General features: G+C 38.0%; 1 non-coding gene and 1 pseudogene across 1 annotated transcript; both read right to left on the reverse strand.

The window, feature by feature from the left end:
• Window positions 1-25,256: 25,256 nt before the first annotated feature.
• LOC130942337 (small nucleolar RNA R71) lies at window positions 25,257-25,360 on the reverse strand. The gene has a single exon (XR_009070911.1). It is a non-coding gene; the product is annotated as a small nucleolar RNA R71 (small nucleolar RNA).
• A 6,991-nt stretch (window positions 25,361-32,351) lies between these two features.
• Window positions 32,352-34,499, reverse strand: LOC130939667 (uncharacterized; annotated as a pseudogene).
• Window positions 34,500-72,089: the final 37,590 nt, after the last annotated feature.

Here is a 72,089-nt window from a genome sequence, read left to right on the forward strand (position 1 = left end):
ATGGACGCATGAGAAGCCCCCATCCCGGCGTGCCTCTAGAGCCCGAGCCAGAGCAGCACCAGCAACCGGTCCTTCTTCTTCCTCCACAGCAGCAGGACCCTCAGCACCAGTAGCACCACCACCTGCACCTCAGCCGACATATCTTGTGGTGCAGCGTCTCTTCCGCTTTGTGGGGGCGGAGTGAGTGCCACATCATGCAACGCCTTGACAGGATAGATCAGATGTTCGTCGCACTGGGCGTTGAGTTGCCCCCTCTCCCCGACTCTTCCGCTTCTGAGGAGGAGCAGCACGAGGAGGAGCCAGCTCAGCCAGAGGCACTCCAGAGACACAGGCCCTCCCGGAGCCTCAGCAGCCCCCTACGGAGCCACAGCCTCAGCCCCAGCAGCCGGATGCGACCATTGACCCCACCCTGAGCCCGAACAGTAGCATCAAGGGCGATGCTTCATTTTAAGTGTGGGGAAGTCACCGTCGTCACCGTCGGTGGATAGCTCTTTTGTGGTGAACATTTTTCTTTTCTTTTCAGACATTTATTTTTTTATGTTATTTTGCCTTATTTTGCACTTTTTGAATTATTGTATATATCAGTACTGTGGATACTTCTGTTCAGCTTGTTGGATTTGCACTTTTGCTTTAAATAGCTAGTTTTAGCTTTTAGTTGTGATATGGAAAAATGTGAATTATTGAGTTTAGTTTACCCTTTTACATATGAAGTTTGTGTTGATTGAAAAAGGGGATAAACTAAAGAATTTTTAGAATTTCTCAATCACAACATTGCATTTAGAATAAGCTTAGTCAAACAATAAGATTTTTCAAGGAATCTATCTATAGGGCATCACCCCAATTGATTGGAAACTTTTGATGAACTTGCTTGAATTTTGTATTTTGTGAAGCATATTTTGAGCTGAGAACACACAACTTGTGATAAACAAAAGGGGATAAACTAAAGAATTTTTAGAATTTCTCAATCACAACATTGCATTTAGAATAAGCTTAGTCAAACAATAAGATTTTTCAAGAAATCTATCTATAGGGCATGATAAACAACTATTTTATGGTTTACAATGTGTTTAATTGTGTGGTTTTATCATAGTCTTTACCCACTTATTCATATAATTAGTATGCATTTATATTTCCTTCCTAAAATTATTACATGATTGAAAACTTACTTCCTGGAGACCTTTAATTAGGTATTTTAATCCCCCTTTATTCCATTCGGTGCCGTGATCTGTGTGTTAAGTGTTTCAGGCTTTATAGGGCATGAATGAGTGGGAGATTGGGAAGGAAGCTTGCAAAAATGGAAGGAATACAAGAAATAGAGGAGATGACCAGCGAGAAGTGACGCGTACGCGTCAGCGATGCGACCGCATGGAAGAAAAGAATTTGCAGTGACGCAGCCGCATGAGTGACGCGGACGCGCGGATTGGAAAAGCAAAAGCGACGCGAAGGCATGGACGACGTGCCCGCATGGAAAAGAAAAGCGCCGAACGACGCGTCCGCGTGAATGACGCGTCCGCGTGACGTGCGCAATCTGCAGAATTTCAAAAGTCGCTGACAGAGTTTCTGGGCCGGATTTCAACCCAGTTTTCGGCCCGGAATTACAGACTAGAGTCAGGGAACATGCAGAAATGAGAGACAACAATTCATTCTGCATAATTTTTAGTTTTAGATCTGGATTTACTCCTCCCCTAGGTTTTTATCACTTGACATTCATAATTAGGATTTTTGAGAAGATTTTGGCTTTAGCTTCTGAGAAGAGTCTACCTCCGGTACTAGTCATCTTATTTTGTTATTTACCTTTTATATTTATTCTTCCATATTTTTAATCCCTCTAGAGTTGACTTTGGCTTATTCTTACAAGCTATTAATATAGACTATTTTTATTTTCAATTAATCCTTTTATTATTATTTATCATGTTTTCTTTTATTTTCACCATTAGTTTTGTGAATTTTATAATTATGATGAGTGAGTAGTTTCATGACTTGATTGGGGATGATTGAAAGGAACCCTTGAGTTGAACTACTCAAGAGAGAAATTATAATTGGGTCTATTGTTGAATCACCCTCTAATCATTAACTCTAGTCCTTCCCAAGGGAGAGGATTAGGACTTATGACTAGAAATCAATTTCCAACTTGCTTGACTTTCCTTTACCTAGTAAGGGTTAACTAAGCAGAGTAATTTCCAATTATTAATTAATCTTGAGAGTATTTCAACAAGAATAGGGCTTCCAACTAATCTACCCCCAGTCAAGGCTTTTATTTAAATTAATTAAATTCTCTATTTTAATTTCTTGTTTACCAACTCAACTACCTTTGAAAACACCCGATTGATGAAATAGCACATCTCTCTGCAACTCGTTGGGAGACGACCTGGGATTCATACTCCCAATATTTTAATTTTCAATATTGTGACAACCCCTTTTTAAATTGATAAGCAGATTTTCGGCTGGTTAAGGACTGTACTTGCAACGTGTCTCTATTAATAAATTCTTAACTCACCAATTTCTGCCACGTCAGGGCATCACCCCAATTGATTGGAAACTTTTGATGAACTTGCTTGAATTTTGTATTTTGTGAAGCATATTTTGAGCTGAGAACACACAACCTGTGATAAACAAAAGGGGATAAACTAAAGAATTTTTAAAATTTCTCAATCATAATATTGCATTTAGAATAAGCTTAGTCAAACAATAAGATTTTTCAAGAAATCTATCTATAGGGCATCACCCCAATTGATTGAAAACTTTTGATGAACTTGCTTGAATTTTGTATTTTGTGAAGCATATTTTGAGCTGAGAATACACAACCTGTGAGATTTTGAGCTTGATTATACGGTTACATTATTTAACTATGATTTTTCTTCTTCTGTGTTTCCTTCTCTATGATTGTAATCTTTGCTTTGTTCCATTCTATATGTCCATTATTTAGTGTATATTTATGCATAGATATGACTGAGGCCATCATTTGTTATTAGCTTACTTATTCCAAATAGCCTAACATTTCATCTACCTTTTTGCCACTTTTGAGCCTTTTAATCCCCATTTGTTCTTTATGTTACCATATCACTAGTCTTAAGCAGAAAAATAAGTAACTACCCCAATTGAATCTTTGGTTAGCTTAAGATGGAGATCATGTGTCAATTAAGTGTAGGGAAATGTGAGAACTCTGGTTGATGAGAGTGTGTGCTATTTTATTAACAAACACTGGAAATTTGGGTGCTACTCATGTGATATGATGAAAACCAATTGCATTGATTTACTATGTTAAAAAATTATATATATATATATATATATATATATATATATATATATATATATATATATATATATATATAGGAGAATAAAATCACCCCAATATTAAATTCAATAGAAGGATCAATGCATACGAGATGAAATAGAAGAACATTTGGATACATGAGTCTGTGAAAAATACAAAAGTGAGATTATGGGTTGCTAGGCATAATTTTAGAAGTACATAGTGTGTGTGTGTGTTAGGTGAGAGCTTAGGTTAGTCAAAAATTCAATGTACAACTCACTTGACCATACATATATCCTCACCCTTACCTTAGCCCCATTACAATCTTGAAAAGACCTCATGATGTTTGTATTTATACACTAGCTATTTGTTAATTGATTAGATGAAGAGCAAAGTTTTAGAAAGTGACGAGCGGATAATTTATACGCTTTTTGGCATTGTTTTTAGTATGTTTTTAGTATGATTTAGTTAGTTTTTAGTATATTTTTATTAGTTTTTGGTTAAAATTCACTTTTCTGGACTTTACTATGAGTTTGTGTGTTTTTCTGTGATTTCAGGTATTTTCTGGCTGAAATTGAGGGATATGAGCAAAAATCTGATTTAGAGGCTGAAAAGGACTGCAGATGCTGTTGGACTCTGACCTCACTGCACTCGAAGTGGATTTTCTGGAGCTACAGAAGCCCAATTGGCGCGCTCTCAACGGCGTTGGAAAGTAGACATCCTGGGCTTTCCAGCAATGTATAATAGTCCATACTTTGCCCGAGATTTGATGGCCCAAACCGGCGTTTCAAATCAGCCTCAGAATTTCCAGCGTTTAACGCTGGAACTGGCATAAAAATTGGAGTTAAACGCCCAAACTGGCATGAAAGCTGGCGTTTAACTCCAGAAAAGGTCTTTACACATGAAAGCTTCAATGCTCAGCCCAAGCACACACTAAGTGGACCCAGAAGTGGATTTTTACGTCATTTACTCATTTCTGTATACCCTAGGTTACTAGTTCACTATTAATAGGATCTTTTGACATTGTATCTGTACCTCATGACACTTTACACGTTTCTTTGTGTACTTCTTACAGCATGAGTCTCTAAACCCATGGTTGGGGGTGAGGAGCTCTGCTGTGTCTTGATGGATTAATGCAATTACTACTGTTTCTTATTCAATCATGCTTGCTTCCGTTCTAAGATATCACTTGTTCTTAACCCGGATGAATGTGATGACCCGTGACACTCATCATATTCTCAACTATGAACGCGTGCCTGACAACCACCTCCGTTCTACTTTAGATTGAGTAGATATCTCTTGGATTCTTTAATCAGAATCTTCGTGGTATAAGCTAGAATTGATGGCGGCATTCAAGAGAATCCGGAAGGTCTAAACCTTGTCTGTGGTATTCTGAGTAGGATTCAATGATTGAATGACTGTGACGAGCTTCAAACTCCTGAGGGCGGGGCGTTAGTGACAGACGCAAAAGAATCATTGGATTCTATTCCGGCCTGATTGAGAACCGACAGATGGATAGCCGTGCCGTGACAGGGTGCGTTGAACATTTCCACTGAGAGGATGGGAGGTAGCCATTGACAACGGTGAAACCCTACATACAGCTTGCCATGGAAGGAGCCTTGCGTGTTTGATGAAGAAGACAGTAGGAAAGCAGAGATTCAGAAGATGGAGCATCTCCAAAACCTCAACCTGTTTCCCATTACTGCAAAACAACTACTTATTTCATGTTCTTTTACTTTTCACAATCAACCCTGATAATCTTTGATATCCTGACTAAGATTTACAAGATAACCATAGCTTGCTTCAAGCCGACAATCTCCGTGGGATCGACCCTTACTCACGTAAGGTATTACTTGGACGACCCAGTGCACTTGCTGGTTAGTTGTGCGGGATTGCAAAAGTGTGATTGCAATTTCGTGCACCAAGTTTTTGGCGCCGTTGCCGGGGATTGTTCGAGTTTGGACAACTGACGGTTTATCTTGTTGCTTAGATTAGGACTGTTTTATTTTTGTTGGTTTAGAGTCTTTTAGTTGAGTCTAGTTTCATATTTTAAGTTTGGTGTCAATTGCATGCTTTTGTTTTTCTTCTAATTTTCGAATTTGCATGTCTTTAGTCCCTTTTTGATCCGTAAAAATTCTAGTTTGGTGTCATTTTGTTGTTTTTCTCTTTCTTCATTTCAAAAATCAAATCTTTTTCATAAAATTTTTCTCAATCATATCTTTCTGATTGCTAATCTCAAAATCTTTTCAATTAACTAATTGATTCAGTTTTCAATTTGCTTTGATCTTATTCTCTTTTAATTTTTGAATTTTTATTTTATTTTTCTTTTGTTTTATTTTATTTTATCTTTTTCGGATAATTCAAAAAAAAAAAACAAAATTTATCTATTTGCAATCCATATCATTTCCCTTTATCCATTATGGACCTAAGTGGGATTGATCAGTCCAGAAGGACTCTGGGGTCATATGCCAACCCCATTACAGCTGCATATGGGAGTAGCATCTGTACACCTCCCATCAAAGCAAGCAGCTTTGAGCTAAATCCTCAACTCATTATCATAGTGCAGCAAAATTGCCAGTATTCCGGTCTTCCACAGGAAGAACCTACTGAGTTTCTGGCACAGTTCTTACAAATTGCTGACACAGTACATGATAAAGAGGTGGATCAGGATGTCTACAGACTATTACTGTTTCCATTTGCTGTAAAAGATCAAGCTAAAAGGTGGTTGAATAACCAACCTACAGCAAGCATAAAGACATGGAAACAGTTATCAGACAAATTCCTGAATCATTTTTACCCTCCAAAGAGGATGACACAGCTAAGTCTGGACATCCAAGGCTTTAAACAAGAGGATAATGAATCCCTTTATAATGCCTGGGAGAGGTATAGAGGTATGCTAAGAAAATGCCCCTCTGAAATGTTTTCAGAGTGGGTACAGTTAGACATCTTCTACTATGGGCTTACAGAAAAAGCTCAGATGTCTTTAGACCACTCAGCTGGTGGATCTATACACATGAGGAAGACAATTGAAGAGGCTCAAGAGCTTATAGACACTGTTGCTAGAAACCAATACTTATACTCTAGCAATGAGTTCTCTCCAAAAGAGGAAGTCATGGCAGTAGTCACTGATCCTAATCCTCAAGAACAGATGATTGAGCTTAATCAACAATTGCTCCTGATGACAGAACAGTTAGCAGAATTTAAAGAGATGCTCCATGAAACTAAAGTTGCTAACAAGAACATAGAACTGCAGTTGAATCAAGCAAAACAGCAGATATCTAAACAGATAATAGGAGAGTGTCAAGCAGTTCAACTGAGGAGTGGGAAGACACTGAACAACACCACTCAAAAGAGCAAAAAGTCAAATAAGGAATAATTGACAGAGGATAACCAAACCACTGTTCAAAATCCCTCTGAGGACAGTAAGAGCCCAGAGAGGAATGCTAGTGGCGTTCAAACGCCAGAAAGAGAGGGAAAGCTGACGTTAAACGCCCATTCCCTGCCCAGTTCTGGCGTTCAAACGCCAGAAAAGGGGGAAAAGTTAGCGTTTAATGCCCATTTTCCACCCAATCCTGGCGTTCAGACGCCAAGGGAGGATCATACACCTGAGAGTGCTGACAGTAATCCCTCTAAAAAGGATTCTTCAACCACTTCTGTAAGGAACAAGCCTGCAGCAACTAAGGTTGAAGAATATAAAGCCAAGATGCCTTATCCTCAGAAACTCCGCCAAGCGGAGCAGGATAAGCAATTTGCCCGCTTTGCAGATTATCTAAGGACTCTTGAAATAAAGATTCCGTTTGCAGAGGCACTTGAGCAAATACCTTCTTATGCTAAGTTCATGAAAGAGATCTTAAGTCATAAGAAGGATTGGAGAGAAACTGAAAAAGTATTTCTCACTGAAGAATGCAGTGCAGTCATTCTGAAAAGCCTACCAGAAAAGCTTCAAGATCCAGGAAGCTTTATGATACTATGCACATTAGAAGGCGCTTGCACCAAGACAGCCCTATGTGATCTTGGAGCAAGCATCAATCTAATACCTGCATCCACTATCAGAAAGCTTGGGTTGACTGGAGAAGTCAAACCAACCCGGATATGCCTCCAACTTGCTGATGGCTCCATTAAACATCCATCAGGCATAATAGAGGATATGATTGTCAAGGTTGGGCCATTTGCCTTTCCAACTGACTTTGTGGTGCTGGAAATAGAGGAGCACAAAAGTGCAACTCTCATTCTAGGAAGACCTTTCCTAGCAACTGGACGAACTCTCATTGATGTACAAAAAGGGGAAGTAACCCTGAGAGTCAATGAGGATGAGTTCAAGTTGAATGCTGTAAAAGCTATGCAGCATCCAGACACACCAAATGACTGCATGGGCGCTGACATTATTGACTCTCTGGTAGAAGAGATCAATATGACTGAAAGCCTAGAATCAGAGCTTGAAGACATCTTCAAGGATGTTCAACCTGATCAAGAAGAACCACAGGAAACAAAGGAATTTTCAAAAATTCCTCAGGAGGAGGATAAGCCTCCCAAACCTGAACTCAAACCACTACCACCATCCCTGAACTATGCATTTCTGGGAGAGGGTGACACTTTTCCAGTGATTATAAGCTCTGCTTTGAATCCACAGGAAGAGGAAGCACTGATTCAAGTGCTAAGGACACACAAGACAGCTCTTGGGTGGTCCATAAGTGATCTTAAGGGCATTAGCCCAGCTAGATGCATGCACAAGATCCTGTTGGAGGATAATGCCAAACCAGTGGTCCAACCACAGAGGAGGCTAAATCCAGCCATGAAGGAGGTGGTGCAGAAAGAGGTCACTAAATTACTAGAGGCAGGGATTATTTATCCTATTTCTGATAGCCCCTGGGTGAGCCCTGTCCAAGTTGTCCCCAAAAAGGGAGGTATGACAGTGGTTCATAATGAAAAAATGAACTGGTTCCTACAAGAACAGTCACAGGGTGGCGTATGTGTATTGACTACAGAAGGCTCAATACAGCCACCAGAAAGGATCATTTTCCTTTACCATTCATAGACCAAATGCTAGAAAGACTAGCTGATCATGATTATTACTGCTTTTTGGATGGCTATTCAGGTTACAACCAAATTGCAGTAGATCCTCAGGACCAAGAGAAAACAACATTTACTTGCCCTTCTGGCGTGTTTGCCTACAGAAGGATGCCTTTTGGTCTGTGTAATGCTCCTGCAACCTTTCAGAGATGCATGCTATCCATCTTCTCTGATATGGTGGAGAAATTCCTGGAAGTCTTCATGGATGACTTCTCAGTATATGGAGACTCATTCAGCTCCTGTCTTAATCACCTAGCACTTGTCCTGAAAAGGTGCCAAGAGACTAACCTGGTTTTAAACTGGGAGAAATGTCACTTTATGGTGACTGAAGGAATTGTCCTTGGGCATAAAATTTCAAGCAGGGGAATAGAGGTAGATAAGGCAAAGGTAGAGGTAATTGAAAAATTACCACCACCTGCCAATGTTAAGGCAATCAGAAGCTTTCTGGGGCATGCAGGATTCTACAGAAGGTTCATAAAGATTTTTCGAAAATTGCAAAACCTTTGAGTAACCTGCTATCTGCTGACACGCCATTTGTGTTTGACACACAGTGTCAGCAGGCGTTTGAGACCCTGAAAGCTAAGCTGGTCACAGCACCAGTCATCTCTGCACCAGATTGGACATTGCCATTTGAATTAATGTGTGATGCCAGTGACCATGCCATTGGTGCAGTGTTGGGAAAGAGGCATAACAAGCTTCTGCACGTCATTAATTATGCCAGCCGTGTTCTAAATGATGCACAGAAGAATTACACAACCACAGAAAAAGAATTACTTGCAGTGGTCTATGCCATTGACAAGTTTAGATCTTATCTAGTGGGATCAAAGGTGATTGTGTACACTGACCATGCTGCTCTTAAATACTTACTCACAAAGCAGGATTCAAAACCCAGGCTTATAAGATGGGTGTTGCTTCTGCAAGAGTTTGATATAGAAATAAGAGACAGAAAAGGGACAGAGAACCAAGTAGCTGATCATCTGTCCCGAATAGAACCAGTAGCTGGGACGTCCCTCCCTTCTACTGAGATCTCTGAGACTTTCCCAGATGAGCAACTCTTTGCCATTCAGGAAGCTCCATGGTTTGCAGATATTGCAAACTATAAAGTTGTGAGGTTCATACCCCAGGAGTAAAGCAGAGTGCAAAGAAAGAAATTAATTTCAGATGCCAAGTACTACCTATGGGATGAGCCATATCTCTTTAAGAGATGTGCAGACGGAATGATCCGCAGATGTGTACCCAGAGAAGAAGCACAAAGGATCCTATGGCATTGCCATGGATCACAGTATGGAGGACATTTTGGAAGTGAGCGAACAGCCACTAAAGTCCTCCAATGTGGCTTCTACTGGCCTACTCTCTATAAAGATTTCCGAGAGTTTGTATGTAACTGTGACAGTTGCCAAAGAGCTGGTAACTTGCCTCACGGATATGCCATGCCTCAACAAGGGATATTAGAGATAGAATTATTTGATGTATGGGGAATTGACTTCATGGGTCCATTCCCACCATCATACTCAAACACTTACATTCTGGTGGCAGTGGACTATGTATCTAAGTGGGTAGAAGCAATTGCTACACCCACTAATGATACCAAGACCGTGCTAAAATTCCTCCAGAAACACATCTTCAGCAGGTTTGGTGTTCTCAGAGTACTAATCAGTGACGGGGGCACTCATTTCTGCAATAGACAGCTATACTCTGCTATGGTCAGATATGGAATTAGCCACAAAGTGGCAACTCCGTATCATCCACAGACAAATGGGCAAGCTGAAGTCTCTAACAGAGAACTAAAAAGAATCCTAGAACGGACTGTGATAGCCCGAAGAAAGGATTGGGCAAAGAGTTTGGATGATGCTCTGTGGGCATACAGAACAGCATTCAAGACTCCTATAGGAACCTCTCCATACCAACTAGTGTATGGGAAGGCCTGTCATCTGCCCGTGGAACTGGAACATAAAGCCTACTGGGCAACCAGATTCCTAAACATGGATGCTCAGTTAGCTGGTAAAAAAAATTGCTCCAGCTAAATGAGCTAGAGGAGTTCAGACTCAATGCCTTTGAAAATGCAAAAATTTATAAGGAAAAGGCAAAGAAGTGGCATGACAAGAAGTGGTCAACCAGAGTCTTTGAGCCAGGACAAAAAGTTCTGCTCTTCAACTCTAGGCTCAGATTGTTTCCAGGAAAACTTAAATCCCGGTGGAGGGGTCCGTATGGGATTACAGGAGTGTCACCATATGGATATGTTGAACTTCAGGATATTAATTCTGACAAAAAGTTCATTGTTAATGGGCAAAGAATCAAGCATTATCTTGAAGGCAATTTTGAGCAGGAATGCTCAAAACTGAGACTTGAGTGATTCTCAGTAAAGGTCCAGCTAAAGACAGTAAAGAAGCGCTTGCTGGGAGGCAACCCAGTCATTAGCAGGTTATATGTTTTGTTTTTACAAAGGCAAGTATCAAAAATGAAGGAATTCACAGAGTTACAGAAGGATTCAGCGCAAAAAAGCAGAGAAAAAGAGCTTACTGGCGAAAAAACGCCCCATTCTGGACGTTTAACGCCAGTAAAGGTGCCATTTTGGGCGTTAAACGCCAGAATGGGCACCATTCTGGGCGTTAAACGCCAGAATGGGCACCATTCTGGGCGTTTAACGCCAGGTGTGCAGCATCCTGGGTGTTTAGCAAAATGCCCAGTGACAAAGGGGATTCTGGCGTTTAACGCCAACCAGGGCACCTGGCTGGGCGTTAAACGCCCACAATGGGCAACAATTGGGCGTTAAACGCCAGAATGGATGCCATTCTGGGCGTTTAACGCCAGAAAGGTAGGGGATCAAGATTTTGCTCTCCAATCAAATCTTTTTCAAACTTTCCTTTTCTTACCCATACTTTTCTACATAAACCCATCTCAACCTTTCATTATTCACTTTCAAATCCTCAAAAATTAAAATCATTCTTCAAATCTCTCTCAAATCAATCCCAAATCTTATTAAAAAACTCACCCTTCTCTCAAGTTCTCTCCATATCTTCTCAAATCTCCTTTCAATTTCTTTCGAAATCTCCTTCCCCCCTTATAAAACCACGTTCCGCCTCACCATTCCCCCACACCATTCGAATTTGCTCTTCTCCTCTCTCTTCTCCTTCCTTTCTTTTGCTTGAGGACAAGCAAACCTCTAAGTTTGGTGTGCTTTTCCGTGATCACTAAAGCCAAGATTTATCAAGATCATGGCTCCTAAGGGAAAACAAACCAATTTAAGAGGAAAGAAAGAGAATAATCCAAAGAATCTTTGGAATCAAGAGAAGTTCTTAACCAAAGAACATGAAGACCATTATCACAAAATAATGGGTCTGAGGTCAGTGATCCCGGAAGTAAAATTTGATCTGAAAGAAGATGAATATCCGGGGATCCAAGAGCAAATCCGAAACAGAGGATGGGAAGTTCTAACCAATCCTGAGATAAAGTTTGGAAGGAATATGGTTCAGGAATTCTACTCAAATCTGTGGCTAACAGATAAGCAGAGAATGACTGGAATCGCTTACCATACTTACAGAACCATGGTCAGAGGGAAAGTTATGTACTTCCATCTGGACAAAATAAGAGAAATCTTCAAATTGCCTCAACTGCAAGATGATCCTGAATCCTTTAATAGGAGAATGGTGAGAGCAGATAAAGGGTTGGATCAAGTTCTAGAGGACATATGCCTCCCTGGAACTAAGTGGATAACCAATTCAAAGGGTGTCCCAAACCAACTCAAGAGGGGAGACCTCAAACCAATTGCAAGAGGTTGGCTAGACTTTATTGGGCGTTCCATACTGCCCACTAGCAACCGTTCTGAGGTCACTATCAAGAGAGCTGTGATGATTCATTGCATTATGCTTGGAAAAGAAGTGGAGGTGCATCATGTGATTGCTTGTGAGATCTACACAATTGCAAATAAGAATTCAACTGAAGCGAAATTGGCTTACCCAAGCTTGATCTCCTTGCTCTGTAAAGAGGCTGGGGTAAAAATGGGAGTAGATGAATTCATACCCATTGAACATCCAATCACCAAGAAGTCAATGGAAGGACAAATACAAGACAACTCTATCAAAAGGAGGGCGCAGGAGTTCCTTCCTGAATTTCCTGAAATTGGCTACTGGGCCAGCCTAGAAGCATCTATCACCAAGTTGCAAGAGACTATGGAGCAACTTAAGGAAGAACAGCAGAATCAGAACTGCATGCTCTGCAAATTGCTGAAGGAACAAGAGAAGCAGGGGCGTGAACTTCAAGAACTGAAACGCCAAAAGTTCTCCCCTCAATTTGAGGGAGCATCCACTTCTCAAAATCAAGGTTGTTGAGTCCTAACTCTGTGAAAACCTCTATCATTAGGAGCCTATTTAAATTTTTGTTTTCTAGTTTCATCTTATATCTATTTTTGAGTCTTGTTCTTAATTCATAATTTAAACTTCATGTCTTAAAGCTATGAATGTCCTATGAATCCATCACCTCTCTTAAATGAAAAATGCTTTAATCACAAAAGAACAAGAAATACAGGATTTCGAATTTAGCCTTGAAACTAGTTGAATTAGTTTGATGTGGTGACAATACTTTTTATTTTCTGAATGAATGCTTGAACAGTGCATATGTCTTTTGAATTTGTTGTTTTGAGAATGTTAAAATTGTTGGCTCTTGAAAGAATGAGGGAAAAAGGGAACTGTTATTGAGGATCTAAAAAATCATCAAATTGATTCTTGAAGCAAGAAAAAGCAGTGATTCAAAAAAAAAAAACGAAAAAAAAGAGAAAAAAAAGGGGGAGAAAAGGTTCACCCAAGTAAGTGTCTGTGGCATGTATGTATCCGGTGGTAATACTGGAAGACAGAGTGCTTTGGGCCACAGCCAAGACTCATACACTAGCTATGTTCAAGAATCATTATACTTAACTAGGAGAATCAATAACACAATCTGAGTTCTGAGTTCCTAAAGATGCCAATCATTCTGAACTTCAAAGGATAAAGTGAGATGCCAAAACTGTTCGGAAGCAAAAAAACTACTGGTCCCGCTCATCTAATTGGAACTAGGTTTCTTTGATATTTTGGAGTCTATAGTATATTCTCTTCTTTTTATTCTATTTTGATTTTCAGTTGCTTGGGGACAAGCAACAATTTAAGTTTGGTGTTGTGATGAGCGGATAATTTATACGCTTTTTGGCATTGTTTTTAGTATGATTTAGTTAGTTTTTAGTATATTTTTATTAGTTTTTGGTTAAAATTCACTTTTCTGGACTTTACTATGAGTTTGTGTGTTTTTCTGTGATTTCAGGTATTTTCTGGCTGAAATTGAGGGATCTGAGCAAAAATCTGATTTAGAGGCTGAAAAGGACTGCAGATGCTGTTGGATTCTGATCTCACTGCACTCGAAGTGGATTTTCTGGAGCTACAGAAGCCCAATTGGAGCGCTCTCAACGGCGTTGGAAAGTAGACATTCTGGGCTTTCCAGCAATGTATAATAGTCCATACTTTGCCTGAGATTTGATGGCCCAAACCGGCGTTTAACGCTGGAACTGGCATAAAAATTGGAGTTAAACGCCCAAACTGGCATGAAAGCTGGCGTTTAACTCCAGAAAAGGTCTCTACACATGAAAGCTTCAATGCTCAGCCCAAGCACACACTAAGTGGACCCAGAAGTGGATTTTTACGTCATTTACTCATTTCTGTATACCCTAGGTTACTAGTTCACTATTAATAGGATCTTTTGACATTGTATCTGTACCTCATGACACTTTACACGTTTCTTTGTGTACTTCTTACAGCATGAGTCTCTAAACCCATGGTTGGGGGTGAGGAGCTCTGCTGTGTCTTGATGGATTAATGCAATTACTACTGTTTCTTATTCAATCATGCTTGCTTCCGTTCTAAGATATCACTTGTTCTTAACCCGGATGAATGTGATGACCCGTGACACTCATCATATTCTCAACTATGAACGCGTGCCTGACAACCACCTCCGTTCTACTTTAGATTGAGTAGATATCTCTTGGATTCTTTAATCAGAATCTTCGTGGTATAAGCTAGAATTGATGGCGGCATTCAAGAGAATCCGGAAGGTCTAAACCTTGTCTGTGGTATTCTGAGTAGGATTCAATGATTGAATGACTGTGACGAGCTTCAAACTCCTGAGGGCGGGGCGTTAGTGACAGACGCAAAAGAATCATTGGATTCTATTCCGGCCTGATTGAGAACCGACAGATGGATAGCCGTGCCGTGACAGGGTGCGTTGAACATTTTCACTGAGAGGATGGGAGGTAGCCATTGACAACGGTGAAACCCTACATACAGCTTGCCATGGAAGGAGCCTTGCGTGTTTGATGAAGAAGACAGTAGGAAAGCAGAGATTCAGAAGATGGAGCATCTCCAAAACCTCAACCTGTTTCCCATTACTGCAAAACAAGTACTTATTTCATGTTCTTTTACTTTTCACAATCAACCCTGATAATCTTTGATATCCTGACTAAGATTTACAAGATAACCATAGCTTGCTTCAAGCCGACAATCTCCGTGGGATCGACCCTTACTCACGTAAGGTATTACTTGGACGACCCAGTGCACTTGCTGGTTAGTTGTGCGGGATTGCAAAAGTGTGATTGCAATTTCGTGCACCAGAAAGCATGACTAGAGAAGACTAGAGTGAATTAACCCCTAAACACTTGAGTGACTAGAGCGGATACACATCCGGTGAGGGTTCGATTGCTCAATCACATGCATTCACCACTATCTTCTATGTTCCTGCAAGTTTGTAAATCCTTTTGATAATTCAATACAATTGTGGGTTGGATTTAATTCTTACTGTTTCGGCCCTTATGCTTACATATGTTCTCTTGAAAGGTTGATTTGTTTTGGCTTAAGCATTTACATTCATAATAAGTAGTTGCATTTAGATAGCTTGCATATAGTTTAGTTGCATTAAATAAATGTCATACCCCTTGTTTCCTTCTTGGTTTAGCATGAGGCCATGCTAAGGTTTAAGTGTGGGGAGGTTGATAAACCCCATTTGTAGGGCTTATCTTGTTTTGAATCTAGAGCATTTTATCAACCTTTTCTCACATTTACTCAATGAAATAGCATAGTTTTGTGATTGTCTCCTAATTTGTGCTTAAGTGTGAAAACATGCTTTTAGGCCCTTAATTTGATAATTCTAATCTCCCTTTGATTCCACTAGATGCCTTGATGTGTGTATTAGTGATTTCAGATTGAAAAGGGCTAGGGATGGATCAAAGGAGTGAAGGGAAAGCATGCAAAGTGGAGGAATCATGAAAAGCCAAGGATTTGGAATGCGCCCATGGATGCGCGCATGCACAAGACGTGTACTGCGTTGTACGTGTACGCGTCGATGCCCACGCTAACACCTTTAATGAAATCGTACCCAGGGATTTTAGAGAGGCTTCTGGCCCAGTTTTGAAGCGAATCTTTGGTGGAAAAAGGCTAAAAAGACCAAGGACTGAAGGGGGAAGGAATCAATCAATCATTGGAGGATTCATTCACAAAAGTAGTAGGTTTAGATGTAGTTTTTAGAGAGAGAGAGACTCTCTCCTCTCTCTAGGTTTTAGGTATTTAGGTTTATTTCTTCCGCATTTTAGAATTCTACCTTGCTTCAATTTAGGTTTCTTCTACTTTAATTATTCTAGTACATGGGTTTATTTATTTCTCTTGTTGATGTGTTTATTTTCTCAATTTAGTTTATGAACTCTTCATGTTACATTCAATTTTTCTTTAATACAATTTGAGGTATTTCACGTTGATTGCTTGCTTCTTCATTTGTTGTTATTGAATCCTTGCTATTGGTTGTTTAGAATTAATGTTCTCTTATTAATTTCCTACGTTTTCATTTCATGCATTCCAAGTGTTTGATGAAATACTTGGGAGGATTTTAGTTTAGACTTTTATATTCTTGGCTTGGGATGGTAACTTAGGAACTCTTGAGTTACTAATATCCAAGTAATTGATGGTTGGAGCTATTAACTCTAGTTCTCACTAAGTGAATTAGTGGAGAGCTAGGACTTATGGATTAGGATTGATATAGCTCATTTAACTTTCCTTTACTAGTTAGAGGATGATTTAATGGGATTGATCCTTGCCAATTCTCATGTTGTGGTTAGTGATAAGGATAGAAATCATTGACCACCAAACCTTGCTAAGACCTCTCTTTATTATTTGATTTTCATTACCATTTACATTTCTTGCTTCTTATTTCAAAACCCCAAAATATACCTTTACATAACCAATTATAAGAACACTGCCCTACAATTCCTTTGAGAGACGACCCGAGGTTTGAATACTTCGGTTATTACTTATAGGGGTTTGTTACTTGTGACAACCAAATTTTTTGTATGAAAGGATTCTTTGTTGGTTTAGAAACTATACTTTCAACGAGAATTTATTTGTGAAATTCTTTACCACACGAAAACCGTTCATCAGTAAGCATTTTCAGCCTTCAAAGTATCATTTTCAGATTCAAGGTCATAGCATTGATTCAAAAATTTTCTAAATTTCTCAGTGAGATCATCAATCATTTGATACAGTTTATCATTAGTGGGTTGAAAATATGTTACCTCATCGTCTTGATTGTGATCGGCCATTAAGCACGCTTGAGAGTTGTGATCAGATTCTTCGTCCTCTTCCGAATTATTTTTCAGATCTTCCCATGAAGTCATGAGCACCTTTTTCTTATCCTTCCTAGTCTTGTCTTCTCTCTTGATTTTGGGACAATCATATTTGAAATGTCTAACTTCCTTGCAGTTATGGCAAATAACTTTGCTAATGTCTTTCTTTGGTTCCTTTGAGTTGCCTCCCCTGTTCCTTCCTGTTTGTCTCATCAGCCTTCTAAGTTTTCTAGCAAAAAATACAATCTCCTCATTTGATAAATAGTTGCTAGAATCATCTTCAAATGATTCAGCATAAGACTTAAAGGCCACTCATTTCTTTTTTGTATCATTTTTCATGAGAGTGGTTTCGTAAGCAAGTAACTTTCCTCTAAGCTCATTATAAGTCATTTTTTTCAGGTTACTACTTTCTTAGATAACAGTAGCCTTGGTTTCCCACTCTTTTGTTAGGCTTATCAGAATTTTTCACATTAGTACTTGTTCGGAATGAGTAATCCCCATAGCATGCAAGCTATTTACGATGATAGAGAATCTCTCGAATATTTCATCTATTGATTCTCCTTCCTTCATAGCAAACATTTCATATTCCTTGCTTAGCATGTCAATCCTTGTTTCTTTTACTTGCTCAGTGCCCTCATGTGTAACTTGGAGCTTATCCTAAATTTCTTTTGCTGTTTTACATATAGATATCTTCTAGTATTTCTCAAAGCTAATGGCATAGTTTAGCATGTTGATAGCTTTAGCATTAAGTTCCACCTTTCTTCTCATACTCCTTCCTTTTGTTGACATTTCCCACGATGATCTGCATTCGCCTTTCCACGTTGCTTCTCATACTCCTTCCTTTTGTTGACATTGCCCGCGACGATCTGCATTCACCTTTCCAGTAGTTGTAATTTTCTCCATTGAAGAAGGGAGGTCTATTGTTGGATTGCTCTTCTATCAGAGCGTAAGCCACTGTATTAGATCCCATGTTATTGGCCATTTTGATCTTTACTCCAAGCTATAAAGTTTGATCTCTTTGAGACTAAATTCGAATACCAATTGATGGATATCAGTGGCTCAGAGAAGAGGGAGTTGAATCTAGGCCTCTTTTAACTTTTCTTGCTTTTTCGTCAAACTGGATGGATCTTGTAGTATCTGTTGAGTCACCTCGAGTTGAAAAACAGAAGATACTTTTAATTTGTCTCTTGTCAATGGAGGAGCCAAAACAGAACTATGTGAAGGGATAGAAGCTGTGAAGTATTTCTGATTATAAAAAGTATGAGACAATTTTATTTTGTCTCTTAGAGAAGAAAACCAGAATCAAAACAAAGAGAGAGAAGTAACACGACAATATATCCTAGTTCAGCTACCTTGTGCAATATAGCCTACATCTAGTCTCCATTACAACTATGATGGAACTTCACTATCTTTAACCAAGGTTAGATTCATCAAATTTTTTTTGGATTCAACCCAATCCTTTCTAGGACAATTCCAGCTTCTACCCAAGCCAGATTTGACTAGGAACTCAACCTAGATTTACAACCACTAAGTGTTCTCCCAACTTAGCAAGAGAATCCTCCAGGATCATGATAACAAAACAGAAATACATACAAAGAATTTTTGAAATAAACATTTGGCTTTTCTCCAAGTCTAACTCTCTCTGCCTTTTTTCACTCAATGGCTTTTTCTTACATTCCTCATCGAAATGCCTTTTTCCATTGAAACAAAGAAAGATTAAATTAAGAAAATGAAATATTCAATTGAAAACCATGAAGGAGAAAAAGGTATAGCTCTGTAAGCTATGAAAATTCAAACTTTGTACTCTCACTTCTTGCTTCAATCCTTGGCTGTTTACCCCTTTAAATAAAGGAGTAAAGCTTCTAAAGCTTGAAACTTATCTTCAGCAACTTATTTGACCCCGTCTTCCCCAATATCAATAGCAGCAGCGACGCAAAACAGAGATAGGATAGTACTGGTGATTTAACAGTACATGCATTCATACCTTTAATATTCACTTTCATCATTTTTTATATTGCTTCTTGAGTCTGAGCCATGTACCAAAACTTTGGCTCCAAATTTTTTTCGACCATTGATTTTTTATAAAGCTCCACAACCTCCATTTGAATCGGATTTCCTATTTTGTGCATGCAAAAGGAGAATTTTTTCAACAATCTTTAATGAAGTACAAATGAGAAAACTTTTCTCTGTTGTAGCCTTGAGATGTGATCTTTACTTGAAGCCCTAGATTTTTTGACTTTCTTCTTCTTTTCTTGAAAACATTAAATCCCTTTTTTCACTTCTGATTTGAGCCCTAATTAGATTTTTTTCTTTCTTGTTTTCTTTCTAAACTTCACGTGGGTAAGAAAAAAGAGAGAAGAAATAATTTGGTTTGGTGGTTTACGTTTAGTTCAAATGCAAATGGAGTTGCCAATATTAGTTAGAAACCAAGTTAAGTGAATGGACTTGGATCATAGTTTGTGCTTTAAGTTTGTTTTGGGCCATCCAGAATTTTTTCCTTCTTTTGATCCATATATAATTTTTGTTTGCTAACCATACTATCTTGTTTCTTTTTTGGGCTGTGTTAGCTTATTGTTTCTAATGAGAAATTGTTGGTGTAAGTAATAAATATTCCCTTGAGTCATGAGTGTATGTGGGTCTGAGAATTGTTGTTGGCCCAGTTTGCTTTATATTAATTTCCTGCATAATTAAGCAAATTAATCCCACACACAATTGGACTTTTAACCCAATAATAATATTTAGTCATCATCAATTAATTTCTTGTTAGTTCTTTAAACTCAACACATCTTATATCAAATTTTCAAAATATTCACATTATTACATCGAAATATTTAAACAAATAACAAATAATATGTAACTACCTTTGTTATTAATAAGGGTGAACATGGATCGAATAATATTCGCATTTGATATGCAAATTGCGGATATTATCCAATTCGCATGGTCATTAGATTCGATCTGCATTCTAATAGGATCAGATTGTAGATATCACATCTATATTTACGAATCTGATATGCAAACTTACAGATACACAACACATAATATATATATATATATATATATATATATATATATATATATATATATATATATATATATATAATAGTTTAGTCTTCCTTTTTTAAAAACCTAAAAAATTCTTTTCTCTTATGGCACATTTCACATACTCTACTCTCTAAAAAATTAACATATAGTATAATAATACATAATTATTTAATAGTATAGTTTTTTTTATAAAAAAATATTTTAATAAGATATCTACTTAATTTGAGTGATGCGATATTTTTTTAACCTTATATTTATATTTTGTATAACTTTTTAATATAAAGCTTTTAAATTTTGTTATACTCCAAATTTATTAAAAATAAGTTTTTAAAAATATTTTCTATTTTGCGGATACATCCTGTGCGGATCCAATCAGATAAGTTTAGTACATATCAAATTGATATTTTAGCTATATCCGATCGGATCCGTATGCAACCCTAATTATTATATTCCTAATCATTGTAACACCTTATTCCCCACATAAAAAATGAAGCAAATACAAATAATTTTCCTAGCAAATAAACAAGAAAAAAATCTACCCTTTCTACATAGAATTATTTCATCACTCTAATCCTACAACTCTATCATATAGGTTTAGGTTTTTATCCTAAACATACAACAATTCACAAAATAAATTGGTTTCAATTTATAACTTAGTTGCACTTATATAAATTAAAAATTATTAGTTTTAATTTTAAATAAAGTTTAATAACAATAAAATTAATTAATTTCATTAATTACATACCTAAAAACAAAAAATCTATGAAACTCCTTTGCATTTACTCACAACCTGTGATAATAGTCCCATGAGCACCAACTCTTCTGAAAATCTATAATTAAAGAGTTGTTGTAAAATAAATAAGAAAGAGGTGATAAAATAAAGTATAAATAAAAAAATACTACTATCAATATTTACCAATACTATTACGCTACTATAAAGATAATATATTAATATTATATTAGTATTGTATGAAGAGAGAATAAGGTATTGAACTCATAGTTTTTACCTCGACTCATTAAGCTAACTCAAAATCGTAATTCGTTGAATCGTAAGACGGAATGTAAATATAACTCGTAAATTATAAGAATTTAGAAAAATTTAATAGCAAAATCTAATTTTACAGAGAATAAAATAAATCTCAAATAAACTAAATTACCCATAGAATTATAACTAATATATATATACCATAACAAGTCAAAAGTCACAATTCAACACAAATTCACAAATCAAAACACAAATTCACAACTCACAAGTTCATACGACACTAAAATAAATTCAAATAGCAAATAAACCAACCAAACTACTAGAATGAATAACTAATTAACTAAAATCTAAACAAGTTATTTAATAATCATTCTATTCTTTATCAGTCATAAAATCTTCACGAGTTTCTGATGAGCGGATAATTTATACGCTTTTTGGCATTGTTTTTAGGTAGTTTTTAGTAAGTTCAAGCTACTTTTAGGGATGTTTTCCTTAGTTTTTATGTTAAATTCACATTTCTGGACTTTACTATGAGTTTGTGTGTTTTTCTGTGATTTCAGGTAATTTCTGACTGAAATTAAGGGATTTGAGCAAAACTCTGAAAAAGGCTGACAAAAGGACTGCTGATGCTGTTGGAATCTGACCTCCCTGCACTCGAAATGGATTTTCTAGAGCTACAGAACTCCAAATGGCGCGCTCGCAACGGCGTTGGAAAGTAGACATCCAGGGATTTCCAGAAATATATAATAGTCCATACTTTATTCGGAAATTGACGACGTAACTTGGCGTTGAACGCCAAGTACATGCTGCTGTCTGGAGTTAAACGCCAGAAAAACGTCATGATTCGGAGTTGAACGCCCAAAACACGTCATAACTCGGAGTTCAACTCCAAGAAAAGCCTCAGCTCGTGGATTGATCAAGCTCAGCCCAAACATACACCAAGTGGGCCCCGGAAGTGGATTTATGCATCAATTACTTACTCATGTAAACCCTAGGAGCTAGTTTATTATAAATAGGATGATTTACTAATGTATTAGACATCTTTGGTCTCAGTTTTGTTTTATTCTTCATCCTAAGAGGCTATTGATCACGTTTTAGGGGGCTGGCCATTCGGCCATGCCTGAACCTTTTACTTATGTATTTTCAACGGTGGAGTTTCTGCACACCATAAATTAAGGGTGTGGAGCTCTGCTGTACCTCAAGTATTAATGCAATTCTATTTTCTTTTATTCAAATCTCTCTTATTCTTATTCCAAGATATTCATTCGCACCTAAGAACATGATGAATGTGATGATTAGATAACCCTCATTATCATTCTCACTTATGAACGCACGTGATTGACAACCACTTCTGTTCTACATGCAACAGAGCTTGAATGTGTATCTCTTAGATTCCCCAACAGAATCTTCGTGGTATAAGCTAGATAGATGGCGGCATTTATGAGGATCCGGAAAGTCTCACCTTGTCTGTGGTATTCCGAGTAGGATCCTGGGAATCCGGAAAGTCTCACCTTGTCTGTGGTATTCCGAGTAGGATTCCGGTAATGAATGACTGTGACGTGCTTCAGACTTGCAAGTGCTGGGCGTGATGACAAACGCAAAAGAATCAAGGGATTCTATTCCAGTAGGTGCGGGAACCAACCAGTGATTAGCCGTGCTGTGACAGAGTGCGTGAGCGTAGTTTTCACTGCGAGGATGGGATGTAGCCATTAACCATGGGTGATGCCTCCAGACGATTAGCCATGCGAGTGACAGCCGCAGAGGACCATTTTCCCGAGAGGATTGAAAGTAGCCACCGCTGATGGTGAACCCCTATACACAGCTTGCCATGGAAAGGAGTAAGAAGGATTGAATTGAAGCAATAGGAGAGCAGGCGTCCTTGAGCCATACAACATCTCCATGCGCTTATCTGAAATTCCCACCAATGAGGCTGCATAAGTATCCCTTTTATTATTTCTTTTCTTTTTATTAACTGATTTTCTAAATTCCATAATTTTATCTGCCTGACTGAGATTTACAAGGTGACCATAGCTTGCTTCATACCAACAATCTCTGTGGGATCGACCCTTACTCACGTAAGGTTTATTACTTGGACGACCCAGTACACTTGCTGGTTAGTTGAACGGAGTTGTGGATTTAACCAGTGCCATAATAAAGCTTTCATCTCAAAATAGTTAGAACATGGATCACAATTTCGTCCACCAAGTTTTTGGCGCCGTTGCCGGGGATTGTTCGAGTATGGACAACTGACGGTTCATCTTGTTGCTCAGATTAGGTAATTTTCTTTTCAAAAAAAACCTTTTTCAAAGTTTTTCTTGTATTTTTTTCGTTTTTCTTCACATTATTTTCGAAAAAAAATTTAATAAAAATACAAAAAAAATCATAAAATCATAAAAATAAAAAATATTTTGTGTTTCTTGTTTGAGTCTTGAGTCAAATTTTAAAGTTTGGTGTCAATTGCATGCGTTTAAAATTTTTCTTGCATTTTTCGAAAATCCCTTGCATTCATAGTGTTCTTCATGATCTTCAAGTTGTTCTTGATAAGTCATCTTGTTTGATCTTGATGTTTTCTTGTTTTGTGTTATTTGTTGTTTTTCATGTGCATTTTTGCATTCATATTTTCCAAGCATTAAAAATTTCTAAGTTTGGTGTCTTGCATGTTTTCTTTGCATCAAAATTTTTTTTAAAATTATGTTCTTGATGTTCATCATGATATTCAAAGTGTTCTTGGTGTTCATCTTGACATTCATAGCATTCTTGCATGCATTCATGGTTTTGATCTAAAAATTTCATGCATTGAGTATTTTTGTTGTTTTTCTCTCTCTTAATTAAAAATTCAAAAATCAAAAAAATATCTTTTCCTTATTTCCCTCCAAATTTTCGAAATTTTGGGTTGACTTGGTCAAAAATTTTCAAAATTAGTTGTTTCTTACAAGTCAAGTCAAAAATTTCAATTTTATAAATCTTATCTTTTCAAAATCTTTTTCAAAAATCATATCTTTTTCATTTTTTTTCTATTTTTCGAAAATTTTAAAAATTATTTTTCAAAAATCTTTTTCTTATCTTTTGTATCTAATTTTCGAAAATTCACTAATAATTAATGTGATTGGTTCAAAAATTTGAAGTTTGTTACTTTCTTGTTAAGAAAAGTTCAATCTTTAAGTTCTAGAATCTTATCTTGTAGTTTCTTGTTAGTGAAGTAAATAATTTCAAAATTTTTGAATTAAATCTTTTTTATCTTTTATTTGATCTTTTTCAAAAATTTTATCTTTTTCAAAATTTAATTTCAAAAATATCTTATCTAACTTACTATCTTCTTATCTTTTTCAATTTTGATTTCAAATCTTTTTCAATCAACTAACTAACTTCTTGTTTGTTTCTTATCTTTTTCAAAACCACTTAACTACTTTTCCCTCTCTAATTTTCGAAAATATCTCATCCCTTTTTCAAAAATTTCTTTTTTATTAATTAATTATTTTAAATTTTAATTTTAATTACATCTTATCTCTAATTTTCGAAAATCACTAACTCCTTTTCAAAATTATTTTCGAATTTTCTCTTCTCTTTTCTTATTCTATTTAATTATTTAATTGCTAACACTTCTCTTCACCTCCCTTCATCCAAAAATCCGAACCTCCTTCTTCATTCTTCTACCCCCTTCTTTTTCTACTAACATAAAGGAATCTCTATACTGTGACATAGAGGATTCCTCTTTCTTTTCTTGTTTTCTTCTCTTTCATATGAGCAGGAACAGGGATAAAGGAACTCTTGTTGAAATTGATCCAGAACCTGAAAGGACTCTGAAGAGAAAATTAAGAGAAGCTAAATTACAACAATCCAGAAGCAACCTTTTAGAAATTTTCGAACAAGAGAAAGAGATGGCAGCCGAAAATAATAATAATAATGCAAGGAGAATGCTTAGTGACTTCACAAAACCAACATCCAAGTTTGATGGAAGAAGCATCTCCATTCCTGCCATTGGAGCCAATAACTTTGAGCTGAAACCTCAGCTAGTTGCATTAATGCAACAAAACTGCAAGTTTTATGGACTTCCATCTGAAGATCCTTATCAGTTTTTAACTGAGTTCTTGCAGATCTGTGAGACTGTAAAGACGAATGGGGTTGATCCTGAAGTCTACAGGCTCATGCTTTTCCCTTTTGCTGTAAGAGACAGAGCTAGAGTATGGTTGGATTCACAACCCAAGGATAGCCTGGACTCATGGGATAAGCTGGTCACTGCCTTCTTGGATAAGTTCTTTCCTCCTCAAAAGCTAAGCAAGCTGAGAGTGGATGTTTAAACCTTCAAACAAAAAGATGGTGAATCCCTCTATGAAGCTTGGGAAAGATATAAGCAGCTGACCAAAAGATGTCCATCTGACATGTTTTCAGAATGGACCATATTAGATATATTCTATTATGGTCTCTCTGAATTTTCGAAAATGTCATTGGACCATTCTGCAGGTGGATCTATTCACCTGAAGAAAACGCTTGAAGAGGCTCAAGAACTCATTGACATGGTTGCAAACAACCAGTTCATGTACACTTCTGAGAGGAATTCCGTGAACAATGGGATACCTCAGAAGAAAGGAGTTCTTGAAATTGATACTCTGAATGCCATATTGGCTCAGAACAAAGTGTTGACTCAACAAGTCAACATGATCTCTCAAAATCTGAATGGATTGCAACATGCATCCAATAGTACTAGAGAGGCAGCTTCTGAAGAAGCTTATGATCCTGAGAACCCTGCCATGGCAGAGGTTAATTACATGGGTGAACCTTATGGAAACACCTATAACTTATCATGGAGAAATCATCCAAATTTCTCATGGAAGGATCAACAAAAACCTCAACAAGGTTTTAACAATGGTGGACGTAATAGGCTGGGCAATAGCAAGCCATATCCATCATCCTCTCAGCAACAGACAGAGAATTCTGAACAAAATACTTCTAATTTAGCCAATATAGTCTCTGATCTGTCAAAGGCTACTTTCAGTTTCATGAGTGAAACAAGTTCCTCTATTAGAAATCTGGAGGCACAAGTGGGCCAGGTGAGTAAGAAAGTCATTGAAACTCCTCCCAGTATTCTCCCAAGCAATACAGAAGAGAATCCAAAAGGAGAGTGCAAAGCCATTGACATAGTCAAAGTGGCCGAATGCACAAGGGAGGAGGAGGACGAAAATCCTAGTGAGAAAGACCTCCTGGGACGTCCCTCAAGCAAGAAGGAGTTTCCTATTAAGGATCCAAAGGAATCTGAGGCTCATACAGAGACCATAGAGATTCCATTAAATCTCCTTCTGCCATTCATGAGCTCTGAAGACTATTCATCCTCTGAAGAGGATGAAGATGTAACTGGAGAGCGAGTTGCTCAATATTTAGGAGCTATCATGAAGCTGAATGCCAAGTTGTTTGGTAATGAGACTTGGGAAAGTGAACCTCCCTTACTCATTAATGAACTGGATACTTGGATTCAGAAAATTCTACCTCAAAAGAAACAAGATCCTGGCAAATTCTTAATACCCTGTACCATAGGCACCATGATCTTTGAAAAAGCTCTGTGTGATCTGGGGTCAGGGATAAATCTTATGCCACTCTCTGTAATGGAGAAGCTGGGGATCATTGAGGTACAACCTGCCTTGTTCTCATTACAACTGGCTGACAAGTCATTGAGACAAGCCTATGGAATAGTAGAGGACGTGCTGGTAAAGGTTGAAGGCCTTTACATCCCTGCTGATTTCATAATCTTAGACACTAGGAAAGAAGAGGATGATTGCATCATCCTCGGAAGACCTTTCCTAGCCACAGCAGGAGCTGTGATAGATGTCAACAGAGGAGAATTAGTCCTTCAATTGAATGGGGAATACCTTGTGTTCAAGGCACATGGCCATCCCTCTGTGACAGAAGAGAGTAAGCATGAAGAGCTTCTCTCAGTTCAGAGTCAAGAAGGACCCACACAGTCAAACTCTAAGTTTGGTGTTGTGAGGCCACAACCAAACTCTAAGTTTGGTGTTAAAATCCTATATCCAAACTCTAAGTTTGGTGTGGACAACTATACAACATTGACCTGATCACCTTGTGGCTCCATGAGAGCCACTGTCAAGCTATTGACATTAAAGAAGCGCTTGTTGGGAGGCAACCCAATTTTATTTATCTAATTCTTATTTTATTGTTATTTTGTGTTTTATTAGGTACATGATCATGAGGAGTCACGAAAAAATCAAAAAAATTAAAAACAGAGTCAAAAACAGAAGAAAAAAAAAATTTCACCCTGGAGGACGCACAGGCTGGCGTTCAACGCCAGTAAGATGCATCTGGCTGGCGTTCAACGCCAGAACAGAGCACCATTCTGGCGCTGAACGCCAGAAACAAGCAACATCCTGGCGTTGAACGCCAGGAATGTGCCTAGAGGAGAAAAGCTGGCGCTGAACGCCAGTAACAAGCATGAAACTGGCGTTCAACGCCAGAAACATGCATTACATGGGCGTTGAACGCCCAGAACATGCACCAATGGGCGTTTGAACGCCAGAATGATGCATGAAGGCATTTTACATGCCTATATGGTGAAGGAATGGTATTTCTTTACACCTCAGGATCTGTGGACCCCACAGGATCACCTTAGGATCTGTGGACCCCACAGGATCCCCACCTACCATATTCCCACCTTACCTTTTAATCCTAATCACACTCTCCTAATCCTAAATCTCATTCTCCCTACTCTCCATGTCACACTTCCCAACACCCATCACCAATCACCTCAATTCCTCTTCCCAATTTCCTCATTCACCATTCACATCACCCCACTCTTCCCCATAAACCCCACCTACCTTCATAAAATTCAAATTCAACTTCAAACCCATTCCCACCCAAATTGGCCGAACACCCACCCTCCCCTCTCCCTATAAATACCCTTCCCTTCTACTTCATTTTCACACAACACAACACCTTCTTCTCCCACATAACCGAACCTACCTCTCTCCCTCTCTACCATATCTTCTTCTTCTTCTTCTACTCTTCTTTTCTTTTTTGCTCGAGGGCGAGCAAAAATTTTAAGTTTGGTGTGGTAAAAGCATAAGCTTTTTTTTTTGTTTTTCCATTACCAATGGCACCTAAGGCCGGAGTATCCTCTAGAAAAGGAAAAGGGAAGACAAAAGCTTCCACCTCCGAGTCATGGGAGATGGAAAGATTCATCTCCAAGAGCCATCAAGACCACTTCTATGATGTTGTGGCAAAGAAGAAGGTGATTCCTGAGGTCCCTTTCAAGCTCAAGAAGAATGAGTATCCGGAGATCCGACATGAAGTTCAAAGAAGAGGTTGGGAAGTCTTAACCAACCCCATGCAACAAGTCGGAATCTTAATGGTTCAAGAGTTCTATGCCAATGCATGGATCACTAGGAACCATGACCAAGGTATGAACCCAAGTCCAAAGAATTATCTCACAATGGTTAGGGGGAAATACTTGGATTTCAGTCCGGAAAATGTAAGGTTGGCATTCCACTTACCTATGATGCAAAGTGATGAACGCCCCTACACTAGAAGGGTCAACTTTGATCAAAGGTTGGACCAAGTCCTTATGGACATTTGTGTGGAAGGAGCTCAGTGGAAAAGAGACTCCAAAGGCAAGCCAGTCCAACTAAGAAGACTGGACCTCAAGCCTATAGCTAGAGGATGGTTGGAGTTCATTCAACGCTCCATCATTCCTACTAGTAACCGATCTGAAGTTACTGTAGATCGGGCCATCATGATTCATAGCATCATGATTAGAGAGGAAGTAGAAGTTCATGAGGTCATCTCCAATGAAATCTACAAAATAGCCGACAAGCCCTCACCTATGGCACGGCTAGCTTTTCCTCACCTTATTTGCCATCTATGTTACTCAGCTGGAGTTATCATAGAAGGAGATGTCTCCATTGAAGAAGACAAGCCCATCACCAAGAAAAGGATGGAGCAAGCAAGAGAAGCTCCTCACGGTTCTCAAGAGGTACATGAGGAAGCTCATCATCAAGAAATCCCTGAGATGCCTCAAGGGATGCACTTTCCTCCAAACAACTATTGGGAACAACTCAACACTTCTTTAGAAGGATTGAGTCACAATGTGGAACAACTAAGGGTGGAACATCATGAGCACTCCATCATTCTCCAAGAAATAAGAGAAGATCAAAGAGCAATGAGGGAGGAGCAACAAAGGCAAGGAAGGGACATAGAAGAGCTAAAGAACATCATTGGTCCTTCAAGAAGAAGACGCCACTAGAGGTGGATTCATTCCTTGTCCTTTATTTCTTTCTGTTTTCGTTTTTTTTTTAGTATTATGTTTATCTATGTTTTGTGTCTTTATTTCATGATCATTAGTATGTAACCATGCCTTAAAGCTATGAATAAAATCCATTAATCCTTCACCTTTCTTAAAAGAAAAATGTTTTAATTCAAAAGAACAAGAAGTACATAAATTTCGAAAATAGCTCTTGAAATTAGTTTAATTATATTGATGTGGTGACAATACTTTTTGTTTTCTGAATGAATGCTTGAACAGTGCATATATCTTTTGATCTTGTTGTTTATGAATGTTAAAATTGTTGGCTCTTGAAAGAATGATGAACAAAGAGAAATGTTATTGAGGATCTGAAAAATCATGAAATTGATTCTTGAAGCAAGAAAAAGCAGTGAAAAAGAAAGATTGCGAAAAAAAAAAAGAAGGAGCAGTAGAAAAAGCCAATAGCCCTTAAAACCAAAAGACAAGGGTAGAAAGGGATCCAAGGCTTTGAGCATCAATGGATAGGAGGGCCCAAGGAAATAAAATCCAGGCCTAAGCGGCTAAATCAAGCTGTCCCTAACCATGTGCTTGTGTCATGAAGGTCCAAGTAAAAAGCTTGAGACTAAGTGGTTAAAGTCGTGATCAAAGGCAAAAGAGTGTGCTTAAGAGCTCTGGACACCACTAATTGGGGACTTTAGCAAAGCTAAGTCACAATCTGAAAAGGTTCACCCAGTTATGTGTCTGTGGCATTTATGTATCCGGTGGTAATACTGGAAAACAAAGTGCTTAGGGCCACAGCCAAGACTCATAAGTAGCTGTGTTCAAGAATCAACATGCTTAACTAGGAAAGTCAATAACACTATCCAAAATTCTAAGTTCCTAAAGAAGCCAATCATTCTAAACTTCAAAGGAAAAAGTGAGATGCCAAAACTGTTCAGAAGCAAAAAGCTACAAGTCCCGCTCATTTAATTATAATTAATATTCATTGATATTTCTGAATTTATAGTATATTCTCTTCTTTTTATCCTATTTGATTTTCAGTTGCTTGGGGACAAGCAACAATTTAAGTTTGGTGTTGTGATGAGCGGATAATTTATACGCTTTTTGGCATTGTTTTTAGGTAGTTTTTAGTAAGTTCAAGCTACTTTTAGGGATGTTTTCCTTAGTTTTTATGTTAAATTCACATTTCTGGACTTTACTATGAGTTTGTGTGTTTTTCTGTGATTTCAGGTAATTTCTGACTGAAATTAAGGGATTTGAGCAAAACTCTGAAAAAGGCTGACAAAAGGACTGCTGATGCTGTTGGAATCTGACCTCCCTGCACTCGAAATGGATTTTCTGGAGCTACAGAACTCCAAATGGCGCGCTCGCAACGGCGTTGGAAAGTAGACATCCCGGGCTTTCCAGCAATATATAATAGTCCATACTTTATTCGGAAATTGACGACGTAACTTGGCGTTGAACGCCAAGTACATGCTGCTGTCTGGAGTTAAACGCCAGAAAAACGTCATGATTCGGAGTTGAACGCCCAAAACACGTCATAACTCGGAGTTCAACTCCAAGAAAAGCCTCAGCTCGTGGATTGATCAAGCTCAGCCCAAACATACACCAAGTGGGCCCCGGAAGTGGATTTATGCATCAATTACTTACTCATGTAAACCCTAGGAGCTAGTTTATTATAAATAGGATGATTTACTAATGTATTAGACATCTTTGGTCTCAGTTTTGTTTTATTCTTCATCCTAAGAGGCTATTGATCACGTTTTAGGGGGCTGGCCATTCGGCCATGCCTGAACCTTTTACTTATGTATTTTCAACGGTGGAGTTTCTGCACACCATAAATTAAGGGTGTGGAGCTCTGCTGTACCTCAAGTATTAATGCAATTCTATTTTCTTTTATTCAAATCTCTCTTATTCTTATTCCAAGATATTCATTCGCACCTAAGAACATGATGAATGTGATGATTAGATAACCCTCATTATCATTCTCACTTATGAACGCACGTGATTGACAACCACTTCTGTTCTACATGCAACAGAGCTTGAATGTGTATCTCTTAGATTCCCCAACAGAATCTTCGTGGTATAAGCTAGATAGATGGCGGCATTTATGAGGATCCGGAAAGTCTCACCTTGTCTGTGGTATTCCGAGTAGGATCCTGGGAATCCGGAAAGTCTCACCTTGTCTGTGGTATTCCGAGTAGGATTCCGGTAATGAATGACTGTGACGTGCTTCAGACTTGCAAGTGCTGGGCGTGATGACAAACGCAAAAGAATCAAGGGATTCTATTCCAGTAGGTGCGGGAACCAACCAGTGATTAGCCGTGCTGTGACAGAGTGCGTGAGCGTAGTTTTCACTGCGAGGATGGGATGTAGCCATTAACCATGGGTGATGCCTCCAGACGATTAGCCATGCGAGTGACAGCCGCAGAGGACCATTTTCCCGAGAGGATTGAAAGTAGCCACCGCTGATGGTGAACCCCTATACACAGCTTGCCATGGAAAGGAGTAAGAAGGATTGAATTGAAGCAATAGGAGAGCAGGCGTCCTTGAGCCATACAGCATCTCCATGCGCTTATCTGAAATTCCCACCAATGAGGCTGCATAAGTATCCCTTTTATTATTTCTTTTCTTTTTATTAACTGATTTTCTAAATTCCATAATTTTATCTGCCTGACTGAGATTTACAAGGTGCCCATAGCTTGCTTCATACCAACAATCTCTGTGGGATCGACCCTTACTCACGTAAGGTTTATTACTTGGACGACCCAGTACACTTGCTGGTTAGTTGAACGGAGTTGTGGATTTAACCAGTGCCATAATAAAGCTTTCATCTCAAAATAGTTAGAACATGGATCACAATTTCGTCCACCAGTTTCACAACTTTATTCCCAGGAGCAGGAGGAAGAGGTCCTTGGAGAAGTTCTTCAAACTCATTATCATCAAGATAAGAAATTGCCAAAGGATCCTTAAAGGCACCAACAACTCTATTACCACTTGCTCCATCATTTAAATCAGGATCTGGAATTAGAGCATCTAAATCTTGTTTTCTCCATCTTCGTTAGCAACAATTCACTCTTCATCAGAGTCCAACTCATCAAGACTATAGTCATAATCAAGACTTCTTCTAGTTTATTTTTTTTTTTGCTAATCTTGAGTTTGTCATCACAAACACAACATCATTTATGGTTTTAGCTTTCAAACGGTTTCTCCTTTTTTTGTGAACCTTTCAAAAGTAGATAAAAAAATATTAGACATTAGTCAAACAACAAGATAGAATTGAAAAATTAACAACCAAGTTTATAAAAGTAAAATGTAACTTATATTTAATTACTAACCATATCAAAAGCGCTCCAATTACGTTCACATCCAGATGAACTACATGTCAAATTCAAGACACGAATTGCAAATTGTTGGAGATTTGGATGCTGATCTCCATAAGAATCCCACCATTGAGCTGGAGTTTTAGTATAAATTGCATTTTGAGCTACTTTACTACCAAAAAACTCTTTTCGAGTCTTAAATCTTCAAGTTGAACATCCATCTTAGTGATTAAATTTGGATTTCCTGTCATCCTTTCCATACAAGCATAAAACTGTTTCTTAAGCTCATAAGCAATTTTAAAACCAGAGCTATAATGAATTTGAAGATTCAAATAATAGCCTGCAACATGCAATGGCCTATGAAGTTGGTTGCCCCATCTTGCATCATTAATATCCCAAATAGGTATATAACTAAAACATAAAAAATTAATAAATTAGTTACAAAATAAACAATATTTTCAGAATTCAAATTTTTCAACTCTCTCTGGCTTTTACTTTTCTACTTCTGCCGTTATTACATTTTACAATTACACTTTACACGTATCATTCAACATTATGTACAACTCTTATGCATTAATTAAAAAATAAAATAATTAGACACTTTACCTTCTCTCTACTCCTTGAAATGCATCTCGTATTTTCTCCTTTGCACTTGTCATTTCTTCATAAATAAATCCCATTGCCAGCTTTTCTTCTGAATCCACCATACGAAGCACATGAAGAAGAGGGTAGGCAGCCCTCAAACAAATTACGACTTCCTTCCAAAACACCTTATCTAACACCACACTTGCAATTATCTTTTCATCTTTTGTCTTTGCAAATTTACTAGAAGTCCATTGATTAGAAGGAAACATTCTTATTAAGAAATCCTTGTTGTCATTAAGACATCCCAAAGTAAGGTAAAAAGTTGCAAAATGGGTCATATCCGGCCTCACCAAATCTTTCCCCTTAGTGTGGATGTATAGTAGTGCAATAAGAGCAGTTCTAGCATATATGTAAGTAGTAATCTTTCTACCTTTATAAATTGTGTCCATGTGAAGTGTTACTTTTTTCCCAAGTCTTCTAACATTAAATCAATCAATGTGCTGCACAAGGCATCCAAAACAATTTTTTCCTCTTTTTCATTAGCATTTCTCCTGCAGCTTTGTAGTTAGCCGCATTGTCGGTGACAACTTGGATGACATTTTCTTCACCAACCTCTTTAACCACATCATCTATCATTTTAAAGATTTTATCAGCTGTCTTAGTAATGTGAGAAGCATCAATGGATTTAAAAAAAATAGTCCCTTTAGGACTATTAACCAAAAAATTTAGGATGATCCGTCTTCTCTTATCTGTCCAACCATTAGTCATTATTATGCAACTAACCTGCTTCCAATATTTTCTATGTTCTTCTAGTGATTGTTGAACAAGCTCCATGTGTTTCTTCAAAAGAGGCACCCTTAATTCATGGTAGGATGGTGGCTTGAATCTTTGCCCGTATCGTATAACTTTCTCAAACATTCTACTGTATTCCTCGCTCCTTGAAACATTAAAGGGGATGCCATTGTTGTAAAAAAAAAGCACTAATCTCTAAATATACTTTCTCTCTCAAATTCTTCTTAAATATATTGTTGATTGTTGTTTGAGTACTAATACGTGTTTTCTTGAATATGTTGCCATCTAGTTCTTTTCCCTTTCTTTTTTCACCAGTAGTGTCAACTTCTTTAGTAGCTTCTCCTGGGCTTGCCCCACCCATGTTTGTTTTCTTCATCAAATTCACTTGCAACCCACTCACAACATCCCACATCTGCTTCTTAACTTCATCACTGACAGTTGTACAAGCCCCAATATCTTTTTGAGTTCCTACTAAGTGATATTTCAATCTATAAACTCCCCCTGAAAAAATTTTATGACAGTATTTACATTGTATCTTCTTTCCATCTTCTCCAACAGATATCCCATGCTCCCATCCTACATCAGTTCTACTTCCAAGAGCATTCTTAGCAACTTTTCTTTTACAAGCAATTCCAGATGTACTTCATGACTGAAAAGCTGGAATGTTAGTCAGATTTTCACTTGCATTAGCTTAAGTCGATGCCATTCCTGTTCAGAAAAAAATGAAAACAGTAAATATTCAACGAATCAATTCAATATCATAGCAAAAATTCAACAATTTAACAAAAATTACAGAATTGTGTTCAATTTCAAGTACAACCATCCAAGTTCAACAACAAAAATTTAACAATCCAATTCGAACAAAAAATACCAGCATAACAAAAATTCAAGAATTATATTCAATGCCACAACAATTCATAGATATAGATAGTTATAAAATTATTGGGATAATATAGGCAACAAATAATGAAGACATTAGTGTATTAATGCTTATTGCATTACAACATGCACATGTTCCAGGGTCCCAACTTCTGCAGTATGTTTAGAAATGGTAGTTGTAGACTTGTACCCCTTTGACACACATAATCTAATGTCCCTTATTTATACAAACATGTATACACCAAAATAAGAGAGATAAGAAATTCAAAAGTACAGGACAATAAACAAGATTAATTAACAGTTATAACTTATAAGGTTTACTTCTTCTATATATCATATTTGTTATATCAACCTTTTAGAAAAGCTTATAAGATTTGCTAAAAAAGATTAATGGGTTTAGATAAAAGGATAATATATTGGTGCACATGCTGCCAATTGCAGCTTCTTTTTCTATGAATAGAGAAGCCCATGTTGTACTAGCCAAGGTTTTGCTGTACTAGCTAAGGGATCGGATAATATGTGAATTATTGGTAATTAACAATAACATAAAGGTTTTGCTGTACTAGCTAAGTCCCACTTCACATGATGCCATGTTACTTGTTTAGGGACACTTCTAGTTTCTAAATCTAAGGGTTGATTTAATTTAATTTAAAAAAAGGGGATTCTAGTTCTAGGTTATTGAATTGGAAGTAAAAGACACTGTATTTAGTGGATCTAAAAAGTTCTGATCTCATGGATTTTAGTTGAATCTTTTATATATGGCTCTGTTAAGATTAGGATACTTTAATTCAGAATCGGATAGTTACTGACATATATATAAGAGGCTGTGAAGAATAATATGGTTCCTTGTTAACTAAATTATTTTCATAGAAATTGAAAGAAGTTAATCTTTAAAAATTTTGCCATCACCAATTTGGTCCAGAACAACACTTCATCAAGTAAAGAACTGACAATTAACCAATTCGTAATTCACATCTGTAATTACTTACAAAAACTTTAAGTAAAGAATGAAAGGTCGCTTATACGATGACCTGATATGAAATACATATTTGCAATAAACATGAACAGATAAATTAAATAGTTAACCTCAATTTGAAAACCTACCATAATTCATATAAAATCATAATCTAAATTGAACAATATAAATCTGCAATATAATCAGTAAACCAATAAAGATAGACAATAGCAATTCAACCTGCAATATAATCAATAATAAACAAGCACAACAACATATTGAGCTGACATTGAAGAGGAGAAAAATTAAAAAAGTTTTAACATACCTAAACTACCAGTTAAGGGGAGGAGAAGAACAGTAGCAACCCAGATTCCAGAAATAGAAAGGGAAAGCCAGAGAACCAGAGACAAAGAGACAGAGCCAGAGAATCTCACAAATTACAATCACAAATTGACGCTCACATAGTCCAGCCCAGCCACCACCAGTATAATTCCACAACAACGACAGCATACCTTATGGTGAGGCTGTGACAGTGACACACCAAATTGGGGATTTTGGTCGCGCAAAATTCAAACTTCAGAGGGATAGAGAGATAGAGTCAGAGAGAGTCAGAGATAGAAAGACTTGAGAAAAGGTGAAATTTTGGCCATGGAGATAAACTGTAAAGTGGGAAAGGTAAAGAGATTAGGGAATTTACTATTCAGATTGGGCCATTGGGTTGGACTGGGCTGCAATCAGGATAAAAAAAAAAGAGCCTCTTCAATCTTGAACACAACATCGGGGCAGAAATGTGATTCCAGCGGCTCTGCATTTTTGCGTGGCGATTCCACACGAAGATGCTTGGTCCTGGACGAGAAGCAAAACCGAGACTGAGGGACGATGCAGAAACATGAACTCATGCGTTTCCATGAGTTGAAACGTGATTTTGACTACCTTGAGAGAGAAAGTAAAGAAGTGCTTTATTGTATAATAAAAGAGAGAGAGAATATTTGTTGTTAATATTGCTGTGTGTATTGTCTCGTACCATACCCCCTATTTATACATGTATAGGGTTCATATTTTCAACCTTCATTAATGTAAATTGTTTCTTGGTAACATGAAAACTGAGTCACCCGCATGACTAAAGAAAAACCCAGTGGAAAAAAACCATTTAGGATTATTGCCTCGTTAAAACCTGACTAAAGAAAAACCCAGTAGAAAAAAACCTTAGTGAAGAAAAAAGAGTACAATATCATTTGTGACGGAGACTGCCTCATTAAAAACCTTGTAAACTCAAAAGTCACATAATTAGAGATACACAAAACGATCAAAAAAAGTTAGTTAATTGAAAAAACTAAACCGAATAAACTGAAGAACAACTTACCACAATAATAAAGGTGGTTCTGAAATCTCGAATTGAGCTCCGACGAAGGAGAAAACGACGATGAAACTTTAGGCAGAAAGAGCAAGATTAGAGTGAGTAGGAGAATCAGGAATGTAGAAGGAAAATTAAGATGTGGTAGGGTGTGACATTTTAATTTTCTGTATTCTCATGATAGACGGTTGGGTAATGGGTTACTGCATTCACAAGACATGATTCGAACTCTCAACATTCACTCAAATAGACTAATAAGTTAATTACTAGACCAATTCAAGTCAATTATAATAAAATACCTATGACTCCAAACACTGTTTCATTTAAAACTCTTTAGCGATGGACCCGTTTGTAATATTAATTGCCATGAACTTTTAAATTCAGATGATTGACAACCAAGTTGTTGGTAATGTTAACTGAATGTGTGTGTATGTGTTACAAAAGATTAGATCATTATTAACGTATTTATGATATTTAAAAAAGTAAATAATAATGATTTAGTTGTTGCTTAGTATAATAGAAAATAAAAATTATATATTTTGCGAATGACCTTGCTATTGGTAAAGTATTTCCAAATTTAATTATTTACAGATGACAAAATAGATTTATTCAATTATTGTCTCAAAATTTTTCATTAAATACACAAAAAATTTATCAAATACAAAAATTATTTGCTTCTTATAAGAAATTATATTATTTTGTGCTCTTTCTTTCTCTCTCTGTGTGTGCATGCGTGCGTGCGTATTATCCACTTAATTTCGATGCTTACAGATTAATGATCATATTTTAACTATATAGTTGGTGGATCCTCAACTAAATAGGATCCACAAGTTAGAAACAAAAAAGGAAGAAGAAAAGAAAGTGGCTTATAGCCACCGAGGAAGAGAGAAATTTAAAACTGTCATTTTTGAACAAGAAAGAAAAGGAACCGTGAGGGAGAGAGAGTGCGCCATCATCGAAGAAAAGAAGAATTGGAGGAAAAATGGTGGTACCATTTTGATCTCATTGATCTGGTAAATTTGTTTCATTTCTTATGAAATTTTAGTATGTTATTTCCAGTGTAGAGATGAAAATTAGGATATAATTTGTTACTTGTATTACCTTCTCTTTCGTCTAATTTGAGATACTCACTTTTATAGAGGGTTTATGTTGATTCCATCAGTTTTGATGATGCATTTTTTTTATTGTTGAGATGTCCTAGAGCTACTACGAAGACTGATTGTGTACCCATTATTTTTATAGTGGAAGATTTTACTAGACTAGGTCCTGTGGATTTTTTGTCCCTTTTTTAGAAATTTTTCTACAATAAAATTTTAGTGTTCGATTATTTAATTTCTACCATTATATTTGCTTCTTGAGTATATTTGGAGTTGCCTATTTAATCGCACAAGTTGTGAAAAATTATTTTTGGTGCTCCCGCTGTTAGACATGTTCTTATTGAACCTTAGTTTACCCAACAAAGTGGTATCAAAGCTTTGGTTATTTATTTCTATGTTGATTAAATGGAGAAAAATACTCATGGTCCAAATATAGTCAAATTGAATTCAAAAAATTTACTCAATTTGGAAGACCCTCATGGAAGATATATTGTATAGCAATGACTTGTATGATCCTGTAGAGGGGATAAATCCAAAGGTACTAAATCTGATCTTGAATGGAAGAAGTTGAATTGGAATGCAGTTGTTTTGATTAGGCAATGGCTTGATCTTAGCGTGTATCCACATGTTGACACCGAAACGAATGCCGAAAAGATGCGGAAGAAATTGAAGGAGTTATATGAAAGGAAGAATGTACAAAACAAAGCTTTCTTGGTTAGGAAGCTTGTCAATATAAAGTATATTGAAGGTAAATCAATGTTGGAGCACTTGAGCATATTTCAGGAAACAGTGAACTAAGTGACAAATAATAAAATCACTTTAAATGATGAGTTGCAAGCCTTGTTGTTGTTGAATTATTTACCTAACAGTTGAAAAGTTCTAGTTGTGACATTGACTAACTTAGCTCCAAATGAAAAGTTGACGTTAGAATGGTTAAAGAGAGCATGTTGAATGAAAAAGTCAGAAAAAAGAGCAAGGTTTGATTAATGCCTCCTCTCAGTCAGAAGCACTTGTTTCAGAGTCATGGGAGAGAAGTCAAAGTAGAAAACCTCATAATTCTGACAGGTCAGAGAGTCAAAGCAAGTTAAGAGAAAAGTACAAGCCAAGAAAGGAGTTCATTTGTCACCATTGTGGCAAGGCGGGGCATATCAAGAGGCATTGTAGATTTTTTAAAAGAGAATAATCAAGGGGAAGAAATGAAGACAAAGGTAAAAATAGTGATAAAGAAACTGTTGCTATTGTTTATGAAGATGTTCTTATCATATATGATGAAAATTATGTGAACATTGTCTGTGATGATTCTAGTTGGATTATGGACCCTGGTGCCTCATGTTATGTCATTTTGAGGCATGAATTTTTTACTTCCTATACTGTTGAAAATTTTGGCAAGATCAAATCAGGAGATAAAGAAGTGTGTGATATCATCGGTATGAGTGATATGTGGCTTAAAACCAACATGGGATGCAAGTTGTAGTTGGAAAATGTTAGGTGATGAGCGGATATTTTATATGCTTTTTGGGGATAATTTCATGTAGATTTTAGCATGTTTTAATTAGTTTTTAATAGAATTTTATTAGTTTTTAAGCGAAAATCATATTTCTGGATTTTACTATGAGTTTGTGTATTTTTCTGTAATTTCAGGTATTTTCTGGCTGAAATTGAGGGAGCTGAGTAAAAATCTGATTTAGGTTGAAAAAGGATTGCTGATGTTGTTGGATTCTGACCTCCCTGCACTCGGAATGGATTTTTTGGAGCTACAAGTGTCCAATTGGCGCGCTCTCAATTGGGCTGGAAAGTAGACATCTAGGGATTTCCAGCAATATATAATAGTCCATACTTTGGGCGAAGATAGACGACGTAAACTGGCGTTCAACGCCAGTTCCATGTTGCAGTCTGGCGTTCAGCGCCAGAAACAGGTTACAAGTTGGAGTTCAACGCCAGAAACAGCCCAGGCACGTGAGAAGCTTAAGTCTCAGCCCCAGCACACACCAAGTGGGCCCCAGAAGTAGATTTCTGCACCAATTATCTTAGTTTAGTCATTTTCTGTAAACCTAAGTTACTAGTTTAGTATTTAAACAACTTTTAGAGACTTATTTTGTATCTCATGACATTTTTAGATCTGAAATTTGTACCTTTTGGCAGCATAAGTCTCTAAAACCCATTGTTGGGGGTGAGGAGCTCTGTAACGTCTTGATGAATTAATGCAATTATTTCTATTTTCCATTCAAACATGCTTGTTCCTATCTAAGATATTCATTCGCGCTTCACTTTGAAGAAGGTGATGATCCGTGACACTCATCACCTTCCTCAATCCATGAACGTGTGCCTGACAACCACCTCCGTTCTACATCAGATTGAATGAGTATCTCTTAGATCTCTTAATCAGAATCTTCGTGGTATAAGCTAGAATTGATGGCGGTATTCATGAGAATCCGGAAAGTCTAAACCTTGTCTGTGGTATTCCGAGTAGGATTCAAGGATTGAATGACTGTGACGAGCTTCAAAATCGCGATTGCTGGGTGTGATTACAAACGCAAAAGGATCAATGGATCCTATTCCAACATGATCGAGAACCAACAGATGATTAGCCGTGCTGTGACAAAGCATTTGGACCATTTTCACTGAGAGGATGGGAAGTAGCCATTGACAATGGTGACACCCTACATAGAGCTTGCCATGGAAGGAACTTTGCACTTTTGCATGTAAGAAAGTATTATGTTGCAGGAATTCAGAGGACAAAGCATCTCCAAAACTCCAACATATTCTCCATTATTAAGCAACAATTATTTATTTTATGCTCTTTTATTTTTCGTAATTCAAATTGATAATTATAATTGATATCCCGACTAAGAATTACAACATAACCATAGCTTGCTTCAAGCCAACAATCTCCGTGGGATTCGACCATTACTCACATAAGGTATTACTTGGATGACCCAGTGCACTTGCTGGTTAGTTGTACGGATTGCAAAAGTATGATTGCAATTTCGTGCACCAAGTTTTTGGCGCCGTTGCCGGGGATTGTTTGAGTTTGAACAACTAAAGGTTTATTTTGTTGCTTAGATTAGGAATAGATTATTGATGCTATAGAGTCATTAAATTTGAGTCCTTTAATTTCTCTTCGAAAAAATTTTCAAAAATATTACTTTTCCTTATTAATTTTTAATTTTTCGTGAGTTAGTGTCTTGTTCTAAGTTTGGTGTCAATTGCATATTTTATATTTTCCTTTTAAATTTTCGAATTTGTGTTCTTTGATCTTTAAGTTGTTCTTGTTTATTTTTCTTGTTTGATTTTTAATTTTTCTTGTTCTGTGTCTTTTCTTGTTTTTCTTGTTCTTTTCCAAAGCATTAGTCTTCCAAAAAGAAATATATATATATACCTCTTCAAAACAAGTGTTACCTTTACTGCCCAATTGGCTAGAGCGTTGGTCTATGTTCTTGGTAATTGGGTATCTTCTTTTTAAAATCTTTTTCAAAAATAATTTTTCTTTGATTGAATCTTGTGCCAAACTTTAAGTTTGGTGTTTTATTGTTAATCTTTTTATAATTTTCGAAAATTTTATTGAAGTTTTCTAAAAATTTTAAGTTTGGTGTTCTTTCTTTTGTTCTTGTTGTTCTTGTGAATCTTCAAAGTGTTCTTGAGTCTTCTTTGTGTTTTGATCTTAAAATTTTTAAGTTTGGTGTTCCTTGGTGTTTTCCCTCCAAAATTTTCAAAAACAAGGAGGATTAGATCTAAAAATTTTAAGTCTTGTGTCTTTTGTGTGTTTTTCTCTTTCATCATAAAATTCAAAATTCAAAAAATTTATCTTTTCTAACTATTTCTAAGCTACTTTTTCGAAAATTTTTTTTAAAAAATTCATATTTCAATTTCAAAATTTTTCAAATCTTATCCTTTTAAGATTTTAAAAAATATATATATATATTTTTTTATCTTTTTCGAAAATATCCTAACCACTTTCTCTCTCCTCATTTTTTTCGAAAATCTTCATAAAATATTTTCTAATTTTTATTATTTTTAATTTTTAATTTTCTTTTTTTATTTATTTTATTTTATTTTTATTTTGGTTTTTATTTTATTTTAAATTATTATTTCGAAAATCAATTTTTTTATAATAAAATAAATAAAATTTAAATCCACATTACCTCCTTTACTCCAACATGGACCTAAGTGAAAATGAACAGTTCAGAAGGATTCTGGGGTCATATGCTAACCCCACTACTGCTTCATATGGGAGTAGTATCTGTATACCCTCCATCGGAGTCAGTAGTTTTGAGTTGAATCCTCAGCTCATCATCATGGTGCAGCAAAGTTGCCAGTATTCCGGTCTTCCACAGGAAAAACCTACAGAGTTTCTGGTATAGTTTTTACAAATTGCTGACACAGTACATGATAAAGAGGTAGATCAGGATGTCTACAGGCTATTACTGTTCCCATTTGCTGTAAAAGACCAAGCTAAGAGGTGGTTAAATAACCAACCTAAGGACAGCATAAAGACATGGAAATAGCTGTCAGAAAAATTTTTGAATCACTATTTTCCTCCAAAACGGATGGCACAGCTAAGGCTGAGCATCCAAGGCTTCAAACAAGGAGATAATGAATCTCTTTATGATGCTTGGGAGAGATACAGAGATATGCTAAGAAAATGCCCCTCTGAAAAATGTTTTCAGAGTGGGTGTAGTTAGACATCTTCTACTATGGGCTTACAAAAAATAGCTCAGATTTCTCTAGACTACTCAGCTGGTGGATCTATACACATGAGAAAGATAATAGAAGAAGCTCAAGAGCTCATTGATACAGTTGCCAGAAATCAGCATCTGTACCTAAGCAGTGAACCTTCCATGAAAGAAGAGGTAAAAACAGTAACTGCTGAACTGAGTCCTACAGAACAAGTTACTGAATTCAATCAGCAACTGGATTTTCTAACAAAATAGCTAGCCGAATGGTGCACGAAATTGCAATCACACATTTGCAATCCCGCACAACTAACCAGCAAGTGCACTGGGTCGTCCAAGTAATACCTTACGTGAGTAAGGGTCGATCCCACGGAGATTGTCGGCTTGAAGCAAGCTATGGTTATCTTGTAACTCTTAGTCAGGATATCAAAAATTATCAGGATTGATTGTGAAAAGCAAAAGATCATGAAATAAATACTTGTTTTGCAGTAATGGGGAACATGTTGAGGTTTTGGAGATGCTCTGTCTTCTGAACCTCTGCTTTCCTACTGTCTTCTTCTTCAAACACGCAAGGCTCCTTCCATGGCAAGCTGTATGTAGAGTTTCACCGTTGTCAATGGCTATCTCCCATCCTCTCAGTGAAAATGTTCAACACGCTCTGTCACAGCACGGCTAATCATCTGTCGCTTCTCAATCGGGTTGGAATAGAATCCAGTGATTCTTTTGCGTCTGTCACTAACGCCCAGCCCTCAGGAGTTTGAAGCTCGTCACAGTCATTCAATCCTTGAATCCTACTCAGAATACCACAGACAAGGTTTAGACCTTCCGGATTCTCTTGAATGCCGCCATCAATTCTAGCTTATACCACGAGGATTCTGATTAAGGAATCCAAGAGATATCTACTCAATCTAAGGTAGAACGGAGGTGGTTGTCAGGCACACGTTCATAGTTGAGAATGATGATGAGTGTCACGGATCATCACATTCATCAGGTTTAAGAACAAGTGATATCTTAGAATGGAAGCAAGCATGATTGAATGAAAAACAATAGTAATTGCATTAATCCATCAAGACACAGCAGAGCTCCTCACCCCCCAACCATGGGGTTTAGAGACTCATGCTGTAGAAGATACAATGAGAAATGTGTAAAATGTCATGAGGTACAGATACAATGTCAAAAGATCCTATTAATAGTGAACTAGTAACCTAGGGTTTACAGAATTGAGCAAATGACAGAAAAATCCACTTCCGGGCCCACTTGGTGTGTGCTTGGGCTGAGCATTTAAGCATTTTCGTGTAGAGACTCTTTCTGGAGTTAAACGCCAGCTTTTATGCCAGTTTGGGCGTTTAACTCCAATTTTTATGCCAGTTCCAGCGTTAAACGCTGGGAATTCTGAAGCTGATTTGCAACGCCGGTTTGGGCCATCAAATCTCGGGCAAAGTATGAACTATTATACATTGCTGGAAAGCCCAGAATGTCTACTTTCCAACGCCGTTGAGAGCGCGCCAATTGGGCTTCTGTAGCTCCAGAAAATCCACTTCGAGTGCAGGGAGGTCAGAATCCAACAGCATCTGCAGTCCTTTTCAGCCTCTAAATCAGATTTTTGCTCAGGACCCTCAATTTCAGCCAGAAAATACCTGAAATCACAGAAAAACACACAAACTCATAGTAAAGTCCATAAAAGTGAATTTTAACTAAAAACTAATAAAAATATAATAAAAACTAACTAAAATATACTAAAAACATACTCAAAACAATGCCAAAAAGCGTATAAATTATCCGCTCATCACAACACTAAACTTAAATTGTTGCTTGTCCACAAGCAACTGAAGATCAAAATAGAATAAAAAGAAGAGAATATACTATAGACTCCAAAATATCAAAGAAACTTGGCTCCAATTAGATGAGCGGGACTAGTAGCTTTTTGCTTCCGAACAGTTTTGGCATCTCGCTTTATCCTTTGAAGTTTAGAATGATTGGCATCTATAAGAACTCAGAACTCAGATAGTGTTATTGATTCTCCTAGTTAAGTATGATGATTCTTGAACATAGCTACTTTATGAGTCTTGGCTGTGGCCCAAAGCACTCTGTCTTCCAGTATTACCACCGGATACATACATGCCACAGACACATAATTGGGTGAACCTTTTCAGATTGTGACTCAGCTTTGCTAGAGTCCCCAATTAGAGGTGCCCAGGGTTCTTAAGCACACTCCTTTTGCCTTGGATCACAACTTTATTTCTTTCTTTTTCTTTTTCTCTTCTTTTTTTTTCGTTTTTTTTCTTTTTTTTTTGCTTTTTCTTGCTTCAAGAATCAATTTGATGATTTTTCAGATCCTCAATAACAGTTCTCCCTTTCCATCATTCTTTCAAGAGCCATCAATTTTAACATTCTTAAAACAACAAATTCAAAAGACATATGCACTGTTCAAGCATTCATTCAGAAAACAAAAAGTATTGTCACCACATCAAACTAATTCAACTAGTTTCAGAGATGAATTCGAAATCCTGTACTTCTTGTTCTTTTGTGATTAAAGCATTTTTCATTTAAGAGAGGTGATGGATTCATAGGAAATTTATAGCTTTAAGACATGAACTTTAAATTTTATTAATCATGAACTAAGAACAAGACTCAAAAATAGATATAAGATAAGACTAATAATAATAGAAAACAAAAAATTTAAATAGGCTCCTAATGATAGAGGTTATCACAGAGTTAGGACTCAACAACCTTGATTTTGAGAAGTGGATGCTCCCTCCACTTGAGGGGAGAGCTTTTGGCGTTTCATCTCTTGAAGTTCATGCCCCTGCTTCTCTTGTTCCTTCAGCAATTTGCAGAGCATGCAGTTCTGATTCTGCTGTTCTTCCTTAAGTTGCTCCATAGTTTCTTGCAACTTGGTGATAGATGCTTCTAGGCTGGCCCAGTAGTCAATTTCAGGAAATTCAGGGAGGAACTCCTGCGCCCTCTTTTTGATAGAATTGTCTTGCATTTGTCCTTCCATTGACTTCTTGGTGATTGGATGTTCATTGGGTATGAATTCATCTACTCCCATCTTCACCCCAGCCTCTTTACAGAGCAAGGAGATCAAGCTTGGGTAGGCCAGTTTGGCTTCAGTGGAATTTTTATTTGCAATTATGTAGATCTCACAAGCAATCAGATGATGAACCTCCACTTCTTTTCCAAGCATAATGCAATGAATCATCACTGCTCTCTTGATGGTGACCTCAGAACGGTTGCTAGTGGGCAATATGGAACGCACAATAAAGTCTAGCCAACCTCTTGCAATTGGTTTGAGGTCTCCCCTCTTGAGTTGGTTTGGGACACCTTTTGAATTGGTTATCCATTTAGTTCCAGGGAGGCATATATCCTTTAGAACTTGATCCAACCCTTTATCTGCTCTCACCATCCTCCTATTAAAGGATTCAGGATCATCTTGCAGTTGAGGCAATTTGAAGACCTCTCTTATTTTGTCCAGATGGAAGTAAATAATTCTCCCTCTGACCATGGTTCTGTAGGTATGAAAAGCAGTTCCAGTCATTCTCTGCTTATCTGTCAGCCATAGATTTGAGTAGAATTCCTGAACCATGTTCCTTCCAACCTTTGTCTCAGGGTTGGTTAGAACTTCCCATCCTCTGTTTCGAATTTGCTCTTGGATCTCTGGATATTCATCTTCTTTCAGATTGAATTTGACTTCCGGGATCACTGACCTCAGACCCATTATTTTGTGGTAATGGTCTACATGTTCTTTGGTTAAGAACTTTTCTTGACTCTAAACATCCTTTGGATTATTCTCTTTCTTGCCTCTTGAATTGGTTTGTTTTCCTCTAGGAGCCATGATCTTGATAAATCTTGGCCTAGTGATCACGGAAAGCACACCAAACTTAGAGGTTTGCTTGTCCTCAAGCAAAAGAAGGCAAAGAGGGGAGAGAAGAGGAGAGCAAATTTGAATGGTGTGGGGAAGGAGGGTGGCCGAACATGTTTAAATAGGAGAGGAGGAGAAATTTTTGAAAATTTGAAGGAGATTTGAGAAGATATGAAAAAAATTTGAGGAGATAATTGAGTTTTTTTAAAAGAGTCTAGGAAAGGATTTGAAATAGATTTGAAGAAGATTCTAATTTTTAAAACAAGAAAGTTTGAAAAAAATTTGAACTGGGAACAAAATCTCCTCCCCCTGCCTTTCTGGCGTTAAACGCCCAGAATGGTATCCATTCTGGCGTTTAACGCCCATTTGGGCGTTTAACGCCCAGCCAAGTATCCTGGTTGGCGTTAAACGCCAGAAATCCCTTTATCACTGGGCGTTTTGCTAAACGCCCAGGATGCTGCACACCTGGCGTTAAACGCCCAGAATGGTGCCCATTCTGGCGTTTAACGCCCAAAATGGCACAATTACTGGCGTTAAACGCCCAGAATAGTGCCCATTCTGGCGTTTAACGCCCAGAGTACCCCTTACTAGCATTTTTTTGCCAATAAGCTCTTTTTCTCTGCTTTTCGCACTGAATCCTTCTGTAACTCTGTGAATTCCTTCAAATTTGATAATTGCCCTTTAAGAATATGTATTAAATCTTGATTAGACAGAACAGATACCCTTCTAATCACTGGGTTGCCTCCCAGCAAGCGCTTCTTTATTGTCTTTAGCTGGACCTTCACTGGAAATCACTCAAGTCTCAGTTTTGAGCATTCTTGCTCAAAATTGCTTTCAAGATAATGCTTGATCCTCTGTCCATTAACAATGAAATTCTTGTCAGAATCAGTATCCTGAAGCTCAACATATCCATATGGTGATACTCCTGTAATCACATACGGACCCCTCCAGCGGGACTTAAGCTTTTCTGGGAACAATCTGAGCCTAGAGTTGAAGAGCAGGACCTTTTGTCCTGGCTCAAAGACTCTGGATGACAATTTCTTGTCATGCCACTTCTTTGCCTTTTCCTTATAAATTTTTGCATTTTCAAAGGCATTGAGTCTGAATTCCTCTAGCTCATTTAGCTGGAGCAATCTTTTTTCACCAGCTAACTTAGCATCCATGTTTAGGAATCTGGTTGCCCAGTAGGCTTTATGTTCCAGTTCCACGGGCAGATGACAGGCCTTCCCATACACCAGTTGGTATGGAGAGGTTCCTATAGGAGTCTTGTATGCTGTTCTGTATGCCCACAGAGCATCATCCAAGCTCTTTGCCCAATCCTTTCTTCGGGCAATAACAGTCCGTTCCAGGATTCTTTTGAGCTCTCTGTTAGAGACCTCAGCTTGCCCATTTGTCTGTGGGTGATACGAAGTTGCTACTTTGTGGCTAATTCCATATCTGACCATAGCAGAGTACAGTTGTTTATTGCAGAAATGGGTGCCTCCATCACTGATCAGTACTCTGGGAACACCAAACCTGCTGAAGATGTGTTTCTGGAGGAATTTCAGCACGGTTTTGGTATCATTATTGGGTGTGGCAATTGCTTCCACCCATTTAGATACATATTCTGCTGCCACTAGAATATAAGTGTTTGAGTATCATGGTGGGTAGGGACCCATGAAGTCAATTCCCCATACATCAAACAATTCAATCTCTAAGATCCCTTGCTGAGGCATGGCATAACCATGAGGCAAGTTACCAGCTCTTTGGCAACTGTCACAGTTACGCACAAACTCTCGGGCATCTCTATTGAGAGTAGGCCAGTAGAATCCGCATTGGAGGACCTTGGTTGCTGTTCGCTCACCTCCAAAATATCCTCCATATTGTGATCCATGGCAATGCCATAGGATTCTTTGTGCTTCCTCTCTGGGTACACATCTGCAGATTATCCCGTCTGCACATCTCTTAAAGAGGTATGGCTCATCCCACAGGTAGTACTTGGCATCTGAAATCAATTTCTTTCTTTGCACTCTGTTGTACTCCTGGGGTATGAACCTCACAGCTTTGTAATTTGCAATATCTGCAAACCATGGAGCTTCCTGAATGGCGAAAAGTTGCTCATCTGGAAAGGTCTCAAAGATCTCAGTAGGAGGGAGGGACGCCCCAACTACTGGTTCTATTCGGGACAGATGATCAGCTACTTGATTCTCTGTCCCTTTTCTATCTCTTATTTCTATATCAAACTCTTGCAGAAGCAACACCCATCTCATGAGCCTGGGTTTTGAATCCTACTTTGTGAGTAAGTATTTAAGAGCAGCATGGTCAGTGTACACAATCACCTTTGATCCTACCAAATAGGATCTAAACTTGTCAATGGCATAGACCACTGCAAGTAACTCTTTTTCTGTGGTTGTGTAATTCTTCTGTGCATCATTTAGAACACAGCTGGCATAATAAATGACGTACAGAAGCTTGTTATGCCTCTGTCCCAACACTGCACCAATAGCATGGTCACTGGCATCACACATTAATTCGAATGGTAATGTCCAGTCTGGTGCAGAGATGACTGGTGCTATGACCAACTTGGCTTTCAGGGTCTCAAATGCCTGCAAACACTGTGTGTCAAATACAAATGGTGTGTCAGCAGCTAGTAGGTTGCTTAGAGGTTTTGCAATTTTTGAAAAATCCTTTATAAACCTTCTGTATAATCCTGCATGCCCCAGAAAGCTTCTGATTGCCTTAACATTGGCAGGTGGTGGTAATTTTTCAATTACCTCTACCTTTGCCTTATCCACCTCTATTCCCCTGCTTGAAATTTTGTGCCCAAGGACAATTCCTTCAGTCACCATAAAGTGACATTTCTCCCAGTTTAAAACCAGGTTAGTCTCTTGGCACCTTTTCAGGACAAGTGCTAGGTGGTTAAGACAGGAGCTGAATGAGTCTCCATATACTGAGAAGTCATCCATGAAGACTTCCAGGAATTTCTCTACCATATCAGAGAAGATGGATAGCATGCATCTCTGAAAGGTTGCAGGTGTATTACACAGACCAAAAGGCATCCTCCTGTAGGCAAACACGCCAGAAGGGCAGGTGAATGCTGTTTTCTCTTGGTCCTGAGGATCTACTACAATTTGGTTGTAGCCTGAATAGCCATCCAAAAAGCAGTAATAATCATGACCAGCTAGTCTTTCTAGCATTTGGTCTATGAATGGTAAAGGGAAATGATCCTTTCTGGTGGCCGTATTGAGCCTTCTATAGTCAGTACACATGCGCTACCCTGTGACTGTTCTTGTAGGAACCAGTTCATTTTTTTCATTATGAACTACTGTCATGCCTCCCTTCTTGGGGACAACTTGGACAGGGCTCACCCAGGGGCTATCAGAAATAGGATAAATAATCCCAGCCTCTAGTAATTTAGTGACCTCTTTCTGCACCACCTCCTTCATGGCTGGATTTAGCCGCCTTTGTGGTTGGACCACTGGTTTGGCATTATCCTCCAATAGGATCTTGTGCATGCATCTTGCTGGGCTAATGCCCTTAAGATCACTTATGGACCACCCAAGAGCTGTCTTGTGTGTCTTTAGCACTTGAATCAGTGCTTCCTCTTCTTGTGGACTTAAAGCAGAGCTTATAATCACTGGAAAAGTGTCACCCTCTCCCAGAAATGCATACTTCAGGGATGGTGGTAGTGGTTTGAGTTCAGGTTTGGGAGGCTTATCCTCCTCCTGAGGAATTTTCAAAAATTCTTTTGTTTCCTCTGGTCCTTCCTGATCAGGCTGAGCATCCTTGAAGATGTCTTCAAGCTCTGATTCTAGACTTTCAGACATATTGATCTCTTCCACCAAAGAGTCAATAATGTCAGCGCCCATGCAGTCAATTGATGTGTCTGGATGCTGCATAGCTTTTACAGCATTCAACTTGAACTCATCCTCATTGACTCTCAGGGTTACTTCCCCTTTTTGTACATCAATGAGAGTTCGTCCAGTTGCTAGGAAAGGTCTTCATAGAATGAGAGTTGCACTCTTGTGCTCTTCCATTTCGAGCACTACAAAGTCAGTTGGAAAGGCAAATGGCCCAACCTTGACAATCATGTCCTCAATTATGCCTGATGGATATTTAATGGAGCCATCAGCAAGTTGGAGGCATATCCGGGTTGGTTTGACTTCTTCAGTCAACGCAAGCTTCCTGATAGTGGATGCAGGTATTAGATTGATGCTTGCTCCAAGGTCACACAAGGCTGTCTTGGTGCAAGCACCTTCTAATGTGCATGGTATCATAAAGCTTCCTGGATCTTGAAGCTTTTCTGGTAAGCTTTTCAGAATGACTGCACTGCATTCTTCAGTGAGAAATATCTTTTCAGTTTCTCTCCAATCCTTCTTATGGCTTATGATTTCCTTCATGAATTTAGCATAAGAAGGTATTTGCTCAAGTGCCTCTGCAAACGGAATCTTTATTTCAAGAGTCCTTAGATAGTCTGCAAAGCGGACAAATTGCTTATCCTGTTTCGCTTGGCGGAGTTTCTGAGGATAAGGCATCTTGGCTTTATATTCTTCAACCTTGGTTGCTGCAGGTTTATTCCTTACAGAAGTGGATGGAGAAGCCTTTTTAGAGGGGTTACTATCAGCACTTGCAGGTGTCTGGTTCCCCTCTGGCGTTTGAACGCCAGGATTGGGTGGAAAATGGGCGTTTAACGCCAACTTTTCCCCCTTTTTTGGCGTTTGAACGCCAGAACTGGGCAGGGAATGGGCATTTAACGCCAGCTTTCCCCCTTTTCTGGCGTTTGAACGCCAATAGTATTCCTCTCTGGGCTCTTACTGTCCTCAGAGGGATTTTGGATAGTGGTTTGGCTATCCTCTGTCAATTGTTCCTTTATTGACTTTTTTGCTGCTTTGAGCAGTGTTATTCAATATCTTCCCACTCCTCAGTTGAACTGCTTGGCATTCTTTTGTTATCTGTTTAGATAGCTGCTGTTTTGCCTGATTCAACTGTGATTCTATGTTCTTCTTAGCAATTTTAGTCTCTTGGAGCATCTCTTTAAATTCTGCTAACTGTTTTGTCATCAGGTGTAATTGTTGATTAAGCTCAACCATCTGTTCTTGAGGATTAGGATCAGTGGCTAATGCCATAACTTCTTTTTGTGTAGAGGGCTCATTGCTAGAGTACAAATGTTGATTTCTAGCAGCAGTATCTATAAGCTCTTGAGCCTCCTCAATCGTCTTCCTCATATGTATAGATCCACCAGCTGAGTAGTCTAGAGACATCTGAGCTTTTTCTGTAAGCCCATAGTAGAAGATGTCTAACTGTACCCACTCTGAAAATATTTCAGAGGGGCATTTTCTTAGCATACCTCTATACCTCTCCCAGGCATTATAAAGGGATTCATTATCCTCTTGTTTAAAGCCTTGGATGTCTAGCCTTAGCTGTGTCATCCTTTTTGGAGGGTAAAATTGATTCAGGAATTTGTCTGATAACTATTTCCATGTCTTTATGCTTGCTGTAGGTTGGTTATTTAACCACCTCTTAGTTTGATCTTTTACAGCAAATGGAAACAGTAATAATCTGTAGACATCCTGATCCACCTCTTTATCACGCACTGTGTCAGCAAGTTGTAAGAATTGTGCCAGAAACTCAGTAGGTTCTTCCTGTGGAAGACCGGAATACTGGCAATTTTGCTGCACCATGATAACGAGTTGAGGGTTTAGCCCAAAGCTGCTTGCTTTGATGGGAGGTATACAGATGCTACTCCCATATGCAGCTGTAATGGGGTTAGCATATGACCCCAGAGTCCTTTTGAACTGTTCATTCCCACTTATGTCCATGATGGAGAAAAGGGAATTGATGTGAATAGTAATCTAGATATATATGTATATATATTTTTTTGAAAAGAGGAAAGATAAAAACAACAAAGGGACACCAAACTTAAAATTTTTTAGAAAATCAAACATGAATTTTCGAAAACCTAAAGAAAAACACAAAGAAGACACCAAACTTAGAATTTTTAAAAGATCAAAAAGGGACTAAGGACATGCAAATTCGAAAATTTACAACTGACACCAAACTTAAAATATGAAACTACACTCAAATAAAGACTCTAACCAACAAAATTAAACAGTCCTATCTAAGCAACAAGATAAACCGTCAGTTGTCCAAACTCAAACAATCCCCGGCAACGGCGCCAAAAACTTGGTGCACGAAATTGCAATCACACTTTTGCAATCCCGCACAACTAACCAGCAAGTGCACTGGGTCGTCCAAGTAATACCTTACGTGAGTAAGGGTCGATCCTACGGAGATTGTCGGCTTGAAGTAAGCTATGGTTATCTTGTAGCTCCAGAAAATCCACTTCGAGTGCAGGGAGGTCAGAATCCAACAGCATCTGCAGTCCTTTTCAGCCTCTAAATCAGATTTTTGCTCAGGACCCTCAATTTCAGCCAGAAAATACCTGAAATCACAGAAAAATACACAAACTCATATTAAAGTCCAGAAAAGTGAATTTTAACTAAAAACTAATAAAAATATAATAAAAACTAACTAAAATATACTAAAAACATACTCAAAACAATGTCAAAAGCCGTATAAATTATCCGCTCATCACCGAATTCAAGGAAATACTACAAGAAACAAGAATGGCTAATATGAATATGGAAGTACAGTTGAAGCAAACAGAATAGCAGTTATCAAAACAAATAACAGAAGAGTGCCAAGCAGTTCAATTAAGAAGTGGGAAAATATTAAATACCTCACTTCAAGATATCAGGAAGCCAAGAAATGAGCAAACTAACCAAAATCCCTCTGAAAACAATAAGAGCCCAGAGAAGAATAATTCTGGCGCTCAAACGCCAGAGAATGGGTGGAAAGCTGGCATTGAACGCCCAAACCATGCTCAGTCCTGGTGTTCAACGCCAGAAACAAGCAAGGATTTGGCGTTGAACGCCCAAAGGGAGCACAGTTATGGCGTTCAGACGCCAGAAGCAGTTAAGGAGCTGGCATCTAATGCCACTCCAGCTTCCACCCCTGTCATTCAAATGCCAGTGGGGGATCAGACACATACTAGTGCTGATAATAACCCTTCTAAAAAGGCTTCCCAACCCACATCTGTAGGCAATAAACCTGCAGCAACTAAGGTTGAGGAATACAAAGCCAAAATGCCTTATCCTCAGAAACTCTGCCAAGCGGAACAGGATAAGCAATTTGCCCGCTTTGTAGACTATCTCAGGACTCTAGAAATAAAGATTCCGTTTGCAGAGGCACTTGAGCAAATACCCTCTTATGCTAAGTTCATGAAAGAGATCTTAAGTCATAAGAAGGATTGGAGGGAAACTAAAAAAGTCTACCTCACTGAAGAATGCAGTACAGTCATTCTGAAAAGCTTACCTAAGAAGCTTAAAGATCCAGAAAGCTTTATGATACCATGTACATTAGAAGGTACTTTTACCAAGTGGTGGACGAAATTGTGATTTCTATCTTTTGAGCTTTAGTATGTACACAACTCCGTTCAACTAACCAGCAAGTGCACTGGGTCGTCCAAGTAATACCTTACGTGAGTAAGGTCTCCCACGGAGATTATTGTTTGAAGCAATCAATGTTATTTTATTTGGCTTAGTCAGGATACCAATAGGATTCTTTAGCCTCGTATTTTCGTTGCCAATTAGAGCGTAGAATAAATAGTTATTACTTTAATAATAGAGAATAAAAGCGTTACTTGTTGTGCAGTAATGAGGAATATGTTGGAGTTTTGGAGATGCTTTGTCCTTTGAATTTCTACTTTCCCTAGGCGTCCTTTTCTCACACGCATTGTTCCTTCCATGGCAAGCTCTGTGTAGGGTGTCAGCGTTGTCAATGGCTACTTCCCATCCTCGCAGTGAAAGCTATGCACGCACTCTGTCACAGTACGGCCAATCACCGGTTGGTTCCCGCTCCTACTGGAATAGAATCCCTCTTTTGCGTCTGTCACTAACGCCCAGCAGGTTAAAGTCTGAAGTACGTCACAGTCATTCAATCCCGGAATCCTACTCGGAATACCACAGACAAGGTTTAGACTTTCCGGATTCTCATGAATGCCGCCATCAATCCAACTTATACCACGAAGATTCTGATTAGGGAAGCTAAGAGACATTCATTCAATCTGATGTAGAACGGAGGTGGTTGTCAGGCACACGTTCATGGATTGAGGAAGGTGATGAGTGTCACGGATCATCACCTTCTCCACAGTTAGGCGCGAATAAACATCTTAGATAAGAACAAGCGTGTTTGAATGGAAAACAAAGGAATTGTATTAAATCATCGAGACGCTGCAGAGCTCCTCACCCCCAACAATGGAGTTTAGAGACTCATGCCGTCACAAAGTATGTAATTCAGATATGAAAATAGCATGAGTCCCAAGATAAGTCTGTAAAAGTTGTTTAAATAGTAAACTCGTAACCTAGGTTTACAGAAAATGGATAAACTAAGATAATTGGTGTAGAAATCCACTTCTGGGGCCCACTTGGTGTGTGCTGGGGCTGAGACTAATGCTTTCCACGTGTGGAGGCCTTTCTTGGCGTCAAACTCCAGGTTTTGACGTGTTTTGGGCGTTCAACTCCTGGCGACTCCAGACAGCAGCGTGTACTTGGCGTTCAACGCCAAGTACGTTCTTCCTTGCGCGACTTTATATATTGCTGGAAAGCCCTGGATGTCTACTTTCCAACGCCGTTGAGAGCGCGCCAATTGGACTCCTGTAGCTCCAGAAAATCCATTTCGAGTGCAGGGAGGTCAGGATCCAACAGCATCAGCAGTCCTTTTTCAGCCTAAGTCAGATTTTTGCTCAGCTCCCTCAATTTCAGCCAGAAAATACCTGAAATCACAGAAAAACACACAAATCTCATAGTAAAGTCCAGAAATATGATTTTTGTCTAAAAACTAATATTATTTTACTAAAAACTAACTGAAACATGCTAAATCTACATGAAATTACCCCCAAAAAGCGTACAAAATATCCGCTCATCACAACACCAAACTTAAACTGTTGCTTGTCCTCAAGCAACTAGATGAATAAAATAGGTTCTAACAGAAATTAAGATTATATATATTTTAGAGTTTTAATTGAAGCTCAGATTCTATTAGATGAGCGGGGCTTGTAGCTTTTTGTTTCTGAACAGTTTTGGCATCTCCCTGTATCTTTTTAAATTTCAGAATGATTGGCATCCTTAGGAACTCAGAATTCAGATAGTATCATTGACTCTCCTATGTAGTATGTTGATTCTTGAACACAGTTATTTTATGAGTCTTGGCTGTGGCCCTAAGCACTTTGTTTTCCAGTATTACCACCGGATACAAAAAATGCCACAGACACATAACTGGGTGAACCTTTTCAGATTGTGACTCAGCTTTGCTAGAGTCCCCAATTAGTGGTGTCCAGAGCTCTTAAGCACACTCTTTTGCTTTGGATCACGACTTTAACCACTCAGTCTCAAGCTTTTCACTTGGACCTTCATGACAAGCACATGGTTAGGGACAGCTTGATTTAGGCCGCTTAGGCCTGGATTTTATTTCCTTGGGCCCTCCTATCCATTGATGCTCAAAGCCTTGGATCCCTTTTTTACTCTTGTCTAGTGCCCATGGCTTGTGAATATATATATATATATTTTTTTTTGAACTGCTTTTTCTTGCTTCAAGAATCAATTTCATGATTTTTCAGATCATCAATGATATTTTTCGTGTTCCTCATCCTTTCAGGAGCCAATGTTCGTCAAATTCAAAGTACATATTATGCACTGTTTAAGCATTCATTCAGAGAACAAAAAGTATTGCCACCACATATAATTAATTATAAATTTTATTATTAAAAACTCGAAAAATATAGATTACTTCTTTATTCTAAAATAAAATCTACTACTTTATTCATGCCTGATGATGATGAGAAAAAAACTATAGCTTAATTGGAAATAAAATCAAATAGACATACTAATTACTACTAAATCTCCTAAGGTGAATTTAAAAAAATGCTATCACTAAGTTAAAGCAGGAAAATTAAAGGGAAAGAAAATTGGAACTTAGCAACCTGTTGTTTTGAGGAGTAGTGCTTCTTTAAAATATGTGGTGCTTTTTCATGGATTAATCCTTTGGCGCTTTAGCTCCCTTAGATTCACATCCTTGCTCTTCCTATTCTCTCAGGTGCCATGATCTTAAGAGCTTTAGCTCAGTGATCATGGCAAATCACACCAACTTAGAGGTTTGCTTGTCCTCAAGCAAAAGAAAGGAAAGGAGAGGAGTAGAAGGAAAGGCATTTTCACATAAAGATAAGATGAGTTAAAAGATATGAGAATAAATTAAAAATATTTGAAAAAGAATTGGATTAGAAAAAAGATATAATTTAAAAAAAAAAGATATGAATCAAAATTTAAAAGATAGAATTGAATTTTAATTTTGAAAAGGATTTTTAAAAGGATTAAAGATGTGTTGGAAACAAATTTGAAAAGATGATGGATTGAATTGGAAAGCCATTTGTTCTTTTGGGTTAAGATAAATCTAAAAAATTTGCAATCATTGGATTTAAATTAGGATAAACTTTTTGGAATTGAAAGTGATAATTTAAAAAATGTTTATGCAAGAAATCATGAATTGAAACATAAAATTTTGAAAAATTGCAAAGAAAACGAAATTGTACCTCCTCCCACCATCCTGGCGTTAAACGCCCACATGGTGCATGGTTTTGGGCGTTTAACGCCCACATGTTGCTTCTCCTGGGCGTTCAACGCCCATGTGATGCTTCTTCCTGGCGTTGAACGCCAGGAGGTCCTTCTTTACTGGGCGTTTTTCGAAACGCCCAGAATGCTAGCAGATTGGCGTTAAACGCCCAGAAGGTGCATCTTTCTGGCGTTTAACGCCCAGAAGATGCTTCTTCTTGGCGTTTAACGCCCAGAAGGCTACCCTTACTGGCGTTGAACGCCCAGTGGGTGCTTCTTTTGGGTGTTTAACGCCCAAAGTATTTCTTACTGGCTTTTTCATGCCAGTAAGCTTCCAAATTTCCCTGTAACTCTGTGACTTCAACCAATTGCTATTTCACCTTTTGAAGATACTTGGACTCAAACCTGTAAAGAAAATCAATACGAATAAAATTAAATTTTGTGATTGGCTGGTTGCCTCCCAGCAAGCGCTTCTTTAATGTCTTTTAGCTGGACTGAGTTTTAATCAAGTCTCAGTTTTGAGCATTCTTGCTCAAAATTGCCTTCAAGATAATGTTTGACTCTTTGTCCATTAACAATGAACTTTTTGGTAGAGTCATTATCCTGAAGCTCTATGTATCCATATGGTGATACGTTTGTAATGACATATGGGCCTCTCCACCGGGATTTTAATTTCCCAGGGAATAATTTGAGCCTAGAATTGAATAGCAGAACTTTCTGCCCCGGCTCAAAGACTTTGGATGACAATTTCTTATCATGGCCATCTTTTCGCTTTCTCTTTGTAAATCTTTACATTTTCGAAAGCATGGAGTCTAAATTCCTCTAGCTCTGATTCGAGACTCTCAGCCATATTGACCTCTCTTACCAGAGTCAATTATATCAACACTCATGCAGTCATTTGGGGTGTCTGGATGTTGCATGGCTTTAACAACATTCAGCTTGAACTCTTCCTCATTGACTCTCAAGGTTACTTCCCCTTTTTGGACATCAATGAGGGTTCGGCCAGTTGCTAGGAAAGGTCTTCCTAGAATGAGAGTTGCATTCTTGTGCTCCTCCATTTCCAGCACCACAAAGTCAGTAGGAAAGGCAAATGGCCCACCTTGACTATCATGTCCTCAATCACGCCTGATGGGTATTTAATGGAGCCATCAGCAAGTTGAAGACATATCCTGGTTTGTTTTGATTTCTTCAGTTAACCAAGCTTTCTAATAGTATGCAGGCATTAGGTTGATACTTGCTCCAAGATCACATAAGCTTGCTTGGTGCAAGTGCCCTCTAATGTGCATGGTATCATAAAGCTCCCAGGATCTTTAAGCTTCTCAGGTAAGCTTTTCAGAATGACTGTACTGCATTCTTCAGTGAGGTAAACTTTTTCAGTTTCCCTCCAATCCTTCTTATGACTTAAGATCTCTTTCATGAACTTAGCATAAGAGGGTATTTGCTCAAGTGCTTCTGTAAACGGAATCTTTATTTCAAGAGTCCTGAGATAGTCTGCAAAGCGGGCAAATTGCTTATCCTGTTCCGCTTGGCGGAGTTTTTGAGGATAAGGCATTTTGGCTTTGTATTCCTCAACCTTAGTTGCTGCAGGTTTATTACCTACAGAAGTGGGTTGGGAAGCCTTTTTAGACGGGTTGTTATCAGCACTTGTATGTGACTGATTCCCCACTGGTATTTGAATGCCAGTGGTGGGAGCTGGAGTGGCGTTAGACGCCCCTTCCTTGTTTGTTACTGGCGTTTGAACGCCAGCTTTGTCCCTTTCTGGGCTCGGACTGTCTTTAGGAGGATTCTGAGTATCCACTTGTTCATTTCTCGGTTTCCTGCTGCTTTGAAGTGAGGTATTTAATGTTTTCCCACTTCTTAATTGAACTGCTTTACATTCTTCTGTTATTTGTCTTGACAGTTGTTTTTCTGTCTGCTTTAATTGTACTTCCATGTTCCTGTTAGCCATTCTTGTTTCCTGTAATATTTCCTTGAATTCGGCTAGCTGTTGAGTTAGAAAGTCCAATTGCTGATTGAATTCATTAGCCTGATCCACTGGACTGAGTTCTGCAGTTACTGTTTTAGCTTCTTCTTTCATGAAAGATTCATTGCTTAAGTACAGATGTTGATTTCTGGCAACTGTATCAATAAGCTCTTGAGCCTCTTCAATTGTTTTTCTCATATGTATAGATCCACCAGCTGAGTGGTCCAGAGAAATCTGAGCTTTTTCTGTAAGCCCATAGTAGAAGATGTCTAATTGCACCCATTCTGAAAACATTTCAGAGGGGCATTTTCTTAGCAACTCTCTGTATCTCTCCCAGGCATCATAAAGAGATTCATTATCTCCTTGTTTGAAGCCTTGGATGCTTAGCCTTAGCTGTGTCATCCTTTTTGGAGGGAAATAGTGATTCAGGAATTTTTCTGACAGCTGTTTCCATGTTTTTATGCTGTTCTTAGGCTGGTTATTTAACCACCTCTTAGCTTGATCTTTTACAGCAAATGGAAACAGTAATAGTTTGTAGACATCCTGATCTACTTCCTTATCATGTACTGTATCAGCAATTTGCAGAAATTGTGCCAGAAACTCTGTAGGTTCTTCATGTGGAAGACCAGAATACTGGCAGTTTTGCTGCACCATGATAATGAGCTGAGGATTCAGCTCAAAGCTACTAACTCCAATGGAGGGTATACAATACTACTCCCATATGAAGCAGTATGGGGTTAGCATATGACCCCAGAGTCCTCTTGGACTGTTCATTCCCACTTGCTTCCATACTAGATCACAAGGGATAATTTATATGTTGATAATTATTTATTTTATAGTTGTGGAATAAATAAAATAAATAAAAAAGAAGGAATATATAAAAATTTTGAAAATATTTTATGAAAATAAATTTTTTTTTTTAAAAAATAAAATAAAATGAATAAATAAAAGAAAGCGAAAATATTTTGAAATTGAAAATTGAATTTTTATATAAAATTTTCGAAAAAGTAGTTCAAAATTAGTTAGAAAATAATTTTTTTTGAATTTTGAATTTTATGGTGAAAAGAGAAAAACACACAAAAGACACAAGACTTAAATCTTTAGATCTAATGCTCCTTATTTTTCGAAAATTTTTGGAGGGAAAACACCAAGGAACACCAAACTTAAAAATTTTAAGATCAAGACACAAGAAAAACTCAAGAACACCTTGAAGATTCACAAGAACACCAAGAACACAAGGAAGAACACCAAACTTAAAATTTTTAGAAAACTTTGATGAAATTTTCGAAAATATGAAGATTAACAAGAAAACACCAAACTTAAAGTTTGGCACAAGATTAAATCAAGAAAAACTATTTTTGAAAAGGATTTTAAAAAGAAAGTGCCCAATTGCCAAGAACATAAGCCAACACTATAACCAACTGAATTAAAAATGTAATGTATTTTAAAGATGTATTATTTTTATGGATAAAATAAATTTTTTTTTTTTTTAAAAAAACTAATGTTTTGAAAAAGCACAAGAAAAACAAGAAAAGACACAGAACAAGAAAAATTAAAGATCAAACAAGAAAATAAACAAGAACAACTTGAAGATTAAGGAAAACAAAGGACACTCACACGAAAATTTCAAAGAAAGATATAAAAGATGCAATTGACACCAAACTTAGAACAAGACACTAGACTCACGAAGAATTAACAATTAATAAGAAAAAAGTAATATTTTCGAAAATATTTTTGAAAAGGGAATAAAGACTCAAATTTAATGACTCTGTAACATCAATACTATATTCCTAATCTAAGAAATAAAATAAGCCTTCAATTGTCCAAACTCAATAATCCCCGGCAACGGCGCCAAAACTTGGTGGACGAAATTGTGATTTCTATCTTTTGAGCTTAGTATGTACACAACTCCGTTCAACTAACCAGCAAGTGCACTGGGTCGTCCAAGTAATACCTTACGTGAGTAAGGGTCGATCCCACGGAGATTATTGGTTTGAAGCAATCAATGTTATTTTATTTGGCTTAGTCAGGATACCAATAGGATTCTTTAGCCTCGTATTTTCGTTGCCAATAGAGCGTAGAATAAATAGTTATTACTTTAATAATAGAGAATAAAAGCGTTACTTGTTGTGCATAATGAGGATATGTTGGAGTTTTGGAGATGCTTTGTCCTTTGAATTTCTACTTTCCCTAGGCGTCCTTTTCTCACACGCATTGTTCCTTCCATGGCAAGCTCTATGTAGGGTGTCACCGTTGTCAATGGCTACTTCCCATCCTCGCAGTGAAAGCTATGCACGCACTCTGTCACAGTACGGCCAATCACCGTTGGTTCCCGCTCCTACTGGAATAGAATCCCTCTTTTGCGTCTGTCACTAACGCCCAGCAGGTTAAAGTCTGAAGCACGTCACAGTCATTCAATCCCGGAATCCTACTCGGAATACCACAGACAAGTTTAGACTTTCCGGATTCTCATGAATGCCGCCATCAATCCAACTTATACCACGAAGATTCTGATTAGGGAAGCTAAGAGACATTCATTCAATCTGATGTAGAACGGAGGTGGTTGTCAGGCACACGTTCATGGATTGAGGAAGGTGATGAGTGTCACGGATCATCACCTTCTCCACAGTTAGGCGCGAATAAACATCTTAGATAAGACAACAAGCGAATTGTATTTTTGAATAGAGACTCATGCCGTCACAAAGTATGTAATTCAGATATGAAAATAGCATGAGTCCCAAGATAAGTCTGTAAAAGTTGTTTAAATAGTAAACTCGTAACCTAGGTTTACAGAAAATGGATAAACTAAGATAATTGGTGTAGAAATCCACTTCTGGGGCCCACTTGGTGTGTGCTGGGGCTGAGACTAATGCTTTCCACGTGTGGAGGCCTTTCTTGGCGTCAAACTCCAGGTTTTGACGTGTTTTGGGCGTTCAACTCCGGATCATGACGTTTTTCTGGCGTTTAACTCCAGACAGCAGCGTGTACTTGGCGTTCAACGCCAAGTTACGTCGTCTATCCTTGCGCAAAGTATGGACTATTATATATTGCTGGAAAGCCCTGGATGTCTACTTTCCAACGCCGTTGAGAGCGCGCCAATTGGACTCCTGTAGCTCCAGAAAATCCATTTCGAGTGCAGGGAGGTCAGGATCCAACAGCATCAGCAGTCCTTTTTCAGCCTAAGTCAGATTTTTGCTCAGCTCCCTCAATTTCAGCCAGAAAATACCTGAAATCACAGAAAAACACACAAATCTCATAGTAAAGTCCAGAAATATGATTTTTGTCTAAAAACTAATATTATTTTACTAAAAACTAACTGAAACATGCTAAAATCTACATGAAATTACCCCCAAAAAGCGTACAAAATATCCGCTCATCACCAAGCAAGCTCTATGTGATCTTGGGCCAAGTATTAATCTAATACCTGCAGCTACTATCAAAAAGCTTGGGTTGACTGATGAAGTTAAACCAACCCAGATATGTCTCCAACTTATTGATGGCTCCATTAAAAAATATCCATCAGGCGTGATTGAAGACATGATTGTCAAGGTTGGGCCATTTGCCTTTCCCACTGACTTTGTGGTGCTGGAAATGGAGGAGCATAAGAGTGCAACTCTCATTCTGGGAAGACCTTTCCTAGTAACTGGCCGAACCCTTATTGATGTTCAAAAAGGGGAAGTAACCCTGAGAGTCAATGAGGACGAGTTTAAGTTGAATGTTGCCAAAGCCATGCAGCATCTAGACACCCAAAATGACTGCATGAGCATTGATATTATTGACTCTTTGGTAAAAGAAGTCAATATGGCTGAGAGTCTCGAATCAGAGCTAGAGGATATCTTTAAAGATGTTCAGCCTGATCTGGAGGAACTAGAGAGAATAATAGAACCTCTGAAAATCCCTCGGGAAGAGGAGAAACCTCCCAAACCCGAGCTCAAACCATTACCACCATCCCTGAAATATGCATTTCTAGGGGAAGGTGATACCTTTCCTGTAATCATAAGCTCTACCTTATAGCCACAGGAAGAGGAAGCACTAATTCAAGTGCTAAGGACACACAAGACAGCTCTTGGGTGGTCCATCAGTGATCTTAAGGGCATTAGCCTAGCCAGATACATGCACAAGATCCTATTGGAGGGTGACGCTAAGCCAGTGGTTCAACCACAGAGGCGGCTGAATCCAGCCTTGAAGGAGGTGGTGCAGAAAGAGGTCACTAAATTACTAGAGACTGGGATTATCTATCCTATTTCTGATAGCCCCTGGGTAAGCCCTGTCCAAGTCGTCCCTAAGAAAGGAGGCATGACAGTGGTCCATAATGAAAAAAATGAACTGGTTCCTACAAGAACAGTTACAGGGTGGCATATGTGTATTGATTACAGAAGACTCAATACAGCCACCAGAAAGGATCATTTTCCTTTACCATTCATAGACCAGATGCTAGAAAGACTGGCAGGTCATGAATACTACTGCTTCCTGGATGGATATTCCGGATATAATAAAATTGTAGTAGATCCCCAAGATCAAGAGAAAACAGCATTCACATGTCCATCTGGAGTATTTGCATACAGAAGGATGCCATTTGGTCTGTGCAATGCACCTGCAACCTTTCAAAGGTGCATGCTCTCTATTTTCTCTTATATGGTGGAAAAATTTCTGGAAGTCTTCATGGATGACTTTTCAGTATTTGGAGACACATTCAGCTCTTGTCTTGACCATCTAGCACTTGTTCTAAAGAGGTGCCAAGAGACTAACCTGGTTTTAAACTGGGAAAAATGTCACTTTATGGTGACTGAAGGAATTGTCCTTGGGCACAAAATTTCGAACAAGGGAATTGAGGTGGATCAAGCTAAGGTAGAGGTAATTGAAAAATTACCACCGCCTGCCAATGTTAAGGCAATCAGAAGCTTTTTGGGGCATGCAGGATTTTATAGGAGGTTTATAAAAGATTTCTCAAAAATTGCCAAACCTTTGAGTAATCTACTAGCTGCTGACACGCCATTTATCTTTGATAAGGAGTGTCTGCAGGCATTTGAGACTCTGAAAGCTAAATTGGTCACAACACCAGTCATCTCTATACCAAACTAGACATTACCATTTGAACTAATGTGTGATGCCAGTGACCATGCCATTGGTGCAGTGTTGGGACAGAGGCATGACAAGCTTCTGCACATCATTTACTATGCCAGCCGAGTCTTAAATGACGCACATAAGAACTACACAACCACAGAAAAAGAGCTACTTGCAGTGGTTTACGCCATTGACAAGTTCAGATCCTATTTAGTGGGATCAAAAGTGATTGTGTACACTGACCATGCTGTTTTTAAATATCTACTCACAAAGCAGGATTCAAAACCCAGACTCATAAGATGGGTGCTGCTTCTGCAAGAGTTTGATATAGAAATAAGAGACAGAAAAGGGACAGAGAACCAAGTAGCAGATCACCTGTCCCGAATGGAACCAGTAGAAGGGGCGTCCCTCCCTCTTACTGAGATCTCTGAAATATTTCCGGATGAGCAACTCTTTGCCATCCAAGAAGTTCCATGGTTTGCAGACATTGCAAACTACAAGGCAGTAAGATTCATACCCAAAGAGTACAATAGGCAGCAAACAAAGAAATTAATCACGGATGCAAAGTACTATCTTTGGGATGAACCATATCTCTTCAAGAGATGTGCAGACAGAGTAATCCGTAGATGTGTGCCTAAAGAAGAAGCACAGAAGATCCTCTGGCAGTGCCATGGATCATAGTATGGAGGACACATTGGAAGTGAGCGAACAGCCACAAGAGTCCTCCAATGTGGCTTCTACTGGCCTACTCTCTATAAAGACTCCCGAGTGTTTGTACTTAATTGTGACAGTTGCGAAAGATCTGGCAATCTGCCTCACAGTTATGCCATGCCTCAACAAGGGATCTTGGAGATTGAGTTGTTTGATGTATGGGGTATTGACTTCATGGGACCTTTCCCACCATCATACTCAAATACTTATATTCTAGTGGCAGTGGATTATGTATCCAAATGGGTGAAAGCTATTGCAACACCCACTAATGATACTAAGACAGTGCTAAAATTCCTCTAGAAACACATCTTCAGCAGATTTGATACCCCTAGAGTATTAATCAGTGATGGGGGCACTCATTTCTACAATAAACAGCTTTACTCTGCTTTGGTTTGATATCGCGTTAGCCACAGGGTAGCCACTCCATATCATCCACAAACAAATGGGCAAGCTGAAGCCTCTAACAGAGAACTTAAAAGAATCCTGGAACGGACTGTGATTAACCATAGAAGGGATTGGGCAAGAAGCTTGGATGATGCTCTGTGGGCATACAGAACAGCATTCAAGACACCTATAGGAACTTCTCCATACCAGCTGGTGTATGGAAAAGCCTGTCACTTGCCAGTGAAACTGGAACATAAGACCTATTAGGCAACCAGATTCCTAAACCTTGATGCCAAGTTAGCTGGAGAAAAACGATTGCTCTAGTTAAATGAGCTAGAGGAATTCAGACGCTTTCGAAAATTAAAAATTTACAAAGAGAAAGCAAAAGGATGGCATGATAAGAAACTATCATCCAGAGTCTTTAAGCAAGGGCAGAAAGTTCTGCTATTTAATTCTAGGCTCAGATTATTCCCCGGGAAATTAAAATCCCGGTGGAGAGGTCCATATGTGATTACAAGTGTGTCACCATATGGATATGTGGAGCTTCAGGATAATGATTCTAACAAAAAGTTCATTGTTAATGGACAGAGAGTTAAACATTATCTTGAAAGCAATTTTGAGCAAGAATGCTCAAAACTGAGACTTGATTAAAGCTCAGTATTAGTCCAGCTAAAGACAATAAAGAAGCGCTTGCTGGGAGGTAACCCAGCCATTTACAAAGCTTATTTGTCAATTAATTGATGTTTACAGGTTTATGTCAATTATCTTCAAGGTAAAACAGCAATTTCTTGAGTTCACAGAGTTACAGAAGGATTCAGAGGATAAAACAGCAAAAAAAAGCTCACTGGTGTGAAAAAAAGCCAGTAAGAGCTGTTTTGGGTGCTGAACGCCCAAAAGAAGCACTTACTGGGAGTTCAACGCCAGTAAGGATAGCCATCTGGGCGTTAAACGCCAGAAAGAAGCATCTTCTAGGTATTGAACGCCAGAAAGAAGCATCTTCTGGGCGTTCAACGCCAGATTTATAGCGTCCTGGGCGTTCAGAAAAATGCCCAGTGACAAAGGAGTTCCTGGCGTTCAACGCCAGCTAGAAGCAACAGCTGGGCGTTGAACGCCCAGGAGAAGCTGCAAATGGGCGTTAAACGCTCAAAACATGCAGCGTTTGGGCGTTTAACGCCAGGATTATGAGGAGGAGGTAATTTCGTTTTTAATTCACATTTTTCAAAATTTTTATATTCCAATTCATGATTTCTTGCATAAACATTTTACAAACTCTCATCCTTCAATTCCAAAAATTTTAATCCTAATTTCTAAAATCCCTTTTTCAAAAATATCAAATGTATCTTAATTCATAAACACAAATCCTTTTCAAATTTTTTTAAAAAACATAATTATCTTTTAAAATCTTTTTCAAAATAAAAATTCAGATTTATCTTTTTCAAATATCATTCACAACTTTTTAATTTTAAATTATATCTTTTTCTTATCATATTTATCTTTTATAAATCATATCTTCTATCTTATCTTTCTTCAAAATTTTCGAAATCACTAAACCATATTCACTAAGATCATGGCTCCTAAAGGAAAACAACCCACTCCAAGAGGCAAGAAAGAGAGTATTCCAAAACCACTTTGGAATCAAGGGAAGTTCTTAACCAAAGAACATTCAGACCATTACTACAAAATAATGGGTCTAAGGTCAGTGATCCCGGAAGTTAGATTCGATCTGAAAGAAGATGAATATCCGGAGATTCAAGAGCAAATTCGAAACAGGAACTGGGAAGTCCTAGCTAATCCTAAAACAAAGGTGGGAAGAAATATGGTTCAGGAATTCTACGCTAATCTGTGGCAAACAGACAGGCAGAGAATATCTAAAACTGCCCTCTATGACTATTGGACCTTGGTCAGAGGAAAGATTGTTCACATTCACCCTGACAAAATCAAGGAGATCTTTAAGCTACCTCAGCTGAAAGATGACCCAGACTCCTTTAATAGGAGAATGATGAGAACAAATAAGGGCCTGGACAAGATTCTAGAGGATATATACATCCCTAGAGCCAGGTGGACCACCAGCACCAAGGGCATCCCAAATCAACACAAGAGAGAAGATCTCAAACCAGTCGCCAGAAGCTGGATGGACTTCATTGGGCATTCTATATTGCCCACTAGCAACAGTTCTGAAGTCACAGTTAAAAGAGCAATGATGATCCATTGCATTATGTTGGGAAGAGAAGTGGAAGTTCATCAACTGATTTCATGTGAACTTTACATAATCGCAAACAAGAACTCCAAAGATGCCAAATTGGCTTATCCAAGCTTAATTTCTATGCTTTGCAAAGATGTTGGAGTGAAGATGGGAATAATTGAGTATATCTCAGTTGAGCGACAAATCACCAAAATATCAATGGAAAAACAACAAGTGCAGGATGACCCCATCAAGAGGAGAGCACAGGAATTCCTCCCGGAAATCCCTCAAATTGTATACTGGGAGCATCTTGAAGCATCTGTTACCAAGTTGCAAGAAGCTATGGACCAAATAAAGGAAGAATAGAATAATCAAAATAACATGCTTTGCAAATTGCTTGGGGAACAAGAAAAGCAAAGGCGTGACTTAAAGGAACTGAAGCGTCAAAAACTATCTCTTGAAGGACCAAGCACCCCACAGACTAGAGGAACATCCAGTTCTCAAAATAAAGGTTGTTGAGTCCTAATCTTAGCTTTAATTCTGTGATAGTTGTTCTTATAGGAATTTACCTTAGAAGTTATATAGGAGTAGTAGTAATTAGTATATCTATTTTGATTTTATTTCCAATTAAGCTATAATTTATTTTTCTCATCATCATTAAACATGAATAAAATACTAGATTTTTAGAATAAAGAGGCAATATTTTTTTTCGAGTTCTTAATAAGAAAAATTCTAATTACTTAAATGTGGTGGCAATACTTTTTGTCTTCTGAATGAATGCTTGAACAGTGCATATTTTTTGATATTGAATTTCATGAATGTTAAAATTGTTGCCTCTTGAAAGAATAATGAACAAGAGAAATATTATTGATGATCTGAAAAATCATGAAATTGATTCTTGAAGCAAGAAAAAGAAGTAAAAAAAAGGAATCATTGGATAAAGAAAAAAAAAGCCAATACCCCTTAAAACCAAAAGGCAAGGGTGAAAAGGATTCAAGGCTTTGAGCATCAATGGATAGGAGGGCCCAAGGGAATAAATCCAGGCCTAAGCGGCTAAATCAAGCTGTCCCTGATAAACCCCATTTGTAGGGTTTATCTTGTGCTTGATTTAGGGGATTTTATAACCTTTTACCCACATTTATTCAATGAAATAGCATGGTTTTATAACTTCTTCTTTAATTGTGCTTAAGAGTGAAAACATGCTTTTTAGGTCTTAAAATAGCTAAATCTAATTCTCCTTGATTCCATTAGATGCCTTGATATGTTTGTTAAGTGATTTAAGGTTTAGGAGGCAAAGATTGGATCAAGGGAATGAAGAAAGAAAGCATGAAAAGTTGGAGAACTCATGAAGAAATGAAAGAACCGAAAAGCTGTCAAGCTGACCTCTTCGCACTTAATTGACCATAACTTGAGCTACAGAGGTCCAAATGATGCGGTTTTAGTTGGGTTGGAAAGCTAACATCCGGGGCTTCGAAACGATATAAGATTTGCCATAGTTGCTACACGTATGGTGATGCGTATGCGCACTGTATGCGCATGCATCGTTGCTGCCATATGGTCCACTTAAAGCAATACGTGGCCAGCGAATTTTAAAGCCTTGTGGGCCCAATCCAACTCATTTTTGATGCTATTTAAGCCAAGGATTGAAGGGGGAATGAACATACTTCACATACTTTTCATACTTTAGATACTTTTGATCATTAGCTTAGTTTAGTAGTTAGAGTTAGTTTCTAGAGAGAGAAGCTCTCACTTCTCTCTAGGATTAGGATTAGGATTAGTTCTTAGATCTAGGTTTTAATCTTTGCTTTCTTCCACTTCTATCTCTCAATTCTTTGTTGCTAGATTCATCTTCTTCTACTCTTTTGTTGTAATTTCCTTTATGTTGTTCTTATATTTTGTTGTAGATCTAGTATTGTTCCTTCTACATTCTTCCAATTCAATAAGAGGTAATTCATACTAAATGTGTCTTCTTTGTTTTTCTATTGTTGATCTCTTGTTTTTGTAGTTGAAGATTCCTTTAATTCTTGCATTTAATAATGATTACTTCTATTGCACTTTATGTGTTTGTTGAAATGTCTCTTTTAGTTTTAGTGTAGATTTTGTTCCTCTTGGCCTAAGTAGAGTAACTAGTGACACTTGAGTTATCTAATTCCTTTGTTGATTGATAATTGGAGAGATTGCTAATTGGTTTGGAGTGCACTAAAGCTAGTCTTTCCTTGGGAGTTGGCTAGGACTTGTGGCTCAAGTCAATTCATCCACTTGACTTTCCTTTATTTAGTAAGGGTTAACTAAGTGGTAGCAATGAACAATTCTCATCACAATTGAGAAGGATAACTAGGATAGGACTTCTAATTTTCATACCTTGCCAAGAGCCTTTTATAGTTGTTAATTTATTTTCATTGCCATTTACTTTTCATGCTTCTTATCCAAAACCCCAAAATAACTCATAACCAATAACAAGACACTTTATTGTAATTCCTAGGGAGAACGACCCGAGGTTTGAATACTTCGGTTATTAATTTTAGGGGTTTGTTACTTGTGACAAACAATCTTTTGTATGAAAGGATTATTGTTGGTTTAGGAACTATACTTGCAACGAGAATTCATTTGTGAAATTCTAAACCGTCAAAAATCAAATCATCAGTCCTTAACCATGTGCTTGTGGCATGCAGGTCCAAGTGAAAAACTCGAGACTGAGTGGTTAAAGTCGTGATCCAAGGCAAAAGAGTGTGCTTAAGAACTCTGGACACCTCTAATTGGGGACTTTAGCAAAGCTAAGTCACAATCTGGAAGGGTTCACCCAGTTATGTGTCTGTGACATTTATGTATCCGGTGGTAATACTGGAAAAAAAAGTGCTTAGGGCCACGGCCAAGACTCATAAAGTAACTGTGTTCAAGAATCAACATACTAAACTAGGAGAATCAATAATACTATCTAAATTCTGAGTTCCTATGGATGCCAATCATTCTGAATTTCAAAGGATAAAGTGAGATGCCAAAACTATTCAGAGGCAAAAAGCTACTAGTCCCACTCATCTGATTAGAATCTGATATTCACTTAAAACTATGAGATATTATTGCTTCTTAGTTTCTTTTTATCCTATTTTATTTATCTAGTTGCTTGAGGACAAGCAACAGTTTAAGTTTGGTGTTGTGATGAGCGGATATTTTATACGTTTTTGGGGGTAATTTCATGTAGAATTTAGTATGTTTTAGTTAGTTTTTAGTATAATTTTATTAGTTTTTACGCAAAATTCATATTTCTGGACTTTACTATGAGTTTGTGTGTTTTTTTGTGATTTCAGGTATTTTCTGGCTGAAATTGAGGGAGCTGAGCAAAAATCTGATTCAGGCTGAAAAAGGACTGCGAATGTTGTTAGATTCTGACCACCCTGCACTCGGAATGGATTTTTTGGAGCTACAGGAGTCCTATTGGCGCGCTCTTAATTGGGTTGAAAAGTAGACATTCAGGGCTTTCCAGAAATATATAATAGTCCATACTTTGCGTGAAGATAGACGAGGTAAACTGGCGTTGAACGCCAGTTCCATGTTGCAGTTTGGTGTTCAGCGCCAGAAACAGGTTGCAAGTTGGAGTTCAACGCCAGAAACATGTTACAACCTAGCGTTCAACTCCAGAAACAGCCCAGGCATGTGAGAAGCTTAAGTCTCAGTCCCAGTACACACCAAGTAGGTCCCAGAAGTGGATTTCTGCACTATCCATCTTAGTTTAGTATTTAAACAACTTTTAGAGATTTATTTTGTATCTCATGACATTTTTAGATCTGGAAAGGATTTGAAAGAAATTTGAAGAATGATTTTAATTTTGAAAATTTGAAGGTGAATGATGAAAGTTTGAAATGTATTTATGTAGAAAATTATGGATCAAAACAGGAAAGTTTGAAAAAATTTGAAGTGGAAAGCAAAATCTTTGTCTCCCACCTTTCTGGCGTTAAACGCCCAGAATGGTATCCATTCTGGCGTTTAACGCCCAAATGTTGGCCAATTTGGGCGTTTAACGCCCAGCCAGGTACCCTGGCTGGCGTTAAACGCCAGAAACCCCTTCATCACTGGGCGTTTTGCTAAACGCCCAGGATGCTGCACACCTGGCGTTAAACGCCCAGAATGGTGCCCATTCTGGCGTTTAACGCCCAAAATGCCCATTCTGGAGTTTAACGCCCAAAGTACCCTTTACTGGCATTTTTTCGCCAGCAAGCTCCTTTTCTCTGCTTTTTGCACTGAATCCTTCTGTAACTCTGTGAATTCCTTCAATTTTGATGATTGCCCTTTGAGAATATGTATCAAACTTTGATTAAACAAAACAGATAACCTGCTAATGACTGGGTTGCCTCCCAGTAAGCGCTTCTTTATTGTCTTTAGCTGGACCTTCACTGAAAATCA

Source organism: Arachis stenosperma, chromosome 7 (genome assembly GCF_014773155.1).
Source record: "Arachis stenosperma cultivar V10309 chromosome 7, arast.V10309.gnm1.PFL2, whole genome shotgun sequence".
NCBI lineage: Eukaryota > Viridiplantae > Streptophyta > Magnoliopsida > Fabales > Fabaceae > Arachis > Arachis stenosperma.